The sequence below is a fragment of the Sinohyriopsis cumingii genome, chromosome 7, assembly GCF_028554795.1.
Source record: "Sinohyriopsis cumingii isolate HCF-2022 chromosome 7, ASM2855479v2, whole genome shotgun sequence".
NCBI classification, from domain to species: domain Eukaryota; kingdom Metazoa; phylum Mollusca; class Bivalvia; order Unionida; family Unionidae; genus Sinohyriopsis; species Sinohyriopsis cumingii.
This window is the reverse complement of record NC_142967.1, coordinates 122,969,986-123,037,460: the sequence shown is the minus strand read 5'-3', so window position 1 is coordinate 123,037,460 and position 67,475 is coordinate 122,969,986. Positions and strand designations below refer to the sequence as shown.

The window sequence follows — 67,475 nt, the reverse complement described above, 5'->3', positions numbered from 1 at the left end:
CAAAAAGAAATATGTAGGCCAAACTGTTTCGCTACTTACAATAAAATTAAAACGTTACCACTTCAAAAACTGAATTATTTCAATGTGAAGAAACGAATTCTTGGCTGGCTGTGGATCAGAATTTTAGTACACACCATTTCTCAGCCATTTTAATAGCTACAAATCTGAAGAATGTCAAGTGAGCGAGAATTAGTATTTGCAACCCAAAAAACCCAAAAAATGAGAGTACAAACAGCCATAATTATTTTAACAAACGTGAATGCAAGTAGATAGCGAATAATAAATAACTGAACCTAACTAAATGAGGACGGAAAAAATAAAGACATTCAATGCAATGAACTCCTTGCGACTGATAAAGATTCTTTAGTGTCAAGCTCATCGTCAGATGTACATTATGCTTCAACATCATCTATTGGGAGAACTATCACCAATGGCAATATAGTCCGTTGACATAATCACTTAAAAATACAACTATCTGACAAACACTGATCTCTGATGCTACAATGAAATTTCTCATCAAGTTGGCACCTCCTCAATCTGCGTTTAGTGCAGGTCTGATATTACTGAGACATCCTCATTTGAAAACATACAATGATATGTTTGATATATGCAAATCTATTATTTACTATTTCCAGTTTTTTTCTATTTTTACTTGATGAACATTTCTGTTTATACATAATTATCACAATATTTGCTGTTCACGACATAAGTGTTTTTCTATGCCAAAAATAATCTTTCTCGGAAATACCATCAAGCTTCCCAACATGATCAGGTTGTCTTTTCTCTTATTTTCTCCTCCACCGTCTGAAAGACATTTTGCTCAATATTTTCAATATCAAACCCACGAAACTCCTCATTTTTCCTCTCATCAAAAATCACTCTTACGTCCGCCATCATTTACGATTTTTCATGAACAGAACACGTGTAGTTAAACCGCTCTCAAACAGTAGCCCTTGGCTTCTGAACAATTCAGATTTCCACAAACAAAAGTAAAATCATTTCTGATAGGTTTAATAGTTGTTTAGTTCTTGGAATAACCCCATTTCTAACCAATCAGAGACGTTATGTCTAACACACATTCATTACGCCTGGAGACGGGATCGGCCACTGAATGCAGTAAACAATTCACGACTACAGGCGGGTTCGGCCAGTGAATGCAGAAACCGGATCACGCCTGCAAACGGGATCAGGGCCGAATGAGTTAACAAGAAAACGTATTAGACGACTTATTTCTTGAACCTATTACTGACATGATCATTGCTTTTATTTTAATCATACCGTAGGAAGTCGACTTACCGGTGATTTTGGTGCTGTCGTCGTCGTTGTTGTTGTTGCCTGTAAGGAACAAAATAATCATGCAATTAGGAATAGATGGTATACAAGTACTGAAACGTGCAGTAATACTATTGGGATTCATATTGGAGGATGAAGTGTCGAGCTAGCTGAGAACAAAAACACAAAAGCCAACGTGGCAAAGTACGTCAACCTATACACTGACATAAGCTTCACAACTGTCGAGGCAAACTAGTGCTTAGAGAAAACAAGGCAGGGTAATTATAAGCTTCTTTGTCAGCAGTGGGGTACCTATACCGTCATGCTGCCATATTTACACACTTCCAAACATCAACTTTAAGGCATAAGAAAAACACAAATTTGATGTATCCCTTTAGGTTTAGGTTCATATTTAAATGGTTTTTATTATTGTCATAGAAGCGTTCATCGTATCTGAGATGTACTTCCAAATGACAATTTTCTCAACCACATTCACCGTAATTTGTAGACTTTTATTCTATTGTTCTCATGATATCTCCCACAAGGACAACATCAAGGATAGTGATGATGGTGATGATGATGTAATCAAAAAGAGCAACAACAACAATATCGATGACAACGTTAAGACTAAAAAAACATCAACAAAGCTGCAACTGGAAACAAGTGAAGTTATCAGCAACAATCGTGACATAGAAATTGATAACAACAATTACACTACTACTACTGATGTTAATAATAAAGATAATAATATTACCAACAAGAACAAAAGCAATAACAATAATAATAATAACAATAATTTTAACAATCAATCGGTCAATTGTGGAAACACATGAAGCAAAGCACAATTAAAACAAAATAAATTGATGCACTGAATAATCAACAAAGCACACTACCCACAGTTTACACAACGAAAGAAGTAGGATATATTTTATAAAATGGTTATTGTTATTCTGATCTTTCATCAGCTATAGACAGATATTTTCGACATGCAAGCAAACGTAAATTACACCGCCTCAATCTGCAAACATAAATTGGCACCTCCTCAATCTGCGTTTAGTGCAGGTCTGATATCACTAGACATCCTCATTTGAAAACATACAATGATATGTTTCATATATGCAAATCTATTATTTTCTATTTCCAGTTTTTTTTCTATTATTACTTGATGAACATTTCTGTTTATACACAATTATCACAATATTTGCTGTGCACGACATAAGTGTTTTTCTATGCCAAAAATAATCTTTCTCGGAAATAGTATGATCAGATTGTCTTTTCTCTTATTTTCTCTTATTTTTCTCTTTTCTCTTATTTTCTCCTCCACTGTCTGAAGGCATTTTGTCATTTCCATGTGTTTGTCTTGCCCTTTATATCTAGTGATTGATGAATGAAAACATTTTCTGTGTTCGGGATCAGAAGAGGTAAAAAGAGGAACGTTATATTTTATACACCATATATCGATCATCATTAGCAATTTAATGTTTTGGTGCATTTATTACTTATATTGGCAGAAAGAAAGAAACCTTTATTGCTTATTGCTAGATAAATAATGAAATGACCACAACATAAGCAATAATTGCAGGAATTGTAGCTACTTATCTTGCATTCACAAAAATCATCAAACATGAGTTCATGTTATTTCGCACTAATGGATTTGATAACAAATGAATTAAACCCAACAAAGCATGCATAGAATAATTAGAGAGAAACTCTATCGAGTTGAAAGAAAAATAGGAAAGACACTGGATTTTTTAGGCTAAAAATGCAGCACTCCAGAGTGATACCGCAGACCTTAAACGGCAATATTTTTGTGCATTTAATTAATTAAAGATACCACCATAGCATGACTGCTGTATTTGTAGGTGAGCAAATAAATATGTAACTGATTTTGGATCAGCCATTTGACACACATCTTTTATACTCAACTCTATTTTCAATACAGACAAGTTTACTTCTTTCTGTTTTCTGTATTCTCTTATTTGTTTTACTTGATTCCAGTTTTATTTTAAACTTAATTACTAAAGTAGTTGCTATTCCAAACGGAATTGCTAACAAGTATATGCCATTAAATTTCACATTAGGATATAGTCTAAATTTCTCTTCTGTTTTCATTTTCTACATTTTTGTTGTCACTTTTTATCAGGTGTTTGAAGTTATGTTTTAGGAATCAACAAAGTGAAAGATGAATGTGTACAGATTTAAATTATATTGTAATCGATTTAAACAGTTTATTGATTTGATCAATTTAGTAATTATCTTTGCAGAGCGAAATATACATTTATTATTAATTGCTTGATAGGTAATAAAATATTAGCAGCACAAGTAATTATTCCAGAAAAGCAATTAATCAAATAAAACATGAATCAAATGTTCTCATTTTAACTTATTGAAATAGATTTGAAGAAATAATAATGAAACACGATAAAACATATAGAAAATAGAAAATCTATCGTGTTGTGTGAATACAGTACAAAGACACAGGATCATTTCAAGGAAAGGCTGAGAGAATACCTGCTGGTAACTCAGACGTTATATCGCTCTTAAAACTCTCAAAACGCACTTATTTCGACTGCAAGAACAAACTTAAAGACCTAATAATGTTTCCTACCTTTAATATTCTCATCATGTTTTTCTATGTTTTCTAATTTCATGGCGTTTGTTTGTGTAAGCATATCTTTATATGTTTCTTTATCTTGTACGAGTTGTCTCATGTTGTAAAGCGCTTAGAGCTTCTAAAGATTAGTCGCTATACAAAGTCCTCATTATAATTATAATTATTATTATTATTATTATTATTGTTATTATTATTATTATTATTATTATATCTGTTGTGTGTGTGATAAAGAGAGAGAGAGAGAGAGAGAATTTACAGCTATGCACACAACAGATTGGAAAGTATTTCAACAGGAGAATAATTTATATTACTAGGCATAATTATTATTTAAAACAAATAATGCATTCATACAGGTCAGATAATTTAACTCGTACCCTAGGGAGATTTTAACCAATGTCCGCGTTACGTCAGTCATGTCGATGATGCCGTTTACCTACGGACCTGGGTTCGAATCTCCGTATAGTAAGAATTAAAAATGTTCTACCCTGATTGATAGTTTTGCATGTATTATACACAATATCTTTATGAAAAATCAATTAAAACATATATATTTATTTGTCACCGAAACATCTGATCCTCACAAGCTGCTTTGGTATATATATATATATATATATATATATATATATATATATATATATATATATATATATATATATATATATATATATTCGACAGAGTGCTCGGTGCGAAATTTGTAATTTTTTGAGGTAATTCCATAAGGCAAGCTTTAAATGGACACAAAATTGCGGTAAGAAATGAATTGATTTTTAAAATTCTGTTAACATCGCAAACTACAAAGGAAATGTTCCATTAACATCCAGCGAAGTAACTGAACTAATCGCAAAGTGTAATGTTTCATTTTCCTTAAAATTCTGAGTATGTTAATACTAAAAGAATCACTTTTAAATGGGTTCAAATGCTCTTTTACATAAGTAACGAATTGGTTAATTCTTCCAAATTCTCTTAGAGGAATTTAGAGCAGATAATGTCCTCAGAAAATATTCCTTTCATTCAATCATAACTCTTTTTCTATAATACCATTGTTGGCCAATAATTATTAAAAACTGATTACTTTTTACAATGGCCGATGGCGAAACATAGCAAGGTTCACAATCGCATAACTTTGAGTCTCTAATGCGCCCACAGTGTAAGTACAGCAAACGTGTCTTAGACGTTCTGTTTCCTAAAATAATGACTTTGCGATATCAATACAACCTTCATATTCGACACAGTTTAGGGTGACAAATACGTGTTAAGAGTACATTTATCCCCTTTAAGTCTGTCAAATGTTTGCACTTATTTGTTTCTTTATTTTATTTAATTCAGCAGTTACATTAAGTGCGGTTTGCAATAAGACAAAATCCTGTTCTGGTACTCTACTGTGGATTAAATAATTCTGCATTTTCTGGCAAATGTGATCAGGTGGTTCTAAAGAGGTGATGAATATAGATCTCTGCCCACGATTTTATTACAGGTTCTTCGTTTGGGAACTTTGCAACAAACGATACTATAATACAACTACGAAAGTACGCACCGATTCACATCTGTAATTAAAACGAGCGGATGTTATATTTAAACGCAACTTTAAACCGCATTCACAAATTTTTTGGTTAGTTGACACTTATTTATATGAAGATGAAATTTAGGTAGCAATAACAATAGCATACTGTCAGTTTGTAAGAATCGTAAAAAATATTATTATTATTATATGCTCATTTTTTTCTCCGTTAATTTTACATTGTCAGAATCGTTTAGTATTTTACGATATTTCTCACCTTCATATTGCACTCACGTGCAGGGCACGTGTGCCCTATATAGCATTAGGAACTACTTTGTAAACAAATCATGTACACTTGTTATGCAGACGCTTTACGTTTTGGTTGTTTAAATTTGTCTCTGAATGAACTAAAGCAAATGTTTCGTGGACTGCCACATACCAGCTGCTTTACTACATTCCGCGTTAACCTTTTTGAAAGAATGTTTCGGATTTTGGCGATAGATGCCAGATTTCATGAAATTGCTGGGTGCCTACAAGTAACATGCAAGTTACAAGGCATAAACTGTATCCTTTAGCTGGTAATAAGAATGGCTAAAGATATACTTACAGTTTTACATCCTGAATTTCCTCAAAATGTACTTTCTTAGTTCTGCAAATCCGAATTACATGAGCCATGTCATGAGTTCTCAAGCTTCATTAGACATTTCAAAATTGTACTGTAATTTCGACTATATTCCAAGTTCAATTACATCCTCCTTACTGCACATCAAAAATGAAATAAATATTAAATTCCATAGCGTCTTTTTGATAATTTCAATTGAAAGACTTCGTATTTTTCCCACATTATGATTTCAAATAGTCAATGACAGAACAAACACACTCCCTCGCTGCTTCAATCCGATGTATTTCATGTACAATTTGCACAGATGAATCCAGTCCATAATCACGAAATGTCGTAGAATCGACAAAATTACCAATATCTATTCATTCCAGATCAAATGGAAAGGTTGCTGCAATGCGCATTTATTCACAATATGACTCCAAATTTTAATTTTAAGTAGACAAAAACGCCATTTTCTTTCAAAAGTTATGTCGAGCGCGCGACTAAGTTCAAATCTAAAAGGGCGGAGTTATGTGCACATTAATAATGTTTTTGTGTAATAATCAATCTGCACTTGTGTTATTTAGTTTGGAACACGGCATACATTCAGTTACTTTGTTTCTTGCACGTATTTTGTTTATATAATTAAGCCTTAGGTAGAATAAGAAAATGAGAATATAATACAAAGATTACTGCATTTGTATGGGAAAATAGGAACTCGTTTTTTCGGATGGATATATTTCACTCCCAAGTTCGTGCAGTATTCCATTCGAAAAACTCGTTCATATTTTCCCATACAAATGCAGTAACCTATGCTTATTCCATATTTAGTAATATGAACTGAAAATATCAATGCAGTCAAACCTGTTCAGGATATTATTCTTTGTTTCTTTCACTGAAAACGTCATTCTCTAATCACCTCTGAGGAAGAGATACCTTAAACAAAACTGAAAAGCAACTCCTCAGGATGACGTACATATGTTATCAACCATTTGGTTTTATGCTTCTGAACTTTAACTCATTAAAGTTAAATATAGAAACGGAATACCATTTCACATAACCCTCGTTCCATCCAGCAGAGGGGAAAATGTTTGCAATCGGTTTAAAAATGCGTTTAACAAAGAAAACATAATAGACGACTTATTTCTTGTACCTATTACTGACATGATCATCGATTTTATAAGAATCGTACCGTAGAAAGTCTACTCACCAATGTTGTTGTTGTCCCCTGCAAAAGAAGAAAATTATCATGAAATTATGAATAGATGGTATTTAAATACCCAAACGTGCAGTAATAATACTGGGCTTGTCTATAATTTGAGGACGATGTGTCGAGTTAGCTGAGAATAATGACAACACATACCGAGCTATTCACTGACAGCTGTTTTTCAACTGACGAGAAAAACTAATGCTTAGGGAAAGCAATACCCAGGCAATAATAATAAGCTCTATTCAGCGATCAAACACCATTATTCTGATGCTACAACGATTTATTTCGCATACAATACATCAACCTTATGTCATAATGAATCATAGACATTCTATATTTATTCAAGTTTATGTTCATAACAAATTTGTATTTTGTCAGTATTCAACCCCTCTTATTTATATTCCCTCATTAATATTTTCTGCAGAATATTTAACCTACTTTAAGGCATTTAATTTTCATATTCTCATTAAACTTCCAATGGAAACAATAGCGATGACAATTAAAATTGCGTTGATGGCATATACACAAGAACAACAAGAAAAACGACAACTACACAATGCTTTTGCTGGTTCTGATACTCCTACAAAAACACCAACATGCTGTAACAAGTCATAAATGAGGACATCAGCAAAAATTACGACAATACCAATTTCAATAACAATGCTGCAGTTAAAATATTCATGCTACTACTGCTATCATTACGACTACAGATAGTACTACTCATGATATTACTACTATTAATTATTATTATTATTATTATTATTATTATTATTATTATTATTATTATTATTATAAATTGTAACCATACAATATAAATATAGATGATAATTGATTTGTGTCGGTCCTTTGTCTAACACCAGGTGATGCAACCAATAATTGTTGCCTATAATATTTGCTTCCAGAAAATTTCCAGAGGCACTTACTTTGAGAAATATTGAAACAAAAATTATTGAGAACGTTTGATAAAGTTTCTTTTACACTTGTTGGCGTTTTGAAATCGATCCAGTCTGATCAGGGTTGAAATTCCATATCTGGAATTTTCGAAAAGTTAGATATTGATTAGGCATCCAACAGTTTAAATTTGCTGCATATCACTCTGAACTTCAAGGGGCTTTGGAAAGACCGTGAAGAATATGATTCGGTCATATTGCTTTGATAAAGGACAAGATTGGAATGAGGGTGTTCCTTTCTTGCTGTTTGCAGTTAAGGAATGCTCAGTCCTTTTTTAAAAAAAATTTAATACTGTCCGTGGACCATTAAAATTTTTAAAAGGGAACTCCTTTCTAATGAACATTCGAAGATTAATTTTTTTGGCTATGTCTCTGACTTCAGATAAAAGTTTGACGTAGCAAGAACTAATCTTCACTCTACTTAGTCAAAGTTTAAATTAAGGCATGACAGCAGGGCAAAGGAAGGAAGTTTTCTACCTGGCAATAGAGATCTCGCTCTCGTGCCCAAACCTCAAAATCATCTCCGGGCTACATTTTGAGGACCTTATACAATAGAAACAGATAAATTACTTAAATTGTATCATTAACACTGCTGAAGGTTGTTCACAGAAACTTTTTTGTCATATGAATATGTCAAAGGAGAATTTTAATAGAGATGGCCAAGTTAATTATTGCATCAATTTAGTTTTATTTGTCCCACGCAATAAGGATGCAAGCGATGGCATGCGACCTGACAACAGTTAATTTGCTTTAACCCATATTCAGAAATCAGACATATTAAACAATCTGGATAAGAAACCTTCATATCTACAACCACAAGTAAAAAGTAAACTAAAATAGTCATAAAGTGAATCTGGGCATTTGTTTCTTGATATTTCCACACGGACAAATAAATCCGATCATGATGTTGCGATGGTAGATTCTCCGCCTGTGAAACAGAATATTTTTAGAATGGATCCCCTCAACCATGAATCTTTGAGAAAAAACATAATTCAATATTTGCTGTAGAGTGATTTTACAGAACCAAGTAAACGTAACTGCAGTTCACCGTATAATCTTGCACCAAACAGCGATGTGCAGAGCTAGATCAATATCAGGCGCATGGGTGTCTTCGTTAGCAAAGCTTTCTACTGAAAATTTTCAGGCATAAAAATCTCACGTAGATGATAGACGAAACGTTCTTCTTTCGTTGGACTGTGGTGAATTAGACAGTGTTTTACCGGGATCTGGCATGAATGAGCGCTGTGATTTTTCACTTATACCTCAACATTAATAGTCATGACTGGTAATTAATTCTTGGGTGTTAGCTACTAGCACGCAATGTCTGCATGGAAATTTTGTTTGTTCGTGCTTACGGTGCTGGTTAGGTAGAGGAGCAGGATTCTTTTATCCGTATGTAATACGATACCAGGTCTGTTCTTTTCATTTTACTCATCAACACTAATTCAATCTGAAATTCGTTTGTGCCGACCATGGTGTGATAAGCCAGCGGCTAAAAGCCTTTTCAATACGTGAATAAATTAACAGCGATACCTGTGTTAAGCGTTTCCGATTTCTTCAGTGTAGCTTTGCTAACCTCCACAGAAAAATCGATATCAACAATGATGAGTTTACCCAGGTCTCGCCAGTATTTTGGGGCATGTCTTGATTGTCACTAACCAGATATAACGCCGAAAAAATTGCTCATTCAAAACATCTGTTTTCTATTCATTTTTATGTTTGTTACTGACCTTGGTGGTACCCAGTTTGGTGTTGTTATGTAAACGGTTGATACAGTGAGATATGCACCTCAAATTGCGTGCATCTTTCGAGAGTCAATCCCGATCTTGCGTTGGTGTATATCTCCAGCGCTGTATGAATATTTATAATACCTCTATCAATTTCATAATTAATGAGGCTGATGTATTTGCGAATCAGGATCAGACGGGCACAACTGTGAGTCTATTGTGCAGCAGTTTTAAATCCATCCTTGTCAGGACTAAGCTTCATAACCAGATCAGCGTTAAGAATAATGTCAGCTTTAACCCCGACATGGCAAAGGTGTATAACACTTTACGGTTCCATGAATCATATTTGTCAATAGCTGACGAGCGTCTTTGCCTGGTATATACGTTGATGGGATAATTGCCACGTGATTTTCCTACTCACCACTACGTTTCTGAAATCTAAATTCAGGCACTTGTGATTGTTGTTTTTGTACGAGAATACTATGTCGCTTCAGTAGCGATAACATATTCTAAACAAAGATGTTGGTTTGGTTCATACACGTCTAGTACCTCAAGGATTTGGGGTTTTCTTGCACGTATGGACCTTCGGATATTATAGTCACTTGCAAATTGTTCTAGCTGCTGTACCCTTATGTTTTCGTGATTGTTGCTGTTCCAGTGGCACCTAGTACAAGTATGGTCTCAGTAATTCAAGTATGTCAGTCTTTTTCATACAACTTGGTATGCATATTCCATACTGCCGTGTGAGCTGTTTTATCTGTTACATAGTAGGCATGTTTGTAGTAATGGGAAGGTGAAGCGTCTTTCTACTTACGAAATTTTGTCAATTGCTTGTTTTATTTTCGTCTCTTGTCGGGATCAGAAACTGCAATCGCTTCAATCCTGGTTACTGTGTCCTTTCTGTTCTTGTGGTATCTGTTTATGGTTGAGCATTCACGGCTGTTTGTAATTTCTATTTGTTTCTGTACGCTTTATAGTACTCACGAAAAGATAGACACGGTAGGCAAATTTGACTTGAATCCATTGCCACATTTCAGGCAGGGTCTTATCCCTAGGCCATCGTGTAATATATGCGTGTGTGTTTCACAGGATTCATAGTGGCATGTACCACAAAGATAGCATTGCTTTTGTTGAGTCCCATCGCCATGGAACTTCCGATGCATACACGCGATTGTTTTTATCTAACACTGCGACATCTTCTGTGCTGTTCTATTATAAGCCTCCAATGGTATTTTATGTCTGCCGTTAAACAACACAAAGCTGTAAATCACTGGTTGTCAAACGTTTCAGTACGCTTATTTCAGCGTACTCATACCGAAATACCCTGAAGGCCTTAATTAAACCTTTCTCAGAGCGAGGTCCGCCTCAAAAATCTCAAATCACCCATCACTAAGTACGGCACCAACATGAATTTTGTTAGGCTGTCGTATATACCCAATAATGACGAATGGCATGAAAAATTTCGTCTACGTTTTTGCGTTGTTTGAATTCCGTGATAACGTTTGCTAATTCCCTTATATACTCGCACTGTCTCTCTTTTCATCGGAGCATGTTGCTTTGTAAAACAAATACTGTTGGTCGGTTAGTTCTGATGCCATTCTTATATGTATGGCTCCAAAGTGTTTGCTTAATTAATCCGCTCTGAATATCTACATCACTGACCTCATCAAAAACGTCACTCTCTTTAGACGCAGTGGGGGAGTTATTACGTTTCTTCTGAGGGTGTACTCTTCCTGCCCGATATTCGGCAGATTCCTTTTAGATTGGATTGCTTCAATAATCTGTCCAAGTTTATTTTGTTCTATTTCTCAAGTCACTCCCAGATTCAACAACTTATCAGTCATAGGCTTGCTCCAATAAGTACACTCCTCTGCGGATTTTCGCTTCCACAGTCACCTCAGAGTAGATAGGTTTTATTGCTCAAATAGTACGAAGGCGGGAGTTTTGACGTTTTTTGGAAACCCTTTGTATTTACTGATACACGTATAAAACTCTACCCACATGACTGGTACACTCGCGAGACGTGCGTTTGCATCCCCGCGGGTAAATCTAAACTTGCTAAACATGTATCGATTGCGTGTGGGCTAACTGTGTCGTGGGGATTGAGGCAAAGATGGTGCCAGTGGACACAATTGGTAACAAAAAACGCCAGAACCGGCACAGTCATGCTACTAAACTTTAAAATATCGCATGTGAAATCATGCGAAATAGCTGTTTAGAATCACTCATCGAATTGTAAAATCTTATATTAGTTTGAATATTATGTTCAGGAGAGCAAGCAAAGTGCTTACAATAAAATCAGCAAGGACAACCTCAGCCAATCCAAGGTCATCTGGGAATTATTGGGCTTTCGCTGTCGGAACAGACGTCAAACGTATTGCTCGAATGGGGCACAGACCGGATCGCTATTTCAATGATGTGGTGATATTCGGCGAAATTGCACCAGCGGTAACCTTCCTTTGCAATAGCATGGGGCTTCTTTCACTTGGTTCAATAGACTAAAAAGCCGTGTGATCTTCGAACACAGATATCTTCGGTACCATTACAGTACTCCTAAAGAAACAAGCATGCAATTACAGGACATGTGTTCAGAAGGTATGGTTGTTGTAACTCTTGGCCACGTGTTAGCATGCTTGTTGAACACCGCGCCATTAGCGGACTAAACATATTTAGAAAACTTAAATATTCTTTGAAACCATCATCATCTTGCCAATAAAAAAGCAGATAGGTTAGATAACTTAGCTTTTTATGGAGATCATACATGGGACCAGCACCCTCCCAGCTGACCTGGGTTGCTTCATTTGAAAACGTGGTTCATTTGGCCTCTGTGGATTTGTATGTGTTAGAATTTTGCATTTCCCAGTTTAAAATAAAAAAGCTCTTCTGCCTGGATTAGAGACTCGACCACACCGTATCTCATGGCATCCGGTTTACATTTTCAGCTCGTAATTGTTATGGCTTAGAGTTCAATACTTTCATATAGTAATATTTAATAAAATTTCTGCCTGTATAATTTCCCCATCAGGGTGGGAAAAGTTATTTTTTAAATGCATGCATGCTGTCGTATTGCAGAAATGTTAAAATATTTGCCTACAATTGTACTTATTGGCAGACACTTTAAATTATATGCCTAGTCTAGCAAATGGATTTTTAATCGAAATAGGTTCGTCTCCATCAAGCAAGGAAATTTGGCTCGCCGAAATGTTTAAGAAAAACAATTTGGTAAGGTACAACCACTATTGTGTAGTATGTATTAGCATCTTTAACAGTTGGAAAAGAAAAAGAAGCAATCAGGCCCCAACGTTGAAAGTGTTATTTGTTATGATCTTGAAGGCATAATAAAGCTCTCTAATGTCCTGTTAAAGATTATACTACAGGTCAAGAGTATGTACTATGAATGGGCTTCCTAATTTTCTGAAATCATTCACTAAATCTTACTGGGCTTTCAGCACTCGTGTGTCGAAGTGACGATGCTGTTTTGTTCCTTATAGCGAAATCTGACAATCCTCAAGTGACCTACTAGCACTATTCGAAAACTTTCTTCAAGACACACCACCAAGCTCAACTCATGCATCAGACCCAGGAGCTCTTCAAACAGGTCCATGGTACATACAAAGTGTAAAAGCATTGCGCAAAACAAAAAACTATTGGGTCCGCTCTTGTGTCAAACACAGCTGACACTGGTGATCAGAATATTTTGGGGCCGTAAGAAAACCGACTGGGAGTATTTGCTCTGTATTAGACTAACATGTCAAAAGAGAGTTTTAAAATCGCCGAATATTTAGTTTTTATAGAACTCCTTTTTACTTTCCCTTTTCTGGTATAGTATGTCTGCCATTTGAAGTTAAAACACTTTATAATGTTACGTGTTGAGGCTTTTACAAAACGTAACAAGAAAAAGTGAAGACAACAAGCTTTGTAAAATTTACCAAATAATTTCTTTCCCTAAGAAAACAAGGTAAAAATGAGAAAAAGAACTTACGGTTTTACGAACCAAATCCAAAAATAATGCAAGAATAATCCAAGAATTAACAAATAGAAGTCCTAGTAATAAAATGTCCTAATGAAACTGAGTTCGAATCCCGATGAAATCCAAAATGGAAGGCGATGACTTATGCTGTGCGTCGTACTGGTGTATCAACAGTTCTTTATTGAATCACAGAAACTAATATTCCAGTATTTGAATTCTGTGTAAATTTAGATAACTGTCTTTGTCCAAGAATTAATTTAGAGAACAAGTATTTCCTGGGAAAAATGATCTCTTGGAATCCAAATAATTTGAAGGAAAAAAAACAAAATAAGTAGCCAAAAAACTGGTTACAACATAAAATACTTTGACTTCTCAAGTGGCAAGGCAAGTAATGACTGTTCTTTCTCAAGACATCAATAATAAAACTAGCTATGATGCAGAACAGATGCCAGGATTGTGGATCAATCAACTGGAAAAACCCAATTGTATTGAATTTAAAAGAAATGAAAACTAACAAACAATTAAATTCAATTAATATGCATAACAATAATCAACATGAACAAAGATATGAGCAAAATCTAATGACATTTATCATTAAAAAATCTCTCATCAATAAGTAAGCATTATAATTATATCCGACAGGTATACGATAACTGTTAATCACTACAACTTACATTACATTTAGTGCCATGTGCTTCCTCCCAGCAAATCTCGATGGTGCAAGTGTATGTGACTTCATTGTTGTGCACACCATGGAAAGCATATAAATGTAACTGGTACAAATTCGCAGTCTCATTGTATGCCTCTGCTATTCTTGTATCCGAAACAACCCTTAATAATAATAATAATAATAATAATAATAATAATAATTTTCTTCCTGTCCACTTCCAAAGTTTGACTCTCATCTGGTGGTATAGGTTTATTACTATTGGTACGATTAGTAATATTGCTGCTTTCATAATTATTATATCTTCATTACCACGTCCATTTTTTCACATGTTATCGTTTTAGTAATTTAGTTATATATCTGGGAAGGTTTACTTTCTAAAGTTAAGTTGCCATTGTTTGTATTTACATTTTACCTTATCTTTTATCATACGGTACTTCGTGTTTCCGTTTTTGGTTGGAGTGGTTTATCATCGTCGATTTCATTTTGTTTAAATTCTTTGTCTTGCCATTAATAGAACATTACCTTTAATTCTTAAAGCTAGAAGCGAATAATGCAACACTATCCTTCAAACTTATAATTTTATTTCAAGTCTTGCTACTTAATTTTTTAAGTTCGTTTCATTGGCGCCATGTTATAAATAATGTATTGACGTGCCATTGCCCCCTCTACATACGTGCATACATGTTTCCTACAACCTTTCCTTATAATATAAATACCATTTTTTACTTTCTCGTAGTGCCCATTATGCTAGAAGTAAATAATGCACTGTAAAACTAGAAGCAAATAATGCACTGCTAGACTAAAGATGGCACCATGTGTAACACGATATCCTCTCAATAACTTAGATAACTATGTCACCTCCAGCAGCCTACCGCGATTGATACAATATCTTTCAGCAAATTTCGTTTGCTTTTACCTTGAAAGATATATTCCGTCTTACAACGCAGTTATTTCTAGTTCTTTCGTTCTTTTCTCTCAGTAAAGACCGTTTTATTATATTTGACAGTTTTTCTTCCTTGTGCCAAAATGTGAACAGTTATTTTTGTGCACGTGCAACCTTTTAGCATTTTCGCATGTGTTTTTGTGTATGTATTTATTGTCATTCGTGGAGGATCTTATATCAGGTCGAAACGAAGGTAAAAAATTTTAAAATATTTCTTGCAATGTTTTCCAATTTTTATGTAAATGCATGTATAATGGAATGAGGTTGCCGACATAAAGTCTATGCTTGAGTGTTGTGATACTTGATTAAGCAACGTGTTTTCAAATGAAAATTTGATAAAGTTAGCTGAGAGTATTGTGATAAAGTTACAGTTTGTTTTCCACCGTGTAAATTTGTTTTCTAATGTCCCCATCTAAGAAGCTAAGGAGTTTCTGTTATTCTCTGCATCACCTCTAATAGGATGCGTGTGAAATTTCATAAATACTGACTGATGGAAGTGAATATACCTGAACATAATTTTGGTGAACATTGGCTATGCCTCAAAAAAGGGATAAATCAAAATCCATACAAGTAATTAAGACGAGATTTAGGATTAGAGTTGGAATACACTCAGCTCAGTTGAGATGACTGCTGAAATATGAAACAGCATCAGATACAGAAAACATATTAAGAAAAGAAAGGGCTACAATTGAGGTCGAACTAGATTAAATTAAAAACTGTATGTTCAATGTGATATATAAAGATTACCCAAGTAAAGATCAAATAGCGACTAACTAGCACCTGAAAACATCTCTGAAGGTAGTGGAGGAAGATATGCACGGGTCAAGTACATAAACGTATAACAAAAGATATTCTATACAAATGACAACCATGAATAAAAATTACGAAACTTTAAAAATATGACTCTTGTAGGGACTTTGACATTATAGAAACAAGTTGAAACAAACAATTAAGATGTCTGAATGCGCAGAAGTTTCATAATTTTAGATATTTTTTATGACTGATGGAAGTATTGTGTGAAATATATATATTACCTAAGTGTGCGTAAAGTACGGTCAATACAGATGATGTAGCAGACCGTTATAAAAATATCGTTAGAGCGTTAAAATTAAATGATAGTAATCTAGGTTTGCCAAGTTTCAAGTATGTTGTTGAAACAGAGTCGAAATTATAAAGGATGTAACGAACCAATTTCTGAAAACACGAAATGAATGTCAAATCGTAGTATTATCTTTTTGATAACGTAGGATTGTTCATTTGTATATGCATCCGAACTGTAAATTTTACGAGTGCAGGTGAAATATTATTTACGGTATTGAGGGTGTAAAGAACATGTTAAAATACAAAAGACACTGGTGCAACAGCTATATTACACTGATTACATTTTGATATATCCTTGCTTAGATTGAACTACACGCTAATTTTCATATCTGACGGATTGTTAGGGCCAAGATAATGAGGATATTAAAACAGATAACTGAAAATGCAGAAGTCTGTCAAGCTTAAAAGTTCGGTCACATTGGTGTAGATCTTGCACCTTTGTGCAAACTAAATGGAGAGGCATTTACGTACTATTATTTGTGAGTGTAAATAGAGCCCAAGATAAAGAAAGAAATAGTTGAAAACATAAAAGACATTCTAACGTATTGTTGCGAATATACACTGTTGGTCATATGTATCAACATACCAATGTGCACGAATTTAGTTGATAAAGGGTTAGGATATTGTTAGTATAATGAAAAGATAACTGAAAAATACAAAAGTCAAACTAACGTACACTTTGATGACATTTACATTTTCTGGTATTGTCTATTACTTTGTCAAGATGACTTTAATACTAAATGTATTAATGTAGATGAAATGTCCTTCAATGTAAATTAGGTCCCAGGGACCTACTTTTGATATGGAGTAAATCGCATTCATACGCAAGCATGTAATTATTTTCATAAATCTATATAATACTAATAAACAAAAGAACACAAAATATAAATGTACAAACAAAATGGCCCTGCGCTAAACCCTTACCAGTTTTGTTCACAAAAAGTAATAGTCTGAGAAATGATGAATCTTCTTCCTGAATAGCAAAATTGATTGGATTTCATTCCTTTGTTCCGCATATTTGTGGAATTGCCTCCTGTTGAATTTATTAAGGAAAAACAGCTGCCTACATGTAATATCCAGAAAAGCAATTGGATGTATAGAAAATTTTATAACACTGAAAAGCAAGTATAGCGGTGATATATTGGTCTTACCTTGATTCGCTTACAAACTTGATTTCTATAGGAGCAGAGTAAGCTGTGCACGATAGCACTCTCCACTGGATACCACTGAAATTGCCTGCACAAATATAGGATAAAATAATATCATATCAATAATATTCACCCACTAGGAAACATAATCCTCACCGTGTAGCTACCTTATTTACCTATGTTTTCACATCAATCCTTGCATGGCATATTAATGAATAAAATATCATATAAAATTAACTCACGTTTACAATGCTTCATAAAGTAAAGAGTAACTGCTATGCAAAGTAATTGTTTTCAGTTAAGTTGATGTTTTCATTAATCGCACTCCGGCAATCACTACTATTTTTGAACATATCGCGGACACATCTTGGACAAATCACATCCGAAAGTACTACGATCATACTTGTAGCTTTCCACCCTGAAATATACTATATATTAATCATATTTATTTTTCTCAGCGTCTGACAATGTCGCGTCATAAATGCATCCAAATGTTCACAAAAATAAACTTTGCTCATGAGGATGACTGCAAGTCATATTGTCTGTTGAACATGGACTATGATTAATCAATATTTGAAAAAATGTTGCTGTTAAAGAAAAGGTAGTCATCAGGACCTAATAAATAGCACTATTGTTCATTAAATACGATGCTTTTGAATCTTAAGAGAACCATAGAAAATCCTATCTCTACCTTAAATTTGTTGCCATGGTAATAAAAGTAATCAATAACAGTATTAGTTAAAATTTTAACCCCTGACTAATGCATGTTATAATTGTTTTGTAAAAAGGTTTAAGTTTTTAATGGTAAGCAAGTCAACTGGTTTTAAACAAAAAGTAATTGTAACCATAGTATATGTTTGTTCAGCGATTACAATAAATCAGTGTAGGATATTCTAGTAACATTTCCCGCAACAATTAAAAAACTTGTATACTATATAAAACATAAAGTAAGTCCAGACCTTGTAGACCAAGCAATACAAGGAAAGAAATGCAAGAGCATACACCAGAAATGTGGTCAAGCACAACACTTTTGAAGTGTGAATTACCATTCGTTAATACGTTTCTTAATAATCCCGACTTTCCCGTTGCCTACAATAAGCGGAGAGAAACTGTCACGTTGATGATTATTTGTATTTAATCTATGTGGCATTAACGTAACATCAGAGTAACTGTTAAACCATTTATCTATCATTCGTCCCATTTTACTTAATGAAAAGGAAACTGGCAGAAAATTAAAACTTATGAAGCACAATGTCAATTAACGGACAACGACGTTATAATCCGAGGAGAGAGAAAGCAACAATGTATTCAAACTGAGTGAAAAATAGAAAGCTGCATTCAACACTTTCTTTACGAATAATAAAAGGCTTGATTGGAAGAATGTGTTAAGTATATTTGATTTTATTTATATTTGATTTAATTTGTGTTTGATTTGGTTTGATTGTGTGTGGGTTTTAGATTCTTTTTATTTTCTTTACATGTCAATGTAATGTAATTTTGTTTACTATGAATTTTATATTTTCCAGAAAATTCAGTTTGACCTGAGTTATTCCTATGATACCTAATAATAAAAACACTTGTTTATTTTCTTGACGTAGTTCCTGGCCTTGATTGAGGGTCAAGTAAACAACTTTTTCTCGGAGTAAAATAATTGGTTCTTGTCAGGGACATATAGTAGCTATGTGACTTTTACATGTAAACATGATCACATCAATTTCAAAATTAGGCATTTCCGAAATTGCGAAATACTTAGTATTAATAGTGATGTTTAGAGAGGGAGATGTCAGAGCATGTGGCTTTTAAAAACTTAATGTCAAGTTGTTTTCTTCTGTTGTGACCAGTATTGAAGTATTGAAGATTTTGAGTTTTTGAGTTATATGTTAATTCTTCTTCAGATTACATGGACTCTAAAAGATTAATTCGTTTCTCTGGAAATATTATTGTATTTATAGAGAATTCTTGAACAAGGATATTTCTTAAAAATTTTATTTGGATTTCCAAACTCGGAGGATAAACTATTATGTTTCTACAAGGAACTGTAGACGTCAACACAGTACAAGCTACAGCATACGTTATCGCCTTCCATCTTGGATTGTTCGTCGGGAATCGAGCTTAAAACCATTCAAACATTTTACTATTAAGACTTCAAAAAATTTATTCGTGGATTATTCTTGGATTATTTTTGGATTTGATTCTGGAAACCGTAAGTTCTCATATGTTTTCATTTTTACAGTATTTTACCAGCGAAATAAATTATTTCTTATATTGTTAAAGCTTGTTGTTTTCACTCTTTCTTGTTTACTGTTTATTCGAGCCTAAACACGTAATATAAGAAATAAAAGTAAAATAAATATTTTCAAAGACTATTCCAATTGTGCACGCAGTGCAGGATAGCCTATCTCATTTTTATACATATACACAAACACACAAAAGTGCATTCACACACACACTCGCATTCAGTCACTTCTCTTTTCCCTCTGTAGATTTTGCAAAAGTCGGGAAAACAGACCTTGTATTGTTTCTAAACGATGAAGCCTAAGGTAAAGTTAATTACTCGAGGTGATGACCTTTTGTGAAAGTGACTTATGAGTATCGGCTTTCCAGAATGATATTAAGCAACGCCTAACGCCTTTTATTCACATGTAAGAAAAAACTATGTACTAAATTTTAAGCATTATATTTAAGATAGCAATGGAAAGATTTAAATGTCTCTTTCGAAGTTTTGAAACGTTTTCTTAATTATTTAATATGATTTGTTTTCAATACAGCATGTAATAGTTTGTTTCAACTTTATTAAAAATGTATATGTATTTGTAATCATATAACTGACTACTGTAAAATCAACTTCTCCACCAACTTCATGCTTTTAAAGGTAGGGAGCATAATATTTGGGTATTTTAGGTTAATCAGTAAAAATACTTTTCTACAAAATGGTTGTTGTATTAGCCTGATATATATAAAGCATTTTAGCTATCGTTAATTTATTATATATTCTATTATTTTCATAATGTTCTAAAAGAGTATATTCCAGAAGAGTATGAAGTTGGAAAGATTTAAGGAACATAGTAATTGTATATGTGTTTTTATATCTAATATATAACACATGTGTATGCGTATTTCTATATCTGGAATGTGATTCTCTATACCAACTATACTATAATTTCAATAAAAACGGTTTTCCCTTGAACTTCATGGCGAACAGTTCGCCGTTTCTCTACAATTTGAACCCAGTACCAGTCCGTTCTCCAAAGATATAAATAACATCATCATTGCCAGACGTGTTACTTCCTTAGAGTCGTTTCGAGCTGTTATCACTCTATTGCTCAGAGAGTGCCCACCAAATATTAGGCATAATGATGTGCACGAGGGAGGCTGAACAAACCAAATATTTGGTCAAAATAAGGTTTATAGTAAGACTGGCCATACAAAGCGGGGAACGGGGCTGAAGGAAGGCAGGCAGATGATTACGCTATATGGTTCGTAAAAATATTGCTTCAGGACAGTGCTTGCGAAAAATGTCACACTCAAATTGGGGTGAAAAGAGCTTTTAACGATTTAAAAATCCGAACCTTCTCACTGGGGTAAGAAAAAATAGCGTTGCTAGGTGATGTAATTAAATAGTTCTTATATTAACAATAATGTGCAATTCTGCGCTAACTATGGAATCTCATACAACGAAACTAGCTCGACAAGGACTAGATGCGATTAATAAATAAAACCCCAGTTCGTCAATCTGTCACACAGCAACTTCAACAACGTCAGGAATGTTGTGTAGAATTTTCAGATGGTGTTGCAGAATTGTTTAAACAAGTTATAGAGGCTACTAAAGGTCTTCTTTCATTGCTGAAACAACTGCTAAAGCAACTGGGAAAATAGCAGATAGAATCAAAGCTACTAAAAGGTTCTTCGGGAGATAGCTGGTACTCAACCACAATAATTAAAAGATATTGACCAAGCTCGTGATGAGATCGGTGATATAGAAGATCGTATTACACCAGAAACAGAAGATCAGTCATCAAATGTTTAGAACTGATATGATATATGAATTTACCCCTGATTGTACTGCATCTTTCAGGGATGAAAACAAAATACTTAAAATTCCTGTGTTTGAGTGAAATGAAAGAGAAAAATATGTTAAACCTGAACATGTTATAGGTCTAAAACGTCATGCTGATTGGCGTAAATATATGTATCGCATTGTTGTCGATTCTCCGCAAACCAGGAGTAACCATACAAATTTTAAACATTTTAGCCAGTCGGTAGATGAGTCCATTGAACGAGTAAAACGAGAAAGGGGACAAAGACAAGAAGAAATAAAGAGTAAACTTGAAAATACAAGAGAAGAAAAGTAAACAACCTTAAGAGCCAGACAAATACCAAGCAAAGATAAAGCAGAAGCTTCGTCAAAGTTACCCCATGATGAAACAACTGGAAGTGTTCTTGTCACTCGAGGAAATTGTCCTAGCACACTAAATGATAACCTTTGTCCCGATAACGTCGTCTCTGATGTTTATTGACTAGAAATTCTACAGATGCGATTTGTCAGCATTTATGTACAGGTGGTGTCATGGACATCAGCCTAGCATGCACTTATGGATAAGATTAACAATGACTAATATAACGTTTAGGTATGCAATTAGATCAATGATAACAAAATAACATGCTTATGCAAAATGCTAATCGTGGATCGGTGATGGTCAAGGTGATAAATTCACGATTGCCTAAATATATATATGGAGATGGATTCGGCGATGTTATTCAAGGTCTATTCGGAGCAGTAGCATCAAATGAAATAACGATTGCAAAGGAATTAGGATTGAAAGTCATTGATGTTGTTCGTCACAAGGCTATTGACACCGTTGGTGATCTTGCTGGTAAAGCATTCTCAGCGATCCGAGATAGACTCGCACGATTAATACGACGAAAAGCTCAGCTAGTAAGACTGCCCAGCATCAAGGTGATGACAGCAAATGTCTGTCAAATAATTAATCAAGCTACAAATGCACGGTTGAAGGAATTAGCGGATGAAGAATCTCGGAATATAACTGTAATCTAATAGCAGGGAGTGGCTGAGCCCGTCGTCGTCGCTGATCCATCATTAATTGTTTGTTGGCACAGCATTTTAGACGACAAGGAACATAACAAAGATGTTCAAGCGTGTGTTTGATTCTGCATTTCATATGGGCGCTCCAGTTTTTAAAGACTAGTCTGTACGTTATTATCAATATTATTCCTAAGAAACACGAGAACCAAGCCAATGTGGACGAATCGAACTACAAGTCCAAGATATCTCAACGAATTTCCCATCCGACGAAGCATTCTTTGAAGTTCAAGGTAAACATATGAACGGTGTGTATCCGTTAAAAATGGTACGGAGTTATTTAACGGTGCCAGATGTAGAGAAATTGTGTCATGTTTCAATAACGCTGTCGTTGCTATGACAGTTATCGGACTGGGCCGATACAGTGATGACTATTCACGGTTCACCGGCCCATCCATGATTTTTGAGGAGGGCATTACTGACCACCTTGACATTAGGTACTATCTCATGGTACAATTAATCCGAGCCAGTTCTGTTGATTCACAGCCAGCAAGAAAGATACCTCGTCCTGACGTTGCTTTTGCGTCACTGTAATGTATCAATCCAGAATCCAATCAGGGATTTTCAGCACGTTGTTCGTGACAAGGCTATCAACACAGTTGGTGATGTTGCTGGTAAAGCATTCTCAGCTATCCGAGATAGACTCGCACGATTAATACGACGAAAAGCGCAGCCAGTAAAACTGCACAGCATCAAGGTGATGCCAACAAGTGTCAGTAAAATAATTATTCAAGCTGCAAATGAACGCTTGAAAGAAATAGATGGTGACGAATCTCGGAATATAAATAATATAATATCAGGGAGTGGTTTTGCCCAGTCGTCATCGCTTTTGCGTCATTGCAATGTGTTAATCCAGAATCCAGTCTGGGATTTGCAACACGACGATCTCAGGTTAACGCTTATGGTTGATTTACATGTGTGGTACCGCTGTCAAATATCGTCGGATTCTGCAGATATGTTAGAAAAGTTATCTTCGGGTCCAAACAAACGGTTGTACTGGTTCGAAAGGCTACCGACAATAATGCAATCTGGTGCGCTGGGATTGGTGGGGATGGTGCTAGTGAAGTAACACTAACAATACTATCATAGCCACATTTAGAATCTGCCTCAATGCTAATGACAGAACATGAACGTGTGACACGAGACTTATTAGAACAAATTGTCGCTAATACAACACCACCAATAACTAGGATTATATCAGCGACATCAACGCAGCTGATATTTTATATTAGTTTTATTACCCGGAGAAAAGCACCCGGATCCGCTAGCGAATCAAGTAGAAGCTTAGAAATCAGGTTGTCACAATAACGAGTTAAAATAGTAGGCCAAATATTAGATCAAAATCATTGAAGAATGTTTACCGAAGATCACCGTGGCATAGGACAAAATAAAACGTCCACCAAGTGTTCTTAGATAAAATAATGATCTAAATAGTGGTTTTCGTCATATATCACCGGATGTGGTTAATATTACATCGACAGTATCAGTTAATCATATTAGTGACGCCGTCGATGACAGTTATCAAGCAGATCTTGAAAATTTCAAACAACGCAACAAGGATATATTCTTAATAGTTTTTCTCATAAAATTCCTCTTGGAGATTTGATTCTATCAGTGCCTGTTAATCCTGTTTATTTTCTATGTGATAATCCATCATTATCACTAATATATTTTCGTTTGATTAAACAAGATGGACATCTACCTGATACACGTATGGAAGAATTACACCGAGCTTGTATATTCGATACATAGTCACGCAGAGATGTATTCTAGTCGCGATCGAGTCATATAGAGACAAAGTCGCGTGAGACAAACCAAAAACTGTCTACAAAAGTAAACAAATAGATATTTTATTTTATTTCATCTTTTGTTGTTGGAGTGCTTAGATCGTTTAACGACCCGGCTCTGTGCTCTGATGATTTTCCACCGTACATTTCTTTATCTGTCTTACACGCATTCTTACAATATTTTTTTGGTTCATATTCTTGAGACAACGCAATCTAATTTTCTCTATAGCCACTGAAGGCGGAACAAATTCAGCATTTTTTATTATCATAGGGCCGAGCGAAGGAAGGTATCATTACTTGCTAGATTATGTTTATAAATCGATATTCTGCTGGTTGTGTTTATCTACCTTCCTCACGTCTTTGTTGCAATACCTCAAAAATCATCTGTGCTTTTTCAGTATCAAGTTGATTAATAAGTTTTATACGATCTTTATGTAATGTTCAATTGCAAAAATAAATGTATTAATATTTTCTTGTTTCATTATATAATAAAAAACACATTTATTTAAATAAGTGATTGATGTGCTAACACAACAATCATCAAAAGGAGATGACCTCGCCCAGGTGATGCCCATTAGCGGTATTTCATGTGATTTATATCCAATATATCTATATTCTATATACAGAAACTCTGTAATCTTATGGTGATCGTAAATTATTTTAGGTCCAAGAGGCAGCTGTATTGATCAATGTTAATTTGTGCCTAGATATCCCCCTAATCAAATCTGTAGATTGCCAAACGACATTCTGGCAGGTTCAAGGGGCGATCTAAGCGAACGTAAATTTTGCGTGTCAAGATGAAGTAATTAATAACAATCATACATTGCCAAGTTGGATTTCAGATTATGCTCACATCATATCAGCCAAGCTAGGCTGAACGCTAGACTGTCTCCCTACTATATAGCAAAACTATTTTTTCGTCCGTGGTGTTATTCGAAACTATAGTAGATTTCGACTACGTTTCGCAGTCAGGAGTGCCATCCACTACACTACGTTGTTTTATTAGCATTTCGAAACTTGTATATAAAGTTACCCACTGCTGAGAAAACCCGGTGACATCCTCGACCCATTTCCAGGTATAAAACACTACTTCATATTAACTTCGGCCCGCCCAACTATTCATAAGCATGACTTCTGTTTTATACCTGAATTTGGGACAGGGTCCACGTAACAATGTACTTTCATACATGGCTGGGCTTCTATGCAATAATAACTCTGACAGCCGGGCAAACTTTTTTTCATGGCTATTAAAAAAGAATCAAAAATAGTGTGGGTAATTAGTTACGCAGTCAGAATAATGAATGAAAAACATTGTCATTTGATGAATATAATGTTCTCTGCATTCTGCGTTTAATTTCCTCCTGACAGTGTGTGTAAACCACCAGACACAGACGCACGGAAATTACTTCCAAGTACAAGTTCGTATAACAACTCAACGCTGGATTTCCTCCTGTGAGTGTCTGAAAACTGCCAGACACAGACACACAAAAATGAAAATGTCTTTTCTCTGCTTGATTCACTAGCCTGACTGATTTATTGATCTGTGCTATTTTTAAAATAGAATTGGATTACATCAAACATTCTCTAAATTTGTAACTTCATATTACGAAGAAAACATATGATTACGATTGGTATCTAATCAAGGATTTTCTACCGAGATAATTTTTGTCATCTTTTATTCGGACACCAGTGTCAAGGCCATGATTTCTTTTGATCGTATGTACTGTTTCAAAGAGTCATTCTTTGTGCCACCGACCTGAACACAAAGCTCAGACGTAACACTAACGCTAATACTGCATTTCACGCATGGTTTTGGTCCTAAACTTCCTCGTCGAACACTTTCTTGATAATAGCCGCAATGCTCGTAAAATCAAGGTAATCCACATGAGGTTGTTGATCCAATCAGCAGCCATTTGCAACTATGTTTTGCTCGTGACATTATTATATAATAATCAGGGACTATCTTTAATTAGAATATATATTTGCATTAATTATTTAATAACAGAAAGGAGCACTTTATCCGATGAGGAGTTTGCAAAATTAGCTATCATCAAACCTTCCAAGGCTAGGCTGATTTTGACAGACTAAACGATAAGGAATAAGGGGCAATTACACAATGGTATCCGCGAGGCCATGGAAGAGTTTAGGGACGATGAAGCAACGCACGTTTGGTCAACCTTTCGAATTGATCAAAATATTTCCATCTATGCTGCAAAAACGACGAGAGAACAAGGACGAATATTAATCATCGAAAGGACGATTATTGATTATCTTGACGAACGAATATACTTTCTTGGAATCAAATTTTTCGTCGCCGACGTTGGTTATGATGATGAAGATGGCATAATATGGATAATCCGTTACAAACGCGACCCTGTAATGAAATCACGGGGTCCGCTGACAGGGATCGACAAGCCATATTAAGAAACATCATATCCAGCGATAGCAGCTGTTTACGTGATTTATCCGTTAAATGAACCTTGATGCTCTTTTATCGATGAGGATTGAGAGCAGGACCAGCCATCATGTTATTCTAAATTTTGTAGCACAAACAAAATCACTGAGCAGTTCTTGAACGTGTTACAAGTATATGGTGTAACAGATCCGAGAAGCAAAGCAATAAGCAAATAGGTCGAAGGTGTCAGAGAGAATGAAGCCAAAATAAAAGATGTTGCTGAGTTAGAAAAAGTTAAAATTCCCGATAGAAGTAAGGATATGAACTAATGAGATTTTGTACACCCACCAGTATTAAACGAGAGGACCCCTAACGGTAATAATTAAACACAACGTCCACACATGGACAACGAGCATAATATAATTTCCGCCAAGAAGAAATGTTAGAGATTACAACGATTATATTTTTGAAGAAATGCATAATATCAGTAAAGAAGATCCAGTTTGGCTATTTCAGAGTGAACCAAATCACGAATCTCGTCAGGTCTAGTGGGGGGGGGGGACAAGCCACCATGGATTTGATTAATTTGTGTTACCGTCTGATGAACTTTATCGTATGGAATCTATTCATGAGCAAATGGTGCGGGATGCCCTAAAATACAAAAACGATACAGATCTAGTTTGCTCACTTAAGATCAATAAACCTGTTATTGATAATTAATAGATTTCCTAATGACGCTGTTAGAGTTTCCACAGATGTATTCTATATCACTGAGTCCAATATAGTCCTGCTAGATGAACTTCTAATAATTGTAGACAAGGTCCATGAGGGCAATGGCAAGTAAAAAATCAGCTAATATGTAATTATTCCGATACTGAAGGTTATAAACCGCTTTCTCAGTATTATAAAAATGGACAATTGTCGCAACCATCATCAGCACCATCAGTTAATGGACCTGTATCACTGCACAAAACTGTTTATCGTAATGGTCCTGGTTGTTCTGGTAAAACTACCCATACATTAAGATTGTTTATGTGTATCCGCAGTTCCCCCGCCGACATGGTAGTACTAGCCCCAAATCAAAACTTGACAGGGAGACGAAAGATAGTGGTCTTAAGTCTCCTTCTTATCACAGTTTCTTTCGATGGCGAGGTGTAGCGTGGACTCCAAACCGAATGGGGTATAAATATATTCCAAAGATCATCATCTGGGACGAAATATATACGGTATCTACAAATATTTGTGAAACGTTTCTTGATTCGTTATCGACAAAATCAACGGCAGTTATCATGTTCGTCGACCATGGTCAACCTCCCCGTTTCACAAGAGAATCGCCACACCACTGGCTAAAAGAAATGTGTCAATTATTACGAGGTAATGTTAGAGGACCACAGAGCCACCGATTAATGAATGAAGAAGCTAAAAAAAGGATGATACTTAGACCCAACAAGATTATATGTGAGACGATGCACAGCGTGATCTCAAAGACCGTGATTGATGATTTCTGGGATTTGTGGCGCCCTAATGATTTGATATTTGCATCCAGGAAAATAGTTCATGATTCACTTCAAACTAAATTATTCTCACTTTATAAGGAGAAATTTCCAAAGGTATTAATCCCATTATATTATCGCCGAGCAGATATCCGTCGACAGAATGTTGACTTTGAAATTTCGGAATACCTTGAGAAACAAAAACTCGTTCTTAATGATATTGTTGATGTCTCCGTTCATGCTGTTGAAAAGCTATAGCATAGCCATCATACTGCACTCTAGGATCTGCAATGACCATTCATTCATCGCAGAGACTAACAATCTTTTTGTGCCGCATTTCATGCACATACCTCTAAGTGCAAGTCAAAAAATTTTCGTTGTTATAGTTTTTAATCTACTGGCATCAGTAACATGTTTGCATCGTACACAATATAATCTCATTTATTTATAATATTTGTACAACATGAATGTAATTGATTTCTCAGCAACGCGAGAGCAGGAGCCAGTCAAGCATCATCCGGCATAGCCAGAAACTGTATTTGTGCCATTATCATTGGTCCATCTGGGCATGGTAAAACTCAATTGTTACTTAACCTTATAATGAGATGGCTCAAATGGGACAGACTTTATTTGATGGGACCATTTGATGACCAACGATGCTATAATGTTCTTAAAGAATTCAATGTAAATGCACAAGGCTTGGAAAACAGCAACGACGGTGATGGTGTCGGTGATGTCATTCAATTTATCACTGACATCCATGATGCACCATAAGTCGATGATCTTGAGGGTAGTATTAATAATCTAGTGGTATACGGTGATGTTATACTCGACAAACAAACAAATCTAATCAATATATTCTCACGAGGTAGACATAAAAACACGGACGTCATTTACGTCACGCAACGATACATTCAGGTCCCTAAAGTGATCAGAGGTAACTGCAATCTTTCAGTTGTCTTTAATGGCGTTGATACACATACGCTGCGAAATATTCATCAGACTTGGTATTACGGTGATATGGGTATGATTAGGCCTAAAAACTTCTTTGCTAATGCTCAGAAAACCCCGTACGGATTTGTTACAATAAATGTCCACGATCCAAGAACATGATATCGCTTTGATCTTAATAAAATATTTGGATGAGCAGCCTATCACTACTTTTTCTTACCCAAGTGAGAAGGTTCAGCTTTGAAATTGTTAAAACGTCGATTCGCCTTTCTTTATGACATTTTTCGCAAGTACTTTCCTGAACGTTATTTTACTATCCCTATAGCGAAGTGGTCTATTACCCTCTCTTCAGCCACCTCCCCACCCCAACCCGCCTTGTATGGCCAAGTTTGTTATAAACCTTACTTTGACCGAATATTTGGTATGTTAAGACTCCTTGCTGCTTAAAGAGAACTTTTACCAGCAATCATCATCACCTAATAATATGCGGAAATTCACTGCCGAAAATCATTTCCTAAAAAGCTATGAGAAGAAAACCCTTCATAACAGATATGAATTGTTTGACACATTAACCATTTATTTATTTATTTATTTATTTATTTATTTATTTATTTATTTATTTATTTATTGTGAACATGAACTAGAAGTATCACATGGCTACGCTAAATTTAACAAAAATCAGCAGACGATATCAAGCTCAACCATTTAAATGTACACATACTATTTTTCTATTTATTATATTACAATTACTCACCTTTGGGTTTAATTTGCATGGTCATTGCATCACCTATTAGGTATGCATCCCTGGACTGGTTATGATGATCCAAGATTATCATATCGAATTCATAAGCATTCACAGTGTCCATTCCGTACACGTTTTCGGATCTAAAATAAAGTTAAAGTTACAAATGTTTTTGTTTTGAATTAAGTGTCATACGTGTCCATCTGTTCATATGATTCCCACACCCACCCAACCCCATATATATATATATATATATATATATATATATATATATATATATATATATATATATATATATATATATAATTCACTAGATTGACATATATTCATAACAATATTTACATAGATATATTAATGCAAATGCAGCTTTACAGACTTCTATAACATGATTAGGTAACCCAAAAGCTCTTATTGTCCAAAGCAAAGTAAGTTATCACTGAGATCAAATGTAATAAAGTGTACGAGAAGTAACCTTGCACTCTGCTGCGTGATATCCGAAATTATGTAACCATACATCATATCGGAGTTAAACATACAGGAAACAAACCTGGTAAGGAACTGTGAACAGATTAGAACAACTGGCCAAGTATCATAAAGATAGAACCCAGTGCCGCTTTTTTAATACTATTTCCAATTTCTATAGTCCCATCCTAAATTTTGGTCAACAAATAATTTATATTATACTGACTATAATTGCGCATTATACATTGTACGAGGTAAAATATGTGGGCAGCTATATATTAAACATAAGATACAGATGGCGCATGACTGACGAAACCTTTATTTCAAGTAGTTGAAAACTGAATCGCCGGCTGGTTCCAACAAAACATTATTGTAGCCAAAGTAGATTATTAGATTAGCCACAGTATAAGTTGTTCAAAGTATACAGTTATCATTTTTTCTAGGACGTAGTTATATTAGACTGGGTGATTCACCATATCAAAACAGTGTGCAAATATTGGCTATCAAACATAAAACGACAAGCATGTGTGAGTTTGAAATGGTCTTGGTGGAAATTGCAAACCACCTAAGTGTCTAAACACAGATAATTGATTTACGGGCAGTGAAAAGTTTGTAACTGTCTGTATGCTTCCTAGTTTATACTATATAATCAGTCTGCCAGCATGATGATGAGTAATTTCACTTTAGGCTCACCACATGGGAGGCTCACCACGGGTTCTTGTACACTTATTTATATCCTACACTCGCATGCGATTTGTGGTTAAGTAATGGGATGTAAAGGCTTTGAATCAAAGAACCATCTAAAACGCTCATAATGATACTACAGGGAGTTTGGTTTGGTGTTCTATGGTACAGCAACGCAAGTAGTTTATTTAGTGCCTAGGAAATTGGAGTAAAGTGCCTTGCCATAGGACACACTCTGTTAGCTCACCTAGGCTGGTCATATGCTAGGATTCGAACCCGCACCATTTCGGTCATGAGTCCGTCACAATAACCTTTGGCCACAGCATCTTCACAGGGAATTTCGTCCATTAAAACAAGAGTCGGTAAGAGTGACGCTTTTATTTTATTTTTCAGTTATGTTTAGAAATATTAAAACTTGACATTGAAAATATTGGATGCAGATGTTAGCTTTTCCTGAAAACGGACTGTTCTATAAACCTGAAACTGACAGTGAGAAGTCTGTTTCATGATATTAAACGCAAAGAAGATGATAAAGATACGGCGACCTAAGGACAATCAGGTTAGAAATTATCAATGGATGAATAAAATGAAGAGGTTTTGTGCATTTATTTTATCTTCCTCATTCCTTTCATTTTTAACACCGGTACTACTGCACGAACAACACAGCTGAGTTGATATATTGGTACATTTTTACTAACAGTAGTCATATTACAAGCATTATATTGTATTATCACCTTTAAAATCATTTTATAAATAGACTTTACATGCTGGCTCAAAGCCTTTGTGTTTTTTCCGCAGGATTTGTTCCAGAAACCATCTCTAAGCAAATATTTGCCTTTATACAGTGTCAGAAAACGAGAATGTCCTACGTGAACTGGGCTTGCAACTATACGTCCACAAAGGATCAAGAGTTAACAAGGTACCGCATAATTCTTGAACTGATCCTGCATCCCCGTCTGTGGTGACATGTTTTATCAGTGCAACATTTAGAGCAAGCCGACTACCGATTTCCTTTCCCATACCATACACTGACAGCGGGGCAAAGGAAGATAAGTTTGCTCCACGTGAATATTGCACATACATTCCCTGTCCCTTCAACCGGACTCGTATCCAGAAAAGTTTTTTGGAGCCAAGCACTTACGATACACTTTCTGACAATCACATGTTTCACATGCGATGCCAATAGCTTGGAGAAGAATTCTGTCCGGACGTTTTGCGATTTACTGTGCTTGTCGAATCGTATTTGTTGTAAATTCCAATGTTATGCTACATGGATTATTTCCACGCTTCACTTTAATATCTTTCAATATTTCTACTAATTTAGCCGTATCCCATTTTGTTTAACTCTGACATATTTTTGGCCACAGTGATATATGTTCTATCCATGCTGCTTCTCGCTAAAAATGGCATATCCGTATAATCTATAACTAGTCGTGGTTTTGTATTACCTGCGAGCATTTCCTGAAGTCCGACTGCAATCCCAATATTTGGAGAGGCAGGCTTTGGTCACCGTATTACTTCCTTATAAAACTTACATTCAGGTGTAACTTGGTACTGGGAATAGGCCTCAACAGTTGAAATGGCTGAAATACACCCTCAAGGTCTCGGTGCTGATACGAAGACTGCATAAGGACTTGACTCCTAAAATTCAGCTTAACTCATTCTGGCAACAGTTATTGGCTGTAGTAGGCAGTGGTAGATTCTTTACTGCAGACAGTAATACCCTGATGCCATGGAGAATAAACTCCCTGAAACTGTGTTTTCTTCCCTTATGCTCTTCTTTAATCACTGCATTCAGTACTACACCATACAGTAATCTGATACACTTTGGTACAGCTGCCATATGTATATGTAATTTTGGTTTACTGTCAGCAACCCTGAAATTGTGCTCAGCAGATACGTCACCTTTGCTATATAGAATCTAGCATATATTGACCTTTACGTTTTCTTATAATTAAAAATTGAAACATAGTTATTTACTTTTGACAAACTTATTTCTTATTTTTTATAATTATCTTTACAGTCATGAGCACTTCCAAATCAAACTGTATTGCTTTATTGCAGAGATTATTCTAAACTTCGTTTTGTCCGCATAACAAAACATAAAAATACCATAACAGTTATTACAATCTAAATTCCTCATTTGTAAGTAGATTGGACCTAACATTTCTCTTCGCTGAACACCAACAATGCATCGTTTCAGATGACAACAAAATTTGCTAGTAATACACAAAAGTTCATACTATTTAATTGTTTCATGACCGCGCCGGTGGCCTAGTGGTTAAAGCGTCCGCCTCGGATGCGGGAGGTCGCGGGTTCGAATCCCGGCTGAGTCATACCAAAGACTTACAAAAATGGTACTAACAGCTGCCTCGCTTGACGCTCAGCATTAATAGGTAAGTGATCGGACTGGTCAGCCTGGTGTCAGCATAATGTGACTGGGTGGGACATAATGCTACATGTCTGCGGCATGATGCCCCAGTGCTAGACATCACTATAAACTGTCACACATCAGATATTGTAGCGATATGACTGCAACATTGTTAAAGCTACGTTAAAAATCTAAATCACACAAACACTCACTTGTTTCTTCAGGATTTATTAGTTTGACAGGGTTTTCATCAAATAATCTAAAGGCCTCATATTACAAGTACACACACCCACCCATTCAGTTTGAGGTTGATCAAAATCAGAACTATATTCGGAATAAATAGCGCTTCCTATGTTTTTTCGGTTTTAAGCTGACTTACATGTTAATTTCACTTCGTTTAATAATTACGAATGGGTGGGTATTAAACGTAATGAAATTTAATAGAAAGTTGAATTTGCTTGTTGGTCATGAATAATCATTTTCGTTCCTTCCTTCGTCAAACTTTAACGAACCTTTGCAGAATTTATTGAACAAATATGAGTTATTGTGTCGCAAAAGCGACAGAGGTCTATCAGGTATGGTAAAAATGGCATACTGCTCGATGTTTATACATGAAATAGAAAACAAATAATTGTCATATGGAGCCTGTATTGCTCCGAAATACGACTCTTACATCGTTCTGTCTAAAACTAACACTCAGCTACTAACAATGTAGTTGCTACCCTGTTCTAATATTTAGTATGTGTATGCGCGCGCGCAGGATGTGTGTGTGTGTGTGTGTGTGTGTGAGAGAGAGAGAGAGAGAGAGAGAGATATTTTAATTTTGCACCTAGCTTTAACTTTATTACAGTCATATCGCTACGATGTCCACAGAGTGGTACTTTATAGTGATCTCTAGCACTGGGGCATCATGCCGCAGACATGAAGCATCATGTCCCACCCAGTCACCTTATCCTGATACCAGGCCGAATAATCCTAACTCTAACCACTCCATGATGAGCGCCTTGCGAGGCAGCTGTTAGTACCAGTTTTATGTCTTTGGTATGACTCGGCCGGGATTAGAACCTGAGACCTCCCGCTCTGAGGCGGACGCTTTAACCACTAGGCTACCGGAACGGTGTAAGCGGCGACTTCAGGATTGTGTGATTTTGGCATTCTGTTACTGATTTTCCGTCATTTCAAAACTTACATTTTTGTTGGTATAATTATTTAAATATTCTATCGTATAATTTATTATATAGTAATAAAAATATAGTGACTTCATTTACTGTGTACGATTCAGAGTTTGTAATGTCAGAAGTATGTCCTGATAGATTTCCGCTGCTAAAAGCAGCTACTCAGTTTCATTCTGAAGCAACCAAGAAAGAAAGGTCGGGCACCTGCACAAAACAGTCTAGGGTCACAGATGGTCTCTATTAAGTGCATGGTACACTTGATGATAACACTGATAGAAAAGATGACCACTTATCCACCGACACTTATTCTCAGTCTGAAGATATATGTTATTTCCAGCATTCCCAGATTTCTAATCAGTGATACACTGCTCTTATGGACAAGTTATTTGACCGGAACCCATGCATGTTGGAAAAATTCTGAATCTTGTAAATCATACGAAAGACTTAGTGATCTGGCATAGAACAATCCGCATTAGGAGGTCTCGGTCCTTTTCCCAATTGCACTCAATTATAAGAAGGAACGTAAACACATTCAGTGCAGCATTCACATATGCTAAATAGTGCTACAGCACAAAACTACTTATTAATGGTGAACAGCAGCCCCTTAATACCTATTGCGGCTCCTGGCCGTTGCCCATATAAATGCTTGCAACATTACCGAGCTGAGACTAATTCTGACAGATCACCCCCACTTCATCGAAATACAAACACGAGATTGTCAACCTCATTCTCGCTGATTAAAGTCAATAGTACATAAGCCCAAATCAACAGCGCACCACCCACCTCTCTCTCAACCACCAAGACTGATCACACCAGGAGCTCCAACAATTATATCTAAAGATGACCACATCATGACTACACTCAAGAGATACTCTGATGCCTTGAAATAAAATCCACGTCCCTCATAGAATAATTTCAGGACATCGGTGCGAAACGAAGAAACAGTGGAAAAACATACATTTCTCCCCGAATAAAACACTAACAGCGTTTGTGCACACGTATTTGACTTGTATGATAGTGCATCCACTGGATCACATGGCAACAGAGACGCAAACGTTTGTGACAATGACAAGAAGCTTGGGAGTACAAAAATCAAATCCTTCTAGCAATTCAAATTACTTACACACTGATAAATAACCAACACAATAAAAATTGTCGTCACTAGGCTAAGGAAATATTATCTATTCTATAAAGGTACTTCAAAATAATAATTCACAAATTTTATGTTCGAGCACAAGCCAAAGCTCTCATAATCAGATAGATAATGATCTTACAAACGCTGAAGAAATATGTTCATTATCGACAGAAAACGAATTTTAAGTTACTTTAGTTGTGACATACATGGCTCTTCCGGAACAATTAAGAAAGCACCGTATAGCAATACACGCATTTACACTGTATTTATACAATACTGTAATAAATCCGGCATGTTTTCCCACGATAATAAATGTGAAATCACAGTATGTATCAGATATGGAAGCAATTTTAATGGCCCAGATGACATGTCACTGATAAGCCCTTCTATCACAGGTTTAAGGAAATTATTAAAGATATGTGAACAATACGCATTAGAGAATGATATCATCTATAATACAAAAAAAATCAGTATGCATGGTCTTTCAGTCAACCTCTTTCAAATTATCATCTCCTCCCCCGGTACATCTTAACGGCAATGCTGTTACATATGTCAACAGTTATACCTATTTGGGTCATATTTTGAAATCCAGTCGGTCAGATAATGAAGATATGATGAGACATTACCGATTTTTGTGTACTCGAACAAACATGCTTCTTCGAAAATTTAAGAATTGTTCATTGATTATCAAAATTAGATAATTCAAATCTTGTTGCTGCACTATATATTGTCATCCTCTGTGGACAAACTTTAGAGAATGTATGAAAAGAAACCAAGTTATTGGTTATAATAATAGTCTTCGTTTTTTATTAGGTCTTCCTATCTGGAACAGTGCCTCCAGCATGTTTGTAAATTATAATGCATTCAGTTTTGATGAAGTAATGAGAAAGGATGTATTCTCAATGATGACAAGAATATCTGATAGTAAGAACTGTATATTGAAATCTCTGTGGAACTATGACATTCATTTAAATTCTCATATTATTAGTAGATGGAACAAATTACTTTATAAACGTGTCATTTAATTTAATTATTAAGAATGCATGAAGCAGTTAATTGTTGTAGATGTATCTGTATAGTTGTATGTACGATATATATGTTTACAATGTTTTTAATTTATATCTGTATTTTAATTTAGATGTATGGACTATGTAGTCTGAAAAAAAAAAGAATTCTTATATTATCTTATCTTCGCCAGCCATTAGAAATGTCAATCTCAAAGATCACGGTTAAACAGAAGGAACCATTGCAAAAGAAAATAAACGAAGGCCTCGTTCTCTAACGATTACGTGAATACACAATACAATAAAACTTAATATGGTAATTCTTTTACATGCATATAATTCGCAAATATTATGTTAGTAAACTTAATTCTTCGGAATATATTATGCCTTCAATCTAGTTTCAAAGCAATTGTTTGAACTTATATACCTGTAATATCCCTTTCATATGTGAACACAAAACTTCGTTCTTACAATGTTTCATTTATGAATTCGATAGACAATAAATAGTCCTAAAATAGTTTTATTTTGTGTTAAGATATGCCTAATCCCTTTTCCCGTGTCACCTGAGGAAAAAATAGGTGTTTTGCTGATGTACCAAAACAAAACTTGGAACCAAAATTAAGGCAATGAAATACATACGCGATATTGTAAATGGCGTGAAGCTTGATTATATATCCTTTACAAATCTATATACTTATTTTGTGCAAACATTGCTTCACAAAATGATATCAGAGAGTATAGAGAAATGATCGGCTTGTAATAATTGCAGGTGATGTGTGTGTGTGTGTGTGTGTGTGTGTGTGTTGTTGTTGTTGTTGTTGTTGTTATTGTTGTAGGCTTTAATGCCTTTTTTCAGCACAAGATAGGATATAATGGCTTCCAGTATAAATGGTGGAGAAAGAACCAGGAAAACCCCACGAGAAGCTACTTGCAAGCTTTCTCACATACCCACATTGGCTGAATCCGAGACTCGAACCCAGACAGACAGAGGTGAGATGGCAGTGATCCGTAACAGTGAGCGATTTCGACCACTTGGCCACTCTGGGTCTCATGTATCTATGAATGTATGTATGTATTTATGTATGTATGTATGTATGTATCTATGTATGTATGTATCTATGTATGTATGCATGTATGTATGGATGGATGGATGGATGGATGGATGGATGTGTGTAGTGGGTATTAGATCAAAAACACTTACCCAGCGTATTTAATTGATTTTTCGATATCGACTGTGACATTGGTGTTGTTCCTGTCCGGGCCAATGCATTTTAACTGGTACAGCTTCGAATCCTTTCCGCCGATAATAACATAGCTGTTGTTTCTTGGTGCAACAACGACATCATAATTCTGGATTAATATATTATAATTTGTCAGCCAAATATTTATAGGTAAAGTCGGGAATAAATTTAAAATAGTTTGGAGTCATTTTATGAGGTCTGAGAGAAGTGTTTTGTTGTTTTGTTTTGTTTTGGTAGGGGTTCTTAATTTTCTGTTTTTTAATAGAAGAAACAATGTTACAACAAGAATGTTAACACATCAAATTTACAGAATACATGCCGACGGAGCTAGCCTTCAAATAAATAAATTATATCTTTTTACTTTCAACTTTAAAGACCAAAATTATGAATAAATATTCAGAATTGATGTATTCCGTTTTCTGTTATGTGTTTACGGTTATGCTTTTGTCCACGTGAGAAAATTGTTAAATCACCTAATGGTACATGCTACATTGTAATGCGACAAAACAATGTGATCAGAACTAAATTGCAATCGAATGAACAAAACTTCCACAGAAAGAATAGGAATGAGAAGATATGTTTAAAAGAGTTATGTTTGAGTCTTGAGCAATAATTTGACAAAATAACTTTTCTATAAAAATACGAATATCTCTACCTTATCCTTTTCTCCAAATGTTCGCGCCATTAATAAGAAGTCAAATAGTCAAATGTTCAAAAACGATTCGTTAAACAGGGGTGAGATAAAGTTATGGATTTGGAAAATTTGTAGAGTCATGGCGATTCAAATGTGCACTTTGAAAGTTTTGAAATAATGACACGAGTTTTACTTACCCAACAACCTAATATGATGAAATGTGAAGTGTTGCTGTTTGTATTGCATTCAGCCCAAATGTTGTTAACTTTATATGCATATATGCCCGCAACGTCTTGAAGTAACTTCTTATTTATTGTAATCTGGTTCAATTCAGATGTACCGTTGCTGGAAGCAATGCAAGCTATAATATAAAACCAGAAGCGAAGAACTGTAATGATTAGTATTGACTAATAGAAGGCATTTAAGACTTAAGTGTGAAATATTGAAACTTATTGGCAAAATAATTTTCGTAAATTTTCGTTCCCATATTGGCACATGTGAGAAATAGATCCTTATATTTTCACATGTGAAAATATAGATTTCCCATGAATGTATCTGGGTACACAAGTTGTACCTAAAAAACGACTATCTTGTAAGCTAGAACAAAAAAAATAGAAACTGTTTTATATATCAGACATGGCAATTAATGTCCGAAAAAGAAACTTGATCAAATCATAAATCTTATGTAATTTCCCATTACTTCCTTGACAACAACGATACACCCGCTGTGATATTGTTGCTAAATCGAATTTTTAATTTTCAGATATGGTCAAATACTTTACAAAAAGTTAAAAATGTAATTTATTGAGACAGATGAGCTAAACCCAATCCTGCCGCTTTCTTAAGTCACGGAGGCAATGGAACGGAGAAGTTATAATCTAAGAACATTTTATGAAATCAAATGTCATAAATAAAAATGACTGACAAGTAGAACTAAGTACTGTGGAAGCATGGCAGCTTTCTGGATCATATATATAAATATATATATATATATATATATATATATATATATATATATATATATATATATATATATATATATATATATATATATATATATATATTCTTACTTCTCTGTGGTCTTAAGCTATATAACAGAAAAGAGTGAAAATCAACAACTTTTGTAAAAAAGAACAATAATTTATTTCCTAGAATACAATGTGAAACTTTAAAGAGAACTTACAGTATTACGAATTAAATCCGAAATCCTAAAACTTCTGTCACACGTCTAAATGTATGAAGTTCCAACTGAATTCCGGTTATGTTCCAAATAAATTCCTATATTGAATATGTTTACGTGCATGCAGTCTTGAATGTATTAATGTGCCAAAAGCCTGGAATGTGGCGAAATGCTAACATGCTTTTGATGTATCAGAATAAAATAGTCCAATATGTCATTGACTGAATTCATTATAATTACAAATTAGTGATTTAGTCCAAGAAGCATTAATGAGCACTTTGCGATTCCAGTGGATAATTAAAATAAATCTAGCCAATTAAAAACTGTCCATAAAAAACTGATTCCGCTTTGGATGTTAAGGCAGGAATATGTGACTTTCCAAGTAAACATAATTGATATAAAAGGATAAGGCACAATAATAGAGCTAGAATGTATGTCACTCTCCTATATAAACCATTCGAAGTTGTCAATAAGTTTAGGAATTTTCAAGAGAAAAACTAATATTCTACATTCAGAAAGAATTAAACCATCATTAATAATGATCTGAATATTGAATCGATAATCATAGAGATATATTAGCTATGCATTAAACATTTACAAAATAAATGTCACTGGTCAGGGAGACTATTAACGTGATATTTTATACATACTCTCTCAACATTTTTCTTTTAATTATAAAATGTATATCAGTTGTATATCAACGATACAGCGTACCCACTATACACATATTTTATTTATATCACATACAAATACATATGTTTGCATTTCAAACGCAGTTAAGATTGACGGCAAGCAGCTGTGTATTGACGGAATTAATGGAATGAATGAATTCTGTCAATCCTTGCCAGTGTTTCCACCACAAAATGTTGTTCATTATCTTTGGCGAGTAATCGCAATGTCCTTTGCAAATAATAAGTTGCTTTTTTTATTTTTTGAACTTATTTTCATTCAGTTTTCAAACAATCAAGAAGATAGAAGACTAAACAAAGATCAAGTTTCTACACAGGGATTTAGCGCAAAGATAGAAAGAGTCATAATAAGGCCTACTTCAGAAAAGACAACGGACTACACCTTCTCTCGAGATAAAAGTCAAGTTACTTGCTATATATGCAAGGAGAAAGAACATTGGACTAAAGAATGTCCACTACGTGAAAACAATACAGGAGAAAAGAGAGACAAAGGTCAACATACATGTTATAATTGCCAGTAGAAACTACATTTGTCCTCATAGTGCCCTAAGCAAAAAGAGAAGAAACAGAAAAAGAAGCAAGATGACGACGACGTGGAAAAGAGGGTTCAAACGATGAAGAACTCGCTCTCGTTAAGAAAGTCAAGAAATCCAGGCCACGAGAAGAAAGTTAATACGATTAAAAGCCAGTGCCGGTGAAGAAATTCAAAAGGAAAAACCGAGAGTGAAAGAAGAAGAATAATCGACTTTAATGATATGTTGTGAAATGTTCATTGTGATTCAATGCAAGAGAATATACCCAATGACAAACGCCTCTTTTTCATGATTTTTATAACTGTGAATGAACACGTAAACACTCACACACGTGCACAATTCTAACATCATGAGGAAATTAAAGAATTTAAGTTTTATTTGGCAATTGTTGAGTAGTATCTCTTTTCTGGAAAGGTGGGTGGCTGTGAAAAGGACTGATGGGTGATTATTTTTTCTAGACAAACTCACTGAATTGACATGGTCAGCTTTAGTTGTCTTAAGCCCTTACCATGACCAAATTGTACTGCTTTTCTGCAAACGTGGATGCTTTTTTGTAGGGGGTACTGGTGCTAATGGTATCTCAGTGATAGTGAGTGTTGTGGTAGTGAGTGTTGAGGTAGTGATAGCTGATCTGGAATGATTATCACAGAAAGGTCTCATTCTCTTGGGTCGTGTTAAAGAAGTCTGTCAAATCTGTCTCAGATAATATAAGTCTGCCAAAATGTTTCTGTCATTCCTCTGTCCTTCACACATTCTCTTCTCTTCTTTTTTCTAGTTTTCTTCTCCTTTCTTCTTCTTGCTGTTGTTGTTGAATGACAAAAGCTTATTAAATTTCTGTACAATTTCAATTGTTTTGTTATCCTAAATATTTTGCAACTTAACTATTTCTCCTTTCTGTCTCTATCTAAAATACTCTACCAAAAGTACTGAGGGAAAAGGTGGTGAATGTTTTAGTGCCAGTACAAATTCATGCAAAGACGAAAGAAAATCAGGTAAATTCCAGTTAAAATTATTCTCTTCTGGAAGGTTGGCCGTCGCTGTTTTCATAGCTGCCATATCATCAGCGTATCCCAATACACGGTCTTCTTAGTTTCAACCATGTTTAAACTATGCCACAGCGAATCACTGCCGATGGACGCTAGCGCACCTTTATACTGCATTTGACGTAATGTGCTGTTCTCTTCTGATTGGAAAATAGAACCCTCAATCGGCCTGAATTTTGTAACGCCATTTTGATTGGTGAAATATTTTAATCCGTTTCGATCCGGACTCAGACTATAAATATGACAGACTTGTCTCGTGGATTCACCTGGTCGCACGATCAAGATGCATAGAATATTGGTTAGCAAGCGTAGAGGGATCCACACACGTAATAGGGATGCTGTTCAACCTAATTTTTGGATGTATGTGAAGTCATCATGGGCCATCGCCAAGATGACAGACAGAAATGTTTGGAAGAGAATAATTTATGTGGAAATTCGAGGCTCTCTGAAGAGTCTTGCTGTACGGTCCTGTCGTGAGAGAAAACTTTAGGAACAGAAGACCAGTGTGATGCTCCGTATGTTAGCTGGATTTTCTAAACAAACCCCCAACGTCCCATTTGAGGGTCATTCACTTGCCTAGGACAGTGTTACGTGTTTAGGCTCGAATGAACAGTAACACAGGAAATAGTGAAAACAACAAGCTTTGAAAAATACAATAACTAATTTCCCTGGAAAACGTCTGCAAAAATGAAAAAATATGAACTTACGGTTTTATAGAATCAAATCCAAAAGTAATCCAAGATTAATCCACGAATAAAACTTTTGAAGGCCTGACAACAAACTGTTCTAATGATTTCAAATTCTTGTCCCGACGAAGAATCCAAGATAATGTAATCTGCAGTGTTGAAGTCTACAGTTCCTTGTAGAAACAAAAAATATCACTCCAGTTTTGGCAATCTGAATACATTTTATAAGAGCTGTCTTTGATTAAGGATCTCAGATGAGCACACGTATTTTCCAGAAGAAAAAAAAAATGAATCCTTTTGAATCCAAGTAATTTGAAACAACTCCAAACAGCATAACATACACCTTCCAGTGTAATGAAAAAGCCCAACTACTACTGAGAATATCTCTCCAAAACAAAGGTTATAACGTATTCTAAAACGCAAAAGGGGGTCACGTGATCATGTTGCATAACCTCGTAGAAATTATGTACTTGTTAAAGATCACGTACACCCTGTGTGGCCCTGCCGAAAACCAATCATTTTACTCTAAGAAATAAAAAATATAAAAAATAGTTTACATCTTAAACACGTAGTCCCATCATAACCTTGACAACAACCAATCATTTTTAAAATAAATAGAACTTATTTACGTGGTTGCTACTAATTTTGAATCAAGATCAGGATCCTGATGAGCACCTGGTGTTTACCAAACGAACAGTCATGTTCAAACTATTTTCTGGAAAAAGTATCATCTCCTGTGAATTTGTTACAATAACATGTAATGAAAAACAAATAAAATTTAGAACTGACAAACAAAAAATTAAATCGAAATAAATATATATTAAATCAGATATAATTAAATCAAATATACATAACAAAAGACATACTCTTAAATATAGTTCCAAAACAATTGTGTCTTTATATTGTGCTGTGTTTATATATATATATATATATATATATATATATATATATATATATATATATATATATATATATATATATATATATATATATATATATATATATACATGTGTGTGTGTTAACAATTCAAACTTAAAACCCTTTACCATTGACCCTTCCCATGTGACATGTGACCCAATGAACCCTTTTGACTCATAAACATTTTAGAGGTTATAACCCTTTTGAGGTGAGAGGCTCTTCCATGTCAATTTCCCGTTCGAAGCACTAAAAAATCCCTGCATGCTACTTTTCCGTTTTATGGATATAATGATATTCCCATGTCAAGTTCCCGTTATGCTCTAAGTGCCATTCCCATGTTAATTTCCCGTTCGAGGCCATACATTGTTAGGTTAAAATACGCGTATGTCTCCACTGAGTCTCGACCCCCACATATAGCTACATGCTATTATCGACTACAATCGGGTACCAACAAATCGTAGTACATCTTATAAACAAAACCCTAATACAGAAGTGTGCGAATACTCAAAGCATGTGAACGAAACCATTATACAATAATTGAATGTTTCTACCCTGAATATCACTAACGAACTTCAAACCGTTGCTAATTGCCTACACTTAGCGGCCCTTCAAATTCTCGGTGTTACCATATAATTACTGCATGTATGGCTATAGGTATCCAAAAAGAAATCAATCAACGTCTTCTTAAACTAAAGCAGCTGAGATGCAAGAAACAAAAGCGACCAGAGAAAACTTCAGGAAGGAAACAAACAGAGTAAGTGATGTCGACGTTGTCGCTGCTGGTGACGATCCTAGATGAACTTAACATCTTGTCTGAACCGTTAACAGTCTCAAGACCTCATATACGTGATGCAACGCAGAATCATCACCAGCTAGGAAATCAAGAAACAAGGGTGGGGAAGAAAAATGGTGCCAGATACGTTTGCGATTATGCAAATAACAACATTATTAATAAGATGTTTAGCTTTAACATTTAATTAAGCTTTATTTTAACTATTAAATTTGTGATTATAACACTTTTTAACCTCGTGTTATAACAAGTTTTGTTTTATTTTTAAAAACATTCATTGTGCATTTTGATTCCGCACTTTAACTACGATTCCGCTTTTTCATTCCGTACTGTTTACGCTTTCAACCTGTTTCCCATTTCTCAATTCCTCATTCCGCAATGATGCTTTTTACTCATACACTACCCATTCGCTTGTCTTAACATACGGAAATTGGATACTTACAGTACTCTATGGAATCTGGTAGAGCAAGCTGAGAAAGAAAACAAAACTGAAGTATTCAGTACGAATATGCAAGATTAAAGATAAAAGACGAAAAAAAGGAATTCTGAAGTAGTGGACATATGACCCGAATAATTTTATGTCAAGAATGTTTTATTGCTCTGAATATAAAATTTGTTTTAGAAATAAAAGATGTGGATGAAGAACTAAGTGGTAAAAAGTATTTGGTGAGAGTTTAGAGTCACTTAAAAATTCACTACCTTCAGCAGATAATCGGAATGGAACTAAGAAATACAATAATTGTATGCAAGTTACCCAAACCTTCCTATAAAAGTTATTTCGAATGAATTGTTTTGATATTAATCCACAAAACGATGGAAAAAATGTTTAAACTGCGCTGCAGTTAGATCGCTGGCACTATCCACTATACTAGTTCTGATTCGCTGTACTTCATACTCGATTTCTCAAATTCAAATCTGACTGCCCGTTCGGTCCCATGCAGCCTTTACCTCAGAAAGATCTTATTTTTCTGGAAAGTTGAATAAATTCATCTTTATTGACAAGAACTAATTGTTCCTGGGTAGGATTTGAAAGAAAGATTTCTACTTTTGACAACATTTTAGAAAAAGTTTGCCGATTTCATTAAAATTTTTAAAAATTAGGGAAATTCAAATTTCAAAAACAAAGTTTTCTGAACAATTCTAGCCCAAATTCAAAATAATTCCACTCGAACCCCCAATTCTTATGTTACCTGTCTAGGCGCGAATAAACTGTAACACAAGAAAGAGTGAAAACAACATACCTTTCAAATTAATAATTTATTTCCCTGAAAAATACCGTAAAAATGAAAAAAATATGAACTTACGGTTTTAGATTCAGATCAAAATAAATAATCCAAGAATAATCCATGAATAAAATTTTAGAAGTCCTAGTAATAAACTGTTTAAATGATTTCAAGTTCAAGTCCCGACAAAGAATCCAAGATGGAAGACTATGAAGTATATGTAACCTGTAGTGTTTTAAAGTCTACATTTCCATGTAGAAACAAGAAATATCACTCCGGGTTTGGAAATCTGTATAAACTTTTATAAGACCTGTCTTTGTTCAAGAATTTCATATGAGCACATGTATTTTCCAGGAAGAAAAGAAGCAATCATTTTGAATCCAAGTCATTTGAAAGAACTCCAAACGACACAATACTTTCCAGTGTAAAGAAAAAAGCCCAACTGAGAATATTTCTTTAAGCCAAAGATTACGTCGTATTCTGAAACGCAGTTTCAAAAATCCACAAGTTGCGAAATCAAAAACAGAGGACACGTGATCATGTTTATATCAAGTACGCCTCCCATGACACTGACGAAAACCAAAAATTTTACTCAAAGAAATAAAATTAAAAAATTCTTTACTTCTTAGTCACGTCATCCAATCATGACCTTGACAACAACCAATCATTTTAAAATAAAAAATAACTTCTTAACGTGGCTCCTACGAATTCTGAGTCAAGGTCAGGGTCTAGGTCAAAATTAGGAGTCCACTAAAAAGAACAGTCAAGGTCAAAATATCTTCAGAAAAAAAAAGATCATCCCCAGTGAATAAGTTTACATTAGAATAGCATGTAATGAAAAATAAAAACAATTAACACTGACAAACAAACTATCAAATTAAAAAATATATATACATACAAACATACATGCATACATACATACATACATACATACATACATACATACATACATACATACATGCATAGAGGATTATAAATATACACTAGACAGAACGGAGAAAACCTACCTCTTGATTCTATACAAAGAACCCTTGAAAATAGTAGGCAGAATTAATATTTTAATACAAATAAATATATCAGACGTGTTTGAGAACTTTTAATTCATACTCTACGGAAATTCGAAATCTGGTCCGCCAGACAACGCACCCATCACTAGTGTGTGTTGACAAGTCAATATATACACACACATATATATATATATGCATATATAAATAAATAAATAAATATATATATATATATATATATATATATATATATATATATATATATATATATATATATATATATATATATATCTTTAAATACGATCATGCATACCAATATATAAAGACATACATATATATATATATATATATATATATATATATATATATATATATATATATATATATATATATATATATATATATATATATATATATACATATATATGCATATAAAAATATATATATACGTATACATATATATACATATACATATATATGCATATATCCATATAGATATATATATATATACATATACATATAAATACACATGCATATATATATATATGCATACGTACACATATATATCTACATATACATATATATATACACATACATATATATATGCAAATATATATATACACATACATAAATAAATATATGCATATATTCATATATATATACATATACATATATATAAACATACATGTCTTTGTATCCACATATACACATATATATACATATATATACACATACATATATTTATATACACATATATATACATATAAACATCTATACACATGCATATCTTCATATACACATATATATACATATACACATATATACACATACATATACACATATACACATCTATATATACATATAAATGCATATATGCACACATACATATACATACATACACACATATACATACATATAAATACATGCATGCACATATACAAATGCATACATACACATACACATAAACACATATGCCTGCATGCACACATACATATACATACATACACATACACATATATACATATGCATTCATGCACATATATATATACATACACATACACGTACATACATATACATGCATGCACACATATATCTACATGTATATACACAAACACATAGATACATATATATTCATGCACATATACATATACATACATACACATACACATATATACATATACATGCATGCACACATACATATACATACATACACATACACATATATAAATATAGATGCATGTACACATACATACACACATGCTCATATATACATATACATGCATGCACACATACATGTAAATAATACACACACATATGTACATATTCATGCATGCACACATACATGTACATACATGCACATATATACATATACATTCATTCACACATAAATGTACATACATACACATACACATATTTACATATACATGCATGCACATATAATGCACATACATACACAAACACATATATATGCATGCACACATACATGTGCATACAGACACATACACATATACATATGCATGCATGCACACATACATGTACATCCATAAACATACACATAAATACATATACATGCACGCACACATACATGTATACACGTACACATACACATATATACATATACATGCGAGCACACATACATGTACATACATACACATACACATATATACATAAACATGCTTGCACACGTACATATATATCCATACACATACTCATATATACATATACATGCATGCACACGTACATGTACATACATACACATATATGCATATACATGCACGCACAAGTACATGTACATACATGCACACATATACACATATATGCATACACATGCACGCACACGTACATGTACATACATATGCACATATATGCATATACAGGCAAGCACACGTACATGTACATACATATAAACATATATGCATATACTGCCACGCACACGTACATGTACAAATATATACACATATACACATATATGCATATACATGCACGCACACGTACATACATATACATACACGCACAGATGCACACAAATATTGACACATATGAACATACATACATATGCATACATATAGAGCCACATATACATATATATATATATATATATATATATATATATATATATATATATATATATATATATATATATACATAAATATACATATATATAAATATACATATATAGAGATACATATAAATATATATATATATACATATACATATACAAAAAACATACATATATAGACACATATACAATTATATACACATATGCATATAAATACAGATAAAGATACATATACAAATATACGTACATATACATATACATACATATACATATATATATAGATACATATACATATATATACACATATACGTATACATATATATACATACATAAATATATACATATACATATATATACAAATATAAATATACATACATATACATCCATATAAGGTTACATATACATATCCATGCATATACATATGCATGCATATACATACATATATAGATACATCTACATATATGTACAAATACATACATATATAGATACATATACATATATATATACACATATACATATACATACATATATATACATATACAGACACATATGCATATACATCCATATACATATACATATACATACATATACATATACATACATATATAGATACAAATACATATACATACATATACATATACATGCATATATAGATACATATACATATCCATACATATACATATACATACATACATCTATATATTCATATACATTTGCATATCCATACATACATATACATACATATACATATATAAATATATATATATATATATATATATATATATATATATATATATATATATATATATATATATATATATATATCTACATATACGTCTACATACATATACATACACATACATATTTACATATACACATACATATATATACATAGACATACATATATACATATACATATACAAAGACATCAATATACCTATACGTACAAATACATATAGATATACATCCACATACATATATATATATACATATATACACATATATATATACATATACATACATATACATATACATACATATACATATACATACATATATACATAGACATACATAAATATATACATATATATATGCATATATATACATATACATTTATATGTACCTTGATATACATATACATTATATATACATATACATGTATATACATATACATTTATATATACATAAACATCCATATACATTTATATATACATAAACATACATATACATTTATATGTACATGGACATACATATACATTTACATAAATATAGATATACATTTATATATACACACAGACAGAGATATACATATATATATATACATATACATACACATACACATAAATATACATAGACAGATATATACATAGACAGATATATACATATACATATAAATATATATATATATACATATACATAGACATACATAGACAGATATATACATATGCATATACATATATATACATATACATAGACATACATATACATATATACATACACATATACATATATGTATACATATAGACATACATATACATATGTACATATACATCTACATAAACATACATATACACACATATATATATATATATATATATATATATATATATATATATATATATATATATATATACATATATATATATATATATATATATATATATATATATATATATATATATATATATATATATATATATATGTATATATATGTATATATATATATATATATATATATATATATATATATATATATATATATATATATATATATATATATATATATATATATATATATATATATAGATATCAATAGACATGCATATCCGTATATATATATACATATACATATACATATATATCCATAGACATACATATGCATATATATTCATATATTTTGACATTTATATATCCATATATATCCATATATATACATATATATATATGTACATATACATAGACATACATATACATATATATATACATCTACATTGATATAAATACATATTTAGACATATATATATAGATATATATATATATATATATACACGTAGACATATATATACATTTACATTTACATGTTTATATAAATAGACATACATATACATATATATGTATGTACATATACACAGACATACATATAAATATAGTCCAAGGCTCGGCTAGCGTGGGTACGTGGGAAAGCCTGCCAGTAGCTTCTCGTGGGTCGGTGGTTCTTCCCTGGGTTTTCCAGGGTTCTTCCTCCACCAGTTATATTGGCCACCATGTATAGCCTATCTTGTGCTGAAAAATTGCGTTAAACCCTAGAACAACAACAACAACATATAAATATATATATATCCATATACATAGATATCTACACTTACATGAACGTACATCTACATATACAGACATATACATATACATATATATATATTCATATACATAGACATACATATACATATATTTACATATACATAGACAATAGCCATACATATACATATATATACATATACATATATATGTATATAGATAGACATATATATAAATATATATACATATACATATATATATAGATGAACATAGACATACATATACATACATATATTTACATATACATAGACATACATGTACATATTTCTACATATACATATACATTTATGTATATACTTCTACATATACATATCTGTACATCTATATATATATATATATATATATATATGTATGCATACACACAATGACATAGACATGCATATACACCTATATATCCATAGACATAGACCTACATCTACATATATATATATATATATATATATATATATATATATATATATATATATATATATACATAGACATAGACAAACATATACATATATATACATATACATATATATACATAGACATAGACGTGCAGATACATATATAAAATATACATATACATTTTCATACACATATATAAAATATACATATACATATACATATTCACTGACATAGACATACTTATGCATATATATATATGCATATTGATAGTCATAGACATACATATACATATATATGTCCTTTTACATGTAGATATATATAGACATAGATATACATAGACATTTATATACATATATATACATATATATATATGACATAGACATACATATACATATATGTACATATATATATATACATTGACATAGACATACATAGACATACATACATATATATGTATATATATATTTATACATAGACAATCATATTCATATATGTATACATATTTATATACATAGACATAGACATATATATACATATATAAACACTTATATATATATATATATATATATATATATATATATATATATATATATATATATATATATATATTTATTTATATCCATACATAGACGTAGACATACACATACATATATATTCATATGCATATATATCCATGGACATAAATATATATTTATACATATACATAGACATAGACATAGAAATACATATATATATATATATATATATATATATATATATATATATATAGAGACAGACATAGACATACATATACATATATTTACTTATACATATATATACACAGACATAGGCATGCATATACATATATATACATTCACATATCTGTGTACATAGACATAGACATACATATACATATATATATACATATATGTGTATACATAGACACAGACATACATATACATATATATACATAGACATTGACATACGTATACCTATATATACATATTTATGCATAGAAATATACATACATATGCATACATACATAGACATAAACATACATATACATATATATACATAAGCATATATATACATGGACATAGACATACATATACATATATACATATACATATATACATACATAGACATAGACGTACATATTCATATATACATATTCATATATATACACAGACATAGACATACATTTACATATATATATATATACATATATATAAATACATTGACATAGACATACATAGACATACATATACATATATATACATATGAATATATATATATAGATAGACATAGTCATTCATTTACATATATGTACATACATATAGACATAGACATACATATGCATATATATATATATACATAGACATTGACGTACATATACATATATATACATATACATTTATATGTATACATAGACGTAGACATACATATACATATAGGTACATATACATATATATATACATAGACGTAGACATACATATATATACATATACATATATATATACATAGACATAGACATACATATACATATATATACATATTCATATATATACATAGACATAGACATTCATTTACATATATATACATATACATGTATATATACATTGACATAGACATACATATACATATATAGACGTGGACATACATATACATATATGTACGTATATATAAATATACATAGACATAAACATATATATACATATATATACATAGACATAGACATGCATATTCATATGTATACATATACATATATATAGATATACATATACATATATATAGATATACATAAACATAGACATGCATATACATATGCATATAGATATTTAGATATCCATAGACATTGACATGTATATACATATACATATACATTTATAGATATACATAGGCGTAGACATACATATACATATACATATATAGATATAGATACATGGTCATACATATATATATACATTTACATATATATATACATAGACATATATATATACATATAGATATATATTTACATTGACATACATATACATATACTTACATATACATATACATGTACATATATATAGACATACATATACATACATATATATATATACATAGACAGACATAGACATATATATATATATATATATATATATATATATATATATATGTAGAGAGAGAGAGAAAGATTGAGAGAGATATCGAACTAGACAAACCATATTAGGCTTATATATATTAAAAATGATACTTGAAAATTTTCTCACGTCAATATATGCACTACGATATGAATACACAGCTGTGAGATAATGAAATGAAACTGGTCGAGAATTTTACCTCTCCATGTGACGAGTAAATTGCAAGTGCAACAAGACAGAACAGAATGCAGATTCCATACATCCTTGCGCTTTCTAGCGATATCTGTTGTAATAATAATAATAATAATAATAATAATAATAATAATAATAATTATAGCAATAGTAATAGTGGCAGCGATGTTAGTAACAGTAGTAGATGTTGTTATAAGAGATGATGACCACAACATTTAGCAATTGGGGAAACAAACGGGCATTTTACATATAACAGCATCATGAGCAAGGAGAGATAGATCCCACCAATTATTGTACCATAATTGTCTTACATTAAGCAATCATAAAAGGACAACCCCCGCCGTAGTGGGGAGAAATTGGAGTCAACGCCCAAAACTGACGTTTCCTTAAATAACTGTTCTTATAGATAGATGGATAAAAATATGCCCTAGAAAGGTTTATAATGCAATAACTACGGGAGGGGGGATAGGGATTTTCCCCCAGCCCTTGAAGAGTGGTGCCGTCCACAGACATCTCGCCTATTAGCAAGCACGATGTGCGCGAGGAATAATTTGAGCCAGCAGGGTGGTTAAAAAATGCTGCCAGACTGACTGACCCCTCATTCATAGGATCGTTCTAAACATAGTTCATAAGATCCACTTTAAGAATTTCATAAAATATAATGTTACCTATTTTACCAAACTATGTCATGTATTCCTTCGCAATGTTTAAATTGATTTGTATAATTAACGCGAAATGTTAGTGGTTGTTAGCATATTTATAGTGATTACTGTTACGTTTGCTTAATCTTTTCTACGAATTCAAAATAGTGTTGTTTTTTTTTTCTCACTATTATGCTTGACGAAATGCTTTTACTATATATATATATATATATTGTTATACAAAACTGTTCACAAGTCTTTTTTGTATGTGATAATTTTATGTCTTCTTCGTTATATGGATGGGTAGTAGGAAAAGCCAACGAAATATAAGAACAATTAACTGAACAATTAAGTACCTGGCATATATTAAACAAAATGCCAGAGCTTAATACAGATATGAGTGTGACATCTAGCTGCAGTGTTACACACAAAGCTTTAATTTCTTTGGCTTATTAATATCAATATATTGAAGTGAAATAATTACTGCAAATGAAAAAAAAAATTATTTTAACAGTTTGAGGCTGAAATTATCAAATACAAAATGTGCATTCAGAATTATGAGAACAGAAAATTTAAAATTTTTGTCCCAATAACAAATCAAATGGTCAAACAAATGTATTTAGAAAACCTTTGTGGCAGAGGTGTGCATTTCACGAACCTATAAAATAACAATTCAAATATCCAACAGGCAGACCTATAGATAACCATTTACCTTTGTCAGCCGACTCGTTAGTCCTTCGATACCAAGTGTTGTGCATGTCTCAGTCGATTGACTGGGAGTGTTATATAAACCAGTTACACGTGACAGGCTGGTTATTTCGCTATCGTAATCCAGGGCATTGTCCACCTTGCATGGTGTCTTGCCGCTTTATATCTCATAGAATCGCCGTGACCTCAGTATAATATCAGCGGAACTATTTACCGTGACTTTGTGGCTACATGCTACTTCATATGGAGGAGCTAACGGCTACGACATAATGATGCAGGAAATGAAAGAGCGTTCTTGTAAGAAGAGGAAATCAAAAGCGAGGCATCGATGACAACAGCATTTGTAAACATTTATAAAGGTGTCATTTCTCACTAATTATGGTCTCTTTTTAGTAAAACAAAAGACACTTGACAGGAAATATAGCTTCTCGCTGTTGAGACCATATCGATATTTGAATGTGGGCTGTGATATAAAGTACTCAGCTTTACTGTGTGGTCTTTAATGCTGCTCAGTACTTGGTCTATACTCTCAACCCTCCAGATTATTCCACAGTTTCCAGGTCGAAAATTATCCATTTCTTTTCACGATTTATTATCACCCAATCTCTTGCGCAACTGTTCAACAATTGCAATAGTAATATTATTTTTTTGCCAATGTTCAACCCAAGGTTGTTACTTTTTTCTATTTAAGAAAAATCAATGAGTTTCCTGAACTTTCCAACTTAAATTCATTGAAATTATCCTATTATTAATGTTTTTGTCTTGTAGGAATGTTGGCATAGACATTAGTTCCCCATTTCCAAACTTTCTCTGATTCTGTTTAACATATAATATAATATTCAATCAAAGGTTTAAGGTTTTTAATTTATTTCACCACTGGTATTTTAATTTCCATCTACAATGATTTAAAATCGTTCGAATTACTAAATGTATGATGTGGTTACTTTGAGACCTATTTTTCTTTTGTTTGGCTTTTTCTTTGTTTTTCTTTTTTCTCGTTCTGGGTTAGTATATTATTTGAAAAACATTTCTAATCCATTTGCGTTGTTTCATGTATTTGATTGAACACATCTCTTTTATCGTTAATGTGTTTTTTATCAATATTAATTTTACTCTTGTTGGTATAATTCATCGTCATTTGCAATTCATAATCTGGTCCATTAATGATTCACTGAAAACTGAAATACATGTTGTATTACTGAACATGTGGTATTCATTTAAGTCGATTTGCATTTTTTAAAGTACAACTAATAATCCATAGTTGGTTTAAACATATGTTATTGTCACAATACGATACAGTGGGATTAAACACAAGTTCTAGCAACGTAAAATATTTCAACATGACAACAGTGACTAATAATAAAAAGTGATGAGAGAGAGAGAGAAGAGAGAGAAGGGTCACAGTGACAGCATTCTCGATTGGAATAAGTTATTGTAATCGGTCTGTATCCGTTATATATTAGCAAACATGCTGCATAATTTTGTATAGTTAAGATTGGCTTCACCCTTTCCCCAAAGCAGTAAATCTATGCTAGAAACGGCTTATGACACTGATAGTAATTCGCAATCAACCCAGTTCGTTGCTGACTATATTTGGGACAGAGTATGAAGAAATGCATGGTGGTTTCGTTCCCACCACAGGAAGAAATAGGAGTGTCAACAGGTTGAATGCGGTAAATGATAAGCTTTAATGACCTTACATTATATCGCAATGTAGTATGGTTATTATCTAGGGCTCGATGAATATAACAAGTCATTTAACTAGATTTGATATATTAACATAAACACTTTTCCAAAGCACTGGAAAGCATGTGACATTGGGCATCCTGTTCGAGACGGTTCTTCAAAGCCAATGATAAGGGAATAAAAGAGATGATTTAGCAGAATTTAGGATGGAAATTGAATTTAATTTTTAAACGTTAAAGATTATAATTTCATTGCTCATACACATGGGAAGGGAGTAATTTAATGCAATTGTCCTGAGTTTTCCTTGTTTTAATGTTACAGAGTATTAACAGTTTTTGTCTATTCGACTGGATTTTCAGACTGTCTCACCCAGTTTCAAAATAGAAATATTAACTGCTGATGTAGTCCTGTATGTACTATTGCCGTTTCACGATGCATATCCCATTAGTACCATTCCAGGTCATTATAACCAGAAGACAGATACCAGATAAACACTGATTTAGAGCAAACTACATATATATATTTGCTAACTGCCTGACCTGAGTCTCAAAATTTTTATCAAGTAGCAATGAATTAATATAGATCCTAAGACATGCATCGTTTCCAGAAAATTTGAATTTAATGTTCGAAACGAAAGTCTCTTGTAAATAGACTCAACGAGTTTTAAAGAGCGAAGACGGAAAAGCAAACAAAAGAGATGACAACGTACTACCAATTGCCTACCACTGACTGCGATAATGTTAAATATTTGCAATCTCGTGAACTGGTTACTAATTTCTTTTAAGAGCAAGAACCAGTTTAGATGAAGTGTAAATTGGCTGTTTTTAATCAATACACTCGTGATTAGTCTTAAATTAATATAACCATTGTTAAACTGAGACTACGTCGTAACACGTCGTAAGACCACGTCGTGAGATATAAGCAAAGACGTGTTGAGGGAAGAAAAAGACAATATGTTCGCATGTCATAGAGAAATTAGTTTGTAAATGAAAATTAAGATGACACAAATCTTACTTTGTACATAGCACCACCACCTAAAGCATGACTATTTTAAAGTGCGTCAGCAAATAGTAATATGAAGGTACTTCATCGGGAAAACAATCGAAAACTTTCTTTAGGAAATGGAGTCGTAGACAACAAATTCAATTCATACGTCGACAACTCATTATTTTTAAATTTATAGTTATACATATCTATTTTGCTTGTTTGATATTTGTCATTGATTCAAGGAAGTGTTTATTTTGCTAACCTGAATTTTGTCATTTTTCAAAAGACTTTTACATAGCATTGAGTTCAAGGCCTATTATTTTCTTAAATTAAAAATTTCTAAAAATCTGAACTAGATTATAAATTTGCAACATTTGCAAAAAATATTGTGTAAAAATATTGTGTCCTAGATCAGGTGACACTCTGTATATATCGTAAGCGACCTCTAATTCCTGTCTGCTATGGAGAGTTCATTGAAGAATTTTCACTCAACAGTAAAGTTAGCCAAAAATGTTTGATGAAAGTAACATAACTAAGAAACTGGAAATCTGTCACCAGTACCTAATATTCACTGGAGTAAGACAAATATACTCCTGCCGGGAAACACTCGGTGGTTGCAATCTTGTATTGTAACAACTAGATACTGACGCTAAGTTTCGATGTCTTGTTCCTGGATCATTGCAATAAAATATATCTGCACATAACAATCTGTTTCAATGTTAAACAAAATAAATAATGATTGGAAATCATAGAGTGACCCCAACAGACGAGAGCTGAAGATTTGCTTTGTATTCGTTTAACCCAGGTTACCAATCTGGTGGGAGATAACTGCACGATAATTTTGAAGATTAATTTACTTACTCAACATTTTCGACGTAATTTTCCAAAATGCTTGCCTCTGCATATTGTGAAAAACACGGACGTTCTAGTGTTCAAAGTATTGCGTATTTTACTACCTTTCCCCTAAATAATGTCCAAATAATTCAGAGTATTATTATTATTTTGTCAGTCCTATATTATTATTATTATTATTATTATATGTCCTTATTATTTAGCAATTTATATATGTCATTACCTAAAAGTGGTGTTTGACTTCACAGGTGTTACTTCTGGTTTTGAATTTGACCGAGCTCTGCAGTTATCTGAAAAGTACTGTCTTCCATTCCAATATATAACCTTCGGTTTTATACCACGTGACAGTACTGAACCAATCAGAATTGGCAGACCGAATCCGCCAATGAATCAGATGTGGCAAACTGGCAAACCTTAGTCTAGCGCAAATCTTGCGATATCAACCACATATGAATAAGTTTCAATATATTGCAGCATATAAAACAGTCTCACATCTTATATCTTATTCTATAAAAAAAACTCTGAGACATAAACTCTGTATCCTAATATTTCTATATAGTTTTCAGTAGCAGAACAACAGTTCACGAATGGATAAAATGTGGCAAACCAATGACAGGGTATAATTGCGGTTGGTGGGGAGGTTGCAACTATGCACAAAACAAAATGCATTACTCAATAAATCTAAGTTTTTATATAAAGTTAGTATATTTAAGACATCACTTTCGGCAATAAGTTCACTGTGACTTCATCTGAGTGTAAATGTATGTGAATCACATACCTGTAATATCTAACTATCGAGGTCATGGGTCACAAACGAACAAAAATGGCGTCCATAAGAACTTAACTCGATCGTTGAAAAGTTCGTTTACCGCAATACACGAACAACCTGAAACTTCATGTTTAGTACACGTATCGTGATGTTCCCATCAAGCAACCACATGATGGAGAAACACATTTGGTAATAAACCAGATAACACAAGCATGTAATTTGTGCAAGAAACGGGGCTGAATGTAAAATGTCAAACCTTGACAAGCCAAGTGTAATATAATGATCAACATGGTAATAACTAAAACGTATTGACAGAGATTTCCTGCAGGCATACTAAATACAAGATTAGCCAACTAATAATTCAGTATAAATTGACTCCATAGACCGCAGGAAGTCTGAGAACATGCTTATGAAGTGGCACACTATCGAAAATAGGGGGAAGTTATACTTTAAAATTCATGTAGCCACAAAGCAACTAATTTGCCACAACTACATGCTCTTGCACTGCCCAAGGTCCAATGATCTAAACATGTAACAACTATCTTAAAAGAAACATCTCTAATGCAGTAGTAAATATCCACCCAACCCCATTATGGTGCACAGCTGGCTAATCCTGAGTATATGACGATATAATTCTTGGTTTAAGTTCAGTTTGTAGAATCATTTACTCGTGTGTTCAGATATAATTAAACGGAATAAATTACTTAAATTAATCATTGGAATTACAAAGTGCGCAGTAACTGTTTGGACAAAATAAACTAATTCGGAATTATTGTGAACTCATTAAAAGACATGTATATAAACAAGATTTAATCGGCCTAAAAACACCACGAAGATCATTTTATCTCTCCTTTTGTTGTATCATTATACTAACTGTTATTTGGATGTTTCATGTCCTGCCTGGACACCGCCGAGTTTTTTAAACACGATAATTTAATCAATGTGGTATGTTTATCATGAAAAAGATGTAATTTGGCAAAATAAGACCTGGATGAGCAGTGGCTTTTGTACCCAAACCGTTGTATAACTACTTATAATAATTAACCATGGCACAAAAGTCATCTTCGTTATTTGTGGTTACTGATGGTGAACGGACAACAAGACATAAACGCCAATCAACAGCGGGGCCATCAAATATGAAACAGGGGCTGAGATTCTGCACGTCAAGATCGGCCGTGATGGGACCTGTACCTCATGTTTGGCTTTTGTGCCACGATCATATTGTTAGTAGTAGTTGTAAAATGATTTGGGCACAAAGGCCATCGGGGATCAGGGCTTGGATTCGGCGATTTTTGGAGCTTGATGGCGTCGGAGGTGGTCCTGGTGACCTGCTCAGATCATTGAGGCCAATGTTTGGAGCTGATGGGTGGGGAGGCGGATTATCGGGGTTATTATTGTGGCGATGCAGAAACTGGCTCTCTCATGATTTCGTCCTTCTCGCTTGTGTACTTGAACCACTTATTGACGTGATATATGTAGAATTTCATCAGTCGTTGATGCTCGTTGGATGTTTTCATATCTGGGCCACCGTAAAATATATCTGCGTTGCTGTTTATCTGCGATAACCACAATGAATCATCGATTTAGGCTTGACCTGGGACATGTTTAGTTTTTGACGAATGATCCCCACGCGGTGAATGTTGTGCATAAGTGAGTGTTAATTTTGCACCGAACAATCTATACATAGTCTTGGATATTTCTATATTTCTTGGATCTGTTTTATTACATCTGATCTTAACGATTTGATCATCGACGCGTATATAAGTTTTACTTCTTCGGATTGTGTTAGCCCGCGTTGTGTATTTCAGGCAACCTGCACCCGATTCACAGATATATCATCGGGTATAATATTAGGCAGGCAAAGCATGCGCAGATAATCTCTGATGATGGTGATACGGTCTCGTGGATTACATTTATTAGACCTGCAGTAAAGTGTGTTTATGGCATTATTTGACCCGTTGAATATTTCGACGGCGACACGAGCTACAAAAGCAATTTATTTTATGTTACTCTCTGTACGTGTTATCTCATCGGCGCCAATTGCCGTGCAGTCACATCGATATACTGAAGTTTTGTATGATTTGCATCTTGCATACCAGTCCTTGATATTCCTGTCATGATGATAATACTTTGGTTTTTTTGTGGATAAGCTTCCGCAGAAGTAATACGAGAGCTAAATGGAATCTTCAGCGTATCGTCGATGAGACAACGTTAGGTGATTTACTCGGGACTTCATCCTTTTTTTTTTCTATGAGCTAATTATCAAGCATATCCGAATCCTGATATGTGACTGTGTATCCAGTTGCAGCCATTACATGTATGAGTCATTGTGTGAATAATCGAAGGGAATTATTTTCGTCGATGTTATGATGCATCATTGCAATACCATATGGAGTAATTCGGTCACATGCATTGGGAGCTCTGTATATGCGAAGGATTTAATCACTGATAAAGGCTTCCTTTTTCACAATGAGTTTCTTGATCAAATCAAATGTCATTGGATGTATCGTTGATCTATATCTGTTAGGCTGGTACGAGTACCTGATTACGCGAATACATCTGAATGTATGGATGACCTTTTTTGTTGCCTAAACACTAGCGAGTAAAGAAGAAAACACATATATATTCGTGAATAATTCGTCGATAATAATTACGCCGGCTTCCAGGGTCATATTATACACAACAGCATCAGCATCGCTGAATGCCTGAATCGGATTCGACAAATCGGCATGTCTTTAAACGGGTCTGAATCGGCATGATAACAATTGACTGAATAACCTCGGCATTAAAGTGCTTTAGTGACTTCCTCAACGGAATATTTTGTCGCTGATTTATTATGGCAAAACACTACCACACGACCATGAGATTCAAATACTATCTGTTTGTCTGGATACGATTATGTGACGAAATAAGGCAATAAAATAATTTGGTAATGCCTTAGAACAATTTGGGTAGTTGGTTTGTTAGATGCATAAAGCGTTACTTAAGGTAGTTCATATCTGTGTATGTTTGTGCGCGCGCGAGCGTGTGTGTGTGTGTATGTGTGTGTGTGTGCGTGTGTGTGTGCCATGGCAATACATTCATCTAGCCGTAGGTCGGTCGCTGCGAGATACCCATGTGGCAAGATGTGCACGGGTACTTTACCCCTGGTCATGTACAGGTTTTTTTATCTCTGTATTTAGAGGAGACATTGTCTTATGTGACACAATGTTCGCTTGGATATAGTCCAGGAGTGTGATTACCCTTACGTCTTTCTACAGCCGTACGGGAAAGCTTTAAATAATATACAAGTCCATTTTGTAACAGAGTATATATATATATATATATATATATATATATATATATATATATATATATATATATATATATATATATATATATATATATATATATATTAAAAGTCTCCATTTAATATATTGTCTTTGTCATTCTTCTGATTTAGAGCACTAGAAAATTGCTGATATGTTCCAATTTATCACTTTCCTGGGTTCTTCTTTAGACTGGATAGCGTCGATTATATATAACACAAATACTCCACAACGCGCTGATATATTAATTGTTTATCAGTCAGTGAGTCATACACATGCTGCATCTTATTCAAGGGGCGCCTGTATTTCTCGGGGATTATGTTATTTGCCACAGATTCACGTATTGATGTAACTACCTCTGGTTGTCTGGCTACATCGCGCTGAACAGTCATTATCTATCTGGATCTTGTGCACCACACAACAAATCTATCAGTGTATGCGGTTATGAGGCATTTTATTGTCGCATTTATCGGCGATGGATCCAGATTCAGTAATACCATGACGTTGCTCGTAGATATTACCAGTGACCGGGTCTACGAGAAAATGTGAATCCAGTGTTGTTACAACCGCAAGGAAATCATCAGTAACAGCAGTGGAAATTGCACTTAACTCGTCGTAGATGGGCTCATTGTCATACTCGTGGTTGTCTTAGTTATTATCGCCGGCGTGGGATTTTAATTGACCTAACCACTCATCATCGTCAGATCTGTTATATTGACGACTGGCATCGTAATTTGTGACGCTGATGGGACATACAAGTGTGTCTGATAATCTCCTTTCGTACGCCCTTATCATACAATAACGTCCTATCGATTTTGTCTCGGCGAGTTTCAGGCTGTGAATATCAGCGGACACATCCACATGCCAATCAGGATACAAATCAGCGATGCCTGAGTTAATATATTTTATATCTCCTGCGGTTAAGCCCCACACACCAACTCGTATACGATTATATCCGCCGTTAGTCTCAAATACTTGTGGAGTCACGTTATATGACCCCTCATACATGCTCGAGGTCGATGTTTCTCGTTTCAGCTGGGTACCTGAAGCGATATAAGGGAATTCTCTTATCGACACATCCCCGACCATAGAATTATCATTATGTCTGTCGAGTTACTGTGCGCTGCTAAACAACGTTGGGTGTACAAGGGATGGTACGACAACCATGCACAGCATCATGCATTTCGCGATCAGCAGCAGTGCTACTCCCCATTCGCTAGCGTACCACAAACAACCCAGCGATTGGTGATGACACATAACTGCACTTTAATAATCTTGTCTTGATTGACACCATCTATATCACTATATCCGTGATCAGACAATACGCAGTAATGTTATACCTGATTGTTAAATAGTGGCTGGTATTGGTTATGTTTAGTTTTAGTTTTTTTTCTCACAAAGAAAGCCCTCACCTGGATTCCTGTTTTGCTGTGATGCAAATTAGATCTGCGCGACTAATGCGGTTATTCACCCAAGTATGTATATCATCTCACTTATACTTTACAATGACCTCGCCGTGGAGCTCAATCTGTAGAATCTATTCTGTGGTAAGTAGCTTTGGCCTACAAAAAACAATGAGCTCAACGCCTACATCATCAGATCTGGGCTTACAATGTAGCAACACATTATCTGCCAGCCTGTGAATAGTTTCGATGTTGTCCCCTGAGTAATATTTAACAGCGATCATTTATTACTTTATCATAAAATTAATTCAGCGCCGGCTCAATACGATATTATTTAGTCCATAAAATAACAAGAAAATGCTGCAGACTTTGCGCGACATCATAAGTTCTGGTGGCCTCAACTCACGACAACACAGGTGTTACCAGAAGCAGTTTTGATGTCTCGGAATATCTGAATTTATCGCAGCCCGACGATGATGATAATATTGTCGTTGACAACTATGATGCTGTGTCTTTCTCGAGCAATTACAGGAAGCCCAGCAGATATAATGCCAAATATCATGTTGCAAAAAACAAAAAAGATCATGAAGCTTGGGTTTAATATCACATAACAACAGGAATTTCTCACAATATAGAGACCTTTCATAAATATCAAAATTTTTGGATGACATAAATTACGAAGTTCGACTTTATCTATGTAAAATCATACATATTATGCAGAAGCCTGATATTAAGCAAAAACAGTATCTGATATCGCTATGTAGGCCAGTAAAGTACAGGTCTGTTTTGATGAAGTATGAGATGATTTATCAAACTATCATGAATGATATTCTCAGGGATGGGATTCGTTAGAGTCCAAAGTCCAGTACTACTTTGTACTAACTTCTTCCTGTCGATACGTTCTCGCACACAACTGGTTTCATTGTTGTGAGATCATCAAAGCATCACCTTATCGTACTGATGTTTATTGCCAGGATTATCGCTATAACAAATATCATTTTCAAAACAGTTGCATCAAACTGGTTAGATGGTTCTTGTCCTGGCAGTAGATTGTCGTTTTCGTCAAGAGGATTCCAGGATAATGTATATTTATGCCCGCCTTTCGGTTTTGGTAATTTACCGATGAGCTTATGTAAGTCTAACTCGGATCCGATAACAGCACCACAATTGCGATTCTGACAGCATATCCTAATCGTATCGTCCTTGATGCAAAGATCGTAGTCTTTATGGCAATCGCATCGCCCCATATTGTATAACCTTTCATCGACAAAAAGTCTTTTGTTGACATAATTCTCAGTCATCAACAACAATAATGCCTGCACTAGAATCATGCAGCACTACTGGGACATCACAGCCACTACCTACTATGTTTAAAGAAAAATGCTTTTTCTGCTCACACAAACCATGCAGAATCTATTGTTCTTGGTTGGTTCAGTTTTGGTATCTCTGGTGTCGGTCTTCGTTTTACACTTAAGGGCAGTATATTATACTTGAATGTTAGGTAAAATTACTTCTGCGAGCAAAAGACTTTTTCCGCTAAATGGTTCATCTGAGGAAGGACAAGCGCCACAATTCGATTGTCAGCTCATCATATATACCACCAGGCACCGATGAGAACTGTGTGATGAATTCCAAGAAGCTTGGATTTACCGACATTTGTGCTATGAGCATGACGCAGCAGTAACCACATGAAGATAATCCTGTTTGGTGAATCTGATTTGACGAGTAATGTATTTTTATGTCGTCGCGCGACAAATTGCATTACGAAATCTGATGGTGACAGTCCATGAGAATCGAAGTAGCTGCCGTGTAGTTCTACCCAATGAGTTCCATTTCCTTCATGAAAGTCCTAAATATTATTAACACAACATGCTCTGGGCATACACTTTGATGAAAGCTGATCTTTGCAGAAAAGGCCAATAAAATTCTTTATATTACCCATGGCTCTCTCTCTCTCTCTCTCTCTCTCTCTCTCAAACTTAATTTGTGCCTGTTTTAGCTTTATCGGCGCCGTGTACCCGGCAGCGTTAGTTCCTTGCCTTTTCCAAGCAGAATGGGCAAATAAATGCCTGCTAGTAATGGGCCAATAAACCCGCCCTGTATTTTGCATACATTACTGGCGGTCATGGTGGATTTTGTCTTTCGGACTGCTGTCTTACGGGTCCTGAAGTTTTAGATTTTGGAGTTTTACAAGTGTAGGAGCGAGGTTTTGGCCTTGATGCTGACATCTTTGTTTGAGGCATTATTATCCCAAGTAGTGAAGGGGGTCACCCTAGCGACAATGGGAATTAGCATTACAGACCCCCCCCCCCCGGGTCACTCTAGCGACAATGGAAATTTAACATGGGGAAAAACCGTGGGTCACTCTAGCGACAAGGGAAATTAACATGGGAATAAATCGTGGGTCTGTCTAGCGACAAGGGAAATTAACATGGGGAAAATTGTTGGGTCACTCTAGCGACAAGGGGAATTTAACATGGAACTATAGTGTGGGTCTGTCTAGCGACAAGGGAAATTAACATGGGGAATAGAGTTTGGGTCTGTCTAGGGACAAGGGGAATTGAACATGGGGAATAGAGTCTGGGCTTGTCTAGGGACAAGGGGAATTTAACATGGGATTTTTTTTAAAAACAAATTTAAAAAAAGGGTAGGCAATCGAAAGCCAATCTCTTTTCGAGACCTATGAGTGGCCCTGAAAAGGGCCTTTGGGTTTCTTCTTCTTCTAATTTCTTCTATTTCTCCACCAACTTCTTATTTTCTGTCCTACACTCTTTCTCTTCTTTTCTTTCTTTTCTTCCTTTTTTTCTCTTCTTTCTTCTTCTCCACCTCTTCTTTCTTCCTCTTCTCATTTTCTTCTTCTTTTTCAATTTTTTCATTCCATGCTCTTATCCTTATCCTTTCCTCTTCATCCTCCTTCTCCTCCTTTATTTCTTTCATCACATCACTTAGTATGTCCTTTACTTTTCGTAAATTGTTAATCTCCATCTTCACTCGATGGGGACTATAAGAATAGTGATCTTCATTTAGCCTCACTAGCATTTGTTCCATCATGCCCAAATTGTCCAGGACGTCTTGCAATGTTTG

The 67,475-nt window shown here is 33.9% G+C and overlaps 1 long non-coding RNA gene across 1 annotated transcript; it reads right to left on the bottom strand.

The window, feature by feature from the left end:
- Positions 1–39,082: 39,082 nt before the first annotated feature.
- On the bottom strand, positions 39,083–55,503 carry LOC149796056 (uncharacterized). The gene is made up of 4 exons (XR_016422161.1): positions 55,391–55,503; positions 54,045–54,128; positions 45,161–45,188; positions 39,083–39,240 (listed from the first exon to the last, which is right to left on the bottom strand). It is a non-coding gene; the product is annotated as an uncharacterized LOC149796056 (long non-coding RNA).
- Positions 55,504–67,475: the final 11,972 nt, after the last annotated feature.